Below are 72,089 nucleotides of genomic sequence, written 5' to 3' on the forward strand. Positions count from 1 at the left end.
TCACTTGTGTTTGCCTTTTCGTGAGGTTGTTCTCTCGATATTTTGCTCTCTTTTTATTATAGTGGATTGCTCATATCCGTTGTGAACGTATGTCAGTTGACCGAACCACGTTAAATGTTTGTGTCTCTTTTGGTATATTTCTCTTTTGTTGTCTGATTTATTGTCATTGAAGGTTTGCTTTACTACCTTCCGCATGACACCTGACTTTTTTCGGTCCTAACAAGTGGTATTAGCGAGGTTCAAGACAGGTTCATCTTGGCGGGTTCACTTATACTCGCAACATATTTGACGATAATCGTGATTTTTGTCTGTGAAATTTGACCGGCGTGCTACGCCTGTTGAGGCAAATTTTGTGGTGGAGATTTGGAGATAAAACCTATTGAAGGCTATGTCAAGAAGGTGGATCAAGTTTATTTTGTCAGAAAATTCAAGCCAAGAGGGAGAATTGTTAGGTGTTGTGCTGATTTTCTTACCATATTTGGTTTTCCGATATCATGAAGGAAAGGGCAACGTATTTACCCTAATTGGGTTTTTCTTTTCCTAGATGAAAAATATAAGTCATCCATATTTGGGTAGTCCCTTTTCTTGTAGGAAAAGGTTTGGAGTTCTATAAATTGAAGATCCGTCCTTCTCATTCAGTAGCATCCATAATGTAGCCATAGGGGGCTTGAGAGTCCTGTTTAGGGGGAGAACTTTACGGGACAAGTGTTAATGTGTCACTTGTGTTTGCCTCTTCGTGAGGTTGTTCTCTCGATATTTTGTACTCCCTTTTTATTATAGTGGATTACTTATCTCCGCCATGGACATAGGTCAGTTGACCGAACCACATTAAATATTTGTGTCTCTTTTGGTATATTTTTCTTTTGTTATTTGATTTATTGTCGTTAAGGGTTTGCTTTACTAGCTTCCGCATGACACCTGATTTTTTCGGTCCTAACAGAAACAACAAAGAACATTGGTAAAACATTGATCAATCCTCATTTAATTATAAGACTAAATGACACTCTACAGCTTCAGAAACCAGCTAAAAAGTAAGAATCAACGAAATATCCCTCTATCCATGAGTATCTATTCTATCTATAAATGTAGAGGATCTCTCTATAGAAATAGAATTCGTTTATGGAATGATATGACCGACTAACCATAGCCGATATCAGCTAAACTGGACTTCTGTTGGATCAAGTCTTTCGGGAAGCTTGCCAATAAAATCTCATTCACCAAAACCATATCTTATGCTCCTTTTTGCACCCCGAACTTGTTATTCCTTGATGGATGAAGAACAAATCATCATTGACTTGAAAGAATATTTCAAAAGAAGAAAAAACGTCATAAGTTGGGTGAACACTCAACATGAAAACCAGTTCAGTTAAATAACACAGCAAAGTGATTCAAACTGGTCACCAAGCAGCTGGAAGAGGTATACACAATAATGTTATATGTACAAATTCACCGAGTAGCTGGAAAGGTTTACATTTCTCTTTACACTAAAGGTTCAAATGAAACAAAAAAGAATTTTAGTACTCATATCCGATATCATTCTTTAATCTATGAAACATATCTTTTTTTAATCAAGAATCTATGAAACAATCTTCTATTTCTCTCATTTCAAATTGCCAAGAAAAGGCAAAATGGTTTTGCCTCTGAAGCTTGTTCCCTTTAGCCCTCAACCCATCCTCCGGCTTGCGATTTTTTCCATCATGGTTCTCGATAACACACCCACACCAAGGTTGTGGAGCCAGTGCATCATGAAACCATCTTAGCTCGTTGCGACTTCTATCCATCTCCTTTGGCATCCGTACAGTTGTTTATCTTGATGTCATTATATTTGAAATGCAGATGTATTCACCCTTATACCAACCACTACTACCAAAGGTATGTCGTCTTTTTATCTAGGACTAGCGAGATTGATCTTGAAGTTTCTTATAGCAGGATGAGCCTCAGTACAGTACCTTTAAAACTGCTTCTAATTCATCTAGTTGGAATCGACAGTAATCAAGGATCAGTATGCCGCGGTGGATATATACCTGGGCCCTGCACACACTGCCCGTCACACCCTGGAAATTGGTTTCGCCCGAAGCGTAGGATCAATGATCACCCATCACTTCTGTGGAACACTAGTGCCACAAAGCCTTTGGTGGTCTTAATGCCCAACGAACTCATACACATTGGCATTGACGTCAACTGAACTGCACCCAGGTGACTTCTTAACACCTAAATCTCGCATAGTTCCTCTGACCTTTGATACATCTTCCCATCTGCCAGCAGATGCATAGGTGTTTGCCAGAAGCGTATGAGTGCTAGAATCATACGACTCAATCTCCATAAGCAGTTTAGCCACACGTTCACCGACATCAATACTGCCGTAAATTCTGCAGGCACTGAGCAAAGCCCCATATATTGGAATTATAATCTCATTGTCTTTTTTTGGTATCATAGATATCATTTCTTCAGCTTCTCTTAAGAGCCCAGCACGACCAAGTAGGTCAATCAGACAACCATAATGTTCTAACTTTGGCTGAATCCCATAAATCCTACTCATTGAGTGGAAATACCTGCGGCCTTCCTCTACCAAGCCCCCATGGCTGCATGCACTCAACACTCCGATAAAAGTGATATCATCGGGGCAAAATCCAGCTTGTTCCATTTGTGAGAACAGTTCTAGTGCTTTCCTCGTGTTACCGCTCATGGCTAACGCACAAATAATTGAAGTCCATGATGCAGTATCTTTCTCTTTTAATCCATCAAATATTTCCATCGATTTTTCTATGCAACCACACTTTGCATACATCTCTATAAGGGCCGTACCAACAACTGCAGTAATGGCTATTTTGTTTTCTTTCATGTAATCACGAATCCATTCCCCTTGTTCCAAGGCTCCTATCTGAGCACAACCAGTGAGAAGGGCAACCAATGTGTATTTATCAGGTTTAATTCTTTGCATTTGCATCGAACGAAACAAATCCATTGCATCATCAACACGGTTGAATTGCACATACCCATTAATCATAGTTGTCCACAGAACTAGATCCCTTACCGGACTCCTCTCAAAAAGTTTTCTAGCTTCATCCAATTGACCGCGATTAACATACCCAGAAACCATACTAGTCCAACATATAACATTTTTCGTCGGCATATCATCAAAAATCTGCCTAGCCACCATCAAGAATCCACACTTAGAATACATGTCCACTAATGTATTCCCAATAATAACGCTAAACCCAAGCTCTTCAACAACGTATCGATGAATTTCTTTACCAAGTTCCAAGCTTTTCAACGCAGTGCAAGCTGACAAAGTACTCACAACTGTCGCTTCGTCAGGCTTAACACCACTTTCCTCCCGCATCTTCATGTAAGCCCCAACAGCATCCTGATACCTATCACATCTCACAAATCCAGCAATCAATATATTCCATGCGACCGAATCTCTGTGAGGCATTTCATCAAACACTTTGTTCAAACTCGTCACACAACCAAACAGACCATACATATCCATAACAGAATTACCAACATAGTTATCAAACCAAACACCAGATTTCAACACATACCCATGAAGCTTTTCACCTCCCTTCACCATTTTCAACTCCCCAACAGCTTTAAACACAAATGGGTACGTGAAATTATCAGGAGACAAGCCACCTATTCTCAATTCATCAAACAAGAAAAGGGGTTCTTTAAATTGGCCCTTTTTCACGTATCCTTTAATCATTACATTGTAAATGAACAATGTTCGATTCTCACAACAACTAAAGATTTTCTTGGCGTAATTAAAGTCTCCTCCTTGGAATGTATCGGTTGTAAAAGCTAAAAGCTTGTGTAAAATGCCAATGTGTTTGTGGAAATTGAGGATGATGACTTGGGCATGGATTTGTTTGAGTTTTGTAATGGATTTGCATGTCTTTAGAAGCTCAATGCATGTTTTAGGCTCAAGTGTTTCTTTTGGTGAACAATAGATGAGAGTTGAGAGGCTAGAAAGTTTATTAATGGAACAAAAAAATCAGGAAAAAGATAAATATGAAAGCTGGCTATACAAGGATGTCACATCAATTAGCCAATTCCCAACTTTATACTATATAGATATAGATTTATCTAAAAAAAGAATAATACTTTTTATAACTAAAATTAGACTCTCCCAGGCGTGTAACTAAGACGCAACAACTTTACATATTCACAAGAAGATATTGTCAAATAGTTATACTAAAAGAAAAAATAAAACAAAAATTACATAAAATCTTCTAAAGACAAATGATTATTTGATGTTTAATATATTTTTATATATATATTATATATATATATATATATATATATATATATATATATATATATATATGATCTTAAACGTGTTATAACATATATTCGGTTATGAAACATTTAAAACATGTGACCATAAATATGATATTTTTATATTTGTGTGGTTGTAAATTTTTTTCATAAGATAAAATGAGAAGTGTAAAATTAATTGTTTCCAATTATTTTTATTTGATTATTCTTCTTTTTTTAAAAAAGAATATATTTTTATATTTAGAAACAATTAATTTTACACTTCTCATTTTATCTTATGAAAAAAATTTACAACCACACAAATATAAAAATATCATATTTATGGTCACATGTTTTAAATGTTTCATAACCGAATATATGTTATAACACGTTTAAGATCATATATTAAGCATTTTATGGGGTAGAGAAAAACAAGTGTTTGTTATAAATATATTATATTATGGATGTTCATTTAGTACTCCGTTGTAAATAAGCTTCTTGAAGAAGCTTTTCCATATGGGACTCCACCGTAAATATGTTTATCTATTTAGTACTCTATTGAAAATAAGCTTCCTGAAGAAGCTTATCACTTCGGTACCCGGTTATGGATAAATATTACCCCCGGTAGAAGATTATCCATACCGGGTATAATAAGCTTATCCTTTTAGTACCCAGTTATGGATAAACATTACTCCCGGTAGAAGATTATCCATACCGGGTATAATAAGTTTATCCTTTCAGTACCCAGTTATGGATAAACATTACCTCCGGTAGAAGATTATCCATATCGGGTATAATAAGCTTATCCTTTCAGTACTCCGTTATGGATAAACATTGCTCTCAGTAGAAGATTATCCATATCTAGTATAGTAGCAGCTTACACAGCAGCTTCCTTTCTTCTATAAATAGAAGAGATTACAGTTCATTATGTACATCAGTTTTAATTCGAATAATATAACAGTTTCTCTCTATACTTGTCTTTACTTTACAGTCTTTATTTTGAGTATGAACATAAGCTACAGGATGTTCAACTTTTATAAAATAAAGACTGTAAAGTAAAGACAAGTATAGAGAGAAACTGTTATATTATTCGAATTCAAACTGATGTACATAATGAACTGAAATCTCTTCTATTTGTAGAAGAAAGGAAGCTGCTGTGTAAGCTGCTACTATACCAGATATGGATAATCTTCTACTGAGAGCAATGTTTATCCATAACGGAATACTGAAAGGATAAGCTTATTATACCCGATATGGATAATCTTCTATTAATGTTTATCCATAACTGGGTACTGAAAGGATAAGCTTATTATACCCGGTATAGATAATCTTCTACCGGGAGTAATGTTTATCCATAACTGGGTACTGAAAGGATAAACTTATTATACCCGGTATGGATAATCTTCTACCGGGAGTAATATTTATCCATAACCGGGTACCGAAGTGATAAGCTTCTTCAGGAAGCTTATTTCCAATAGAGTACTAAATAGATAAACATATTTACGGTGGAGTCCCATATGGATAAGCTTCTTCAGGAAGCTTATTTATAACGGAGTACTAAATGAACATCCATAATATAATATATTTATAACACTCCCCCTTGGATGTTCATTAAAAAATAATGTGCCTCATTAAAACCTTACTAGAAAAAACCATGTGGGAAAAATCCCATTGAAGGAAAGAGTGTAAGCACGTGATTTTTGCCGTATGAGAGAATTACTCCCAAAAAATCCAAAATAAAACAATTTTCCTTTGTGTGCAATTTTAAAATTTTTGTGGCATTTTTGATAATTATTTGTATTTCTGTCTGTGCGTGTTTATTGGTTAAATTAATAAAAAAATTACAAAAATATGTCCCATTTGCATTTAGTATTTATTTAAGTTTGTTTTACAAAATCATAAAAATAATGTACGTTGCATTTTTAGCATTTAACGTCTAAATTGTGTGATTTTTATAGTTAATTGCAATTTAAATGTGCGATAATTGTTATTTGGACAGATTTTTGAAATTATAACAGATTTTGAATCGGGGCAGTAACAGTAGTTTTAGGGGTAATACGGGAATTAACAAATTGCAGATTATTTAATTATGGTGGGGACAAGACATAATGATAAAATCAAAAAGGAAAAGGTGGGTAATAATGTCTTCTTTTCAAAAAGAGGGAACACGGGGGCCCACTTTGATTACTTTTCAAAAGAGGGAACACGGGGGGGCCACGTTGACTACTTTTACTAAAGTAAAAGTGTGGATAATAATAAAAGTTAAAGGGGAAAGAGGTAAAAGTGGGTCTTGCTTTGTATATAAGGGGGGTGAGGGGATTGAATTAGGGGAGGGGGAGAAGAATTTTTAGAAGTAGGGGAATTTTGGGAGAGATTTTGGGAGGAATTTTAAGAGATTTTAGGAGAAGAATTTTTAGAAAGAGGGTTTTTGGGAGAATTTTGGGAGAGAGGAATACATTCTGAAAATCCGAAGAGAGTGTGGTAGAGTTTAAAAAGAGAACAAAAACAAAGTGAGAAGTTTCGGGTTTAATACACGCGTGGGTTGTTGTTGTTTAGTTTGTTTACATACTTTTGGTTTTGTTCTATTGAGTTGTTCGGTTTTCTTCAAAGTTTTCTGGGCCTTGAACCTGGGTTGAATTGCTGCTGGGGTTGCTGTGTATTTACACTACTGCTGCTTCTACTGATCTTCATCTTCTTTCCTTGCTTTTCAAATACCAGGTACACAAACTGATACACTGGTTCATCTTGTAAGCCACTCGAAGCATGAATGCAAAAATGTGAAAGATTTGAAGTTGTAGTTTAATGTAGTCTTTTCTTTCTTTTACTGTCTGTATGTAGAATATTCTATGCGCTGCCCATGTAAACTCTTTAAACGACCCACTTTCCAAACTTAACTATAATAACTCGAAGTATGTAAATAAAGTAGGATCTTTTCTTCATTTATTTTAGAGAAAAACGAAAAATAAAAAATGTAGTCGTTCTAAGATTATCCTTTTTTAAAAAAAATAATGAGGCGAGCCTCGCCAAATAAAAATGCAAATTGCGGGGCCCTTAATAATTGGTCATAATAAATACTTAGAATTTGGGATGGACTGTTTAGTGAATTTCACTACCTTCCCCAAAGATAATAATGCGTTAGACTCTTTAGACGCGATTTAATTAAATTACATTCTTAAACTCGGGTGCACATTTATGTGACCCAAATCCAAATCTCAACGGAGTCGAAATGAGTCTCTAATCACGGGTACATTGATTGTGACGTGGTCCGAGATGCATGTCCATGACATTGCAAATTCCTTTTAAAAATAAGAATGAGATGAGCCTCGCCGAATAAAAATACAAAATTGCGGGGCCCTCGGTAAATATTTTCTATAAAATTGCTTAGACTTCGGGATGGACCGTTTAGCAAAATTTCACGGCCCTACCCAAAGTAAATGATACGCTAGTCGCTTTAGGCGCGCCTTTTAATAATTCATTTTTCTTAAAACTCGGGTGCACATTTATGTGACCCAAATCCAAATCTCAACAGAGTTGAAATGTGCCAATAACTACGGGTGCATTGATTGTGACATGGTTTGAAATACGTTTTCACAATGTTGCAATTCTCTGTAAAATAATAACAATAAATAAAAATAATAAAAGCGGCTAAAGGATAAAATTTGCACATAAGTCTATAATATGTATTATATCAGATAATCAAGCCGAATATAACAGTTGAGCGACCGTGCTAGAACCACGGAACTCGGGAATGCCTAACACCTTCTCCCGGTTTAACAGAATTCCTTATCCGGATTTCTGGTTCGCGGACTGTAATACAGAGTCATTCTTTTCCTCGATTCGGGATTAAAATGGTGACTTGGGACACCCTAAATCTCCCAAGTGGCGACTCTGAAATAAATAAAAAAAATCCCGTTTCGATTATCCTTTAATTGGAAAAACTCCCTCTGCGCCCCTCGCGGTGCCGGAAAAAGGATGTGTGACAGCTCTGGCGACTCTACTGGGGATATATCCAGAACCACTGGTTCAGGGTTAGAATTCGAGCTTAGATAAATTGTTATATTTGGTTTTATCTGATTTTTACATATTTGAGCCTAATGTGCTAAATGCTGCTTTTACCGCTTTGATATTATTTGAACTGTACATATAAACTGTGCCGAAACCTTTCTCTTCTTACCTCCGGGGAGAAGCTCGCTGGACGAGACTCCCTATTCTGTTAGTGTCAATGCCTGAAATAAGAAAGAGGACGGATAAGTTACGAAGCCGAATGACCTTTTGGTTCCCGGTAAGTTGCCCCTCCTCGATTCGAGTTGTCCGCTCGGGTACACAGTCTAGAACATATACCCAGGTTATAAACCTAGTATAACGAAACCTCATGCCGGATCCCTAGTAGGAACGCTTATTTGCATCGCGTTGCATTTGACTTAGGGGACTCAACACAGGGGTTGGGACCGTCTAGGACTAGTAACCTAAAATGAAAAGACCATTCCGATGCATCTTACTTGCGACTACTTGCGCATTTATTGTATTCGGACTTGTGTGTTGACTGACTTGTGAATATCAGGAATAATATTTTGAAATTAAAAAAAAAAAAATAGCGGTTAGGGAATTGATTGTTTATTTCTGAAAAACCTCAATGCCCAAATACTGTCAAACTCTGCTGAAATTTTGAGAAAATAAGAAAAAATGTCTTAATAGTTTGTTTTATTAAAAGCAAAGGAAAAATAAAAATAAAAAAAAAAGAAGAAAAAAGTCTTTGTTCTGTTTTGTTTTTCAAAAAAAAAAAAAATATATATATATATATAGTTTGCCTTGCCATGAAAATGAAAATGAAAAAGAGTTGTTTTTAAAATGGTTTTTTTTATTTGTTTGTCTATGAAAATGCCAAAAATAAAAATAAAAAGAGTCGTGCATTGAACGTGGTTTTATTATTTGTCCCAAAATATATTCAAAAGTATTTTTCTTTACTTCCAAAATATATATATATCTTTATTTGTTGCAAAGAGTATTTGTCTTGCCAAGAAAATTCAAAGTAAAATTCCAAAAAGATATGTCTTGCAAAAAATATATATATATATATATATATATATATATATATATATAGAAGCTGGCCCTTTTGTTTTGAGGTTATAAATCTTTTGACTAGAATATGTAGGTTGTTTGATTTTTGAGTTTGTTGGTCATCTTTCAACCTTTTAAAACCCAGTTTGTTTTATTATGAAAATTGATAATTCCAAAAAAAAAAATGTTTCATTGTTGTTACCTTTCATTGGTCCGAACTACGCAAGGTCTGATTCATGCGGGGTCATGATACGTAGGCAATCTCCATAAGATTCGACCACAACAAAAAAAAAGCAAAAAAAGAAAGAGAATGAAAAAGAAAAAAAAAAGAATGAAAAAGAAAAAGAAAAAAAATGAAAAAAAATGAAATGAAAAAAAGGGAAAAATGAAAAAAAAATCAAAAAAAAAAAAGAAAAGAAAAAAAAGATGTTGTTAATAATGAGGACTGACTGAGTCCATTCTAACCTGTTTGTTTTGCAAAGAAAGTTAATGTGGTTGATTTGTGGTAAGCCGGACAATGACACCCAGAATCCTTTACTTGCATCTCATGATACACACTCTGCGGGGATCGGGCCTGATAATAGAAGCACTCGAATCCTATTGGAGACTTGTTGACGGAGGTTGATGATATTAAAGCTAATAATGGTCTTGGCAGTATTGATGCGAACGCTCAATGGCTAAGATGCCAATTTTGATAAAGTGGGAGGACGCTCCGTTCCTTGGTTAGCAAGAGAGAAGCTTGTGGTGGCTTATTTTGTTGTCATTTCTGTTGTCCGGATTATTCTTAGGGTTGTAATCCGAATATTGTCTTGTGTCAAACCTTCTTATCTTTCCAGTTTGTCATATCAGTTTGTTTAAGTTTTGTTGAGGCTGTGTTAGGATTTTATTCTGGTTGTTTTGTTTGTTTTATTATTCAAACCATTTCGCCGGTAGTCTAATACAAAAGCCGGTCTTTTATTGTTTCCAGTCATCTTTTTGTTTAGTCCTTTTATCATTTTGTTCAGCGCCGATTCTCGTGACATGACATGCGCACACAGTTTGGGTCTAGTCTTTAAAGTTAATCATAAAACCCTGGAGAGATGATCAGAACATTTAAAGGAAATAAGGATGGTTTGAAATTATTTAAAGCCCGAGTCATGTGGAACTGGGGCAAGTAAAACATAAAGAAAATCGTTAAATGCAAGATTCGCCGAATTGGCATGAGGGTCGTTTATGAGAGTGAGAGTGTCGCCCCACAGTGCTTTAGAAATGACAAATGAAAAAGCAAGTGTTTAACATAATTGTCAAGTCCAGCACCATCGGAAGAGACTATAAATCTATGATCAATTGTGTTGTTTGCACTTGGCATGTTTTGAAGACTGGAATGACGAAAGCATTTTGTTCTGCTATCTAAACACTTTATCCTTCGTTACCCCCCTTTTGAGGCTTATTTATTTTCTTTCATACCCCTCGTTCGGAATCAATAGCAACGACTGGGAAATACGAGCCTCGAAGGTAAAGAAAAAAAAATCAAAAAAAAAAAACGAAAAAAAGAAGAAGAGAAAAATGATGACAAAAAATAAAACAAAAGAAAGTCAAATGAAAACAGAAGAATTGGGAACTACGTTTGACCTGATTCCTCAAAGAGGATACGTAGGCGCTTCACGGCTCGGTCATAGGGTGCATAATGGCCACAATGGTCACAGTGTGCATGGTGTAATAAAAATTAAAAAAATAAAAAATAAATAATAAATAATCCCCAAACAAAAAAAACTGGGGCAAGGGTTGCGCTTGTTGTAAACAAAATTGGTTCCGAAGGTTGTAATTTTAAACCCCAAATTTATTTTGTTTTTGAGCCTTTAATACCCTTTCTTTTAGCCTGTCCAAAAACCCACATTACGGTCCAAAGAAAGACCTTCTGACCAGTCTGCAAAAGATGTCAAGTCAGACAAATGAGAGTCTTACCGGCGAATATAACATTCTGTTCCACAGCAGAAAGAACTCTAATCTCCAGCAGGGAGAGTCATACCGACAACACTCCAAATCCCCAGCTGGAAAGTGATACAAATGAGAGAGTCTTATCGGTGAAAATCTTCACGGACACCATAAGGCGATGAAAGCTGAGAGAAAAAAACCAAAATGAGAGAGACTTGATGGTGAAAACCTTTTGGGCACTACAAGTCGAATAAGATTGAGAATCAGATGGGGAATTGCCAATTGAAGGTCTTGAAAGGCGATTGACGGCGGAGGATAGGCCACATGTGCATGTCATGACCATTAGAGTCGGTATCTGCGTTTGATAGGTTTTTATTTATAGTATCTTTTGTTAAAGAGTCATCTTTTTCCTTTGTCTTTTATTTTGTTCCCTTTTATCTTTTCCTTTCATAGAAAAATTCCCCAGTAGAGTCTGTCTGCTCAGAACAAGTGGGAAATGACTTCAAAATAGGCCATCAGCTTTCCAATTATGCAAGACGAGATCTGACTAGTACATCCAAGTGGTATAGTCAGCAAGGAACAAGCGCGAGGCCAGTGTCAAGAAAGATATCCCCAGCAAAAGGGAATTGACAAAAGGATCGACGAGTGTCAAGAGGGATATCCTTGCCGAAATTAAAGGTTATTAAACCTCAAGGCCAAGGCCCGTGGACAAATCAGGGAGAGCAATGAGCATGATTTGGGAAATTCATGCGAGACTAAAAGGTCAGGGAAATGCCAGTTTCCGAACTGTGCCACAAAAGAAGAGGGATATCCCCAGCGGAAAGGGATCATTCCCAGCAAATAATATCATCCCCAACAAGTTGTGGAACGCAGAGCAAGGAAGGAGAAAGGGAAAGTCATCCCCAGTAGGAGTATCACAACCAACCACCGTGTTTTAAACTAACAAATTTTGTTTAATTTGAAACAGGTAAAGGAAATGGCATTGATGACAGAAATGCATGCCATAAGGGAGACTGTCAAACTGGGGCAAAAAAGTTTCCTTTCATTTGGAAAATTTTCTGGAAATAAGGTACCCATTCGAAAAAGAATAAAGATAACACCAGTCTCAAGGGAAGTGGTCTTTGAACCAGTGTTGCCCCAATATAATAAGTTTCAATGGAGGAAGTTGTTCCCCAGCAGACAGAACAAAGGGATGACACTTGTGCTCAGAAAAGCAAAAGGCCAGTATCATTCCCAACAATCTTTCGAAGAGTGAAGCACTAGTTCTGAAAGAATCAGAATCCCCCAGCAGTGTTATCCTCGACAGCGTTATCCACAGCTGATAACATTTTATCCCCCAACAGGTAAGTAAACAATTTCCCAACAGTGTTATCCCTAGCAGTTTCGAGGAGTCCAACACAAGTTTGGTGAAAATCGGTATCCTCAGCGGTTCCTTTCGGGGAAAGGCAAAACGAGTCTTAAGGGAGGTAGTCTTTGATGGAAGAAGCTATGCAAAAAAAAAAAGGAAGCAGTTTGCAGATGAATGAAACATCCTACTTAAAAGGAAGTAATTTTGGAAGGAGTAAGATAACATATTTACTCAGCAGAGCTATCCTCAGCAGTGTTATCCCCAACAGATCATCGAGATGTAGAAGCATCCTCGACAGAGTTTCGAGCAACCCAGAGTGGGTAAAGAAGAAAGGGGAAAAGTCATCCCCATCAAAATAATCCCCAGCAGTTTCGAGGGAAGACAACACAGGTAAGTAATTAATTCAGGAAGAAGGAAATGGTTCACGCATAGGAGACACACTTCCTAAGTGAAGATTTCATTAATAGGAGACGCACTTCCTAGTTTGAAATCATTAAAGTTTTACCCATAGGAGATGCATTTCCTCCTAAGTTTGTTTAGTTTCTCCCATAGGAGATGCATTTCCTCCTAAGTTTACTTTTACCCATAGGAGACGCATTTCCTCCTAAGTTTAGTTTTATCCATATGAGATGCATTTCCTCCTAAGTTTGTTTTAGTTTCACCCATAGGAGATGCATTTCCTCCTAAGTTTGTTTTTTTACCCATAGGAGAGGCATTTCCTCCTAAGTTGTTGTTGAACCAATAGGAGAGGCATTTCATCCTAAGTTTAGTTTCACCCATAGGAGATGCATTTCCTCCTAAGTTTGTTTTTACCCATAGGAGAGACATTTCCTCCTAAGTTGTTGTTGAACCAATAGGAGAGGCATTTCCTCCTAAGTTTAGTTTCGCCCATAGGAGATTCATTTCCTCCTAAGTTTGTTTTTACCCATAGGAGAGGCATTTCCTCCTAAGTTGTTGTTTCACCCATAGGAGAGGCATTTCCTCCTAAGTTTGTTTTTTTTACCCATAGGAGAGGCATTTCCTCCTAAGTTTGTTTTTACCCATAGGAGAGGCATTTCCTCCTAAGTTTGTTTTTACCGATAGGAGACGCATTTCCTCCTAAGTTTGTTTTTTTAACCATAGGAGACGCATTTCCTCCTAAGTTTATTTTTTCCCATAGGAGATGCATTTCCTCCTAAAGTATATTTTTACCCATAGGAGATGCCTTTCCTCCTAAGGTTTGTTTTTACCCATAAGAGATGTATTTCCTCCTAAGTTTATTTTTACCCATAGGAGATGCATTTCCTCCTAAGTTTGTTTTACCCATAGGAGATGCATTTCCTCCTAAGTTTGTTTTTACCCATAAGAGATGCATTTCCTCCTAAAGTCTATTTTTACCCATAGGAGATGCCTTTCCTCCTAAGGTTTGTTTTTACCCATAAGAGATGTATTTCGTCCTAAGTTTATTTTTACCCATAGGAGATGCATTTCCTCCTAAGTTTGTTTTACCCATAGGAGATGCATTTCCTCCTAAGTTTGTTTTTACCCATAAGAGATGTATTTCCTCCTAAGTTTATTTTTACCCATAGGAGAGGCATTTCCTCCTAAGTTTTGTTTTTACCCATAGGAGATGCATTTCCTCTTAAGTTTGTTTTCACCCATAGGAGAGGCATTTCCTCCTAAGTTTTGTTTTTACCCATAGGAGATGCATTTCCTCCTAAGTTTGTTTTCACCCATAGGAGAGACATTTCCTCCTAAGTTTTGTTTTTACCCATAGGAGATGCATTTCCTCCTAAGTTTGTTTTCACCCATAGGAGATGCATTTCCTCCTAAGTTTAGTTTTGCCCATAGGAGATGCATTTCCTCCTAAGTTTGTTTTAGTTTCACCCATAGGAGATGCATTTCCTCCTAAGTTTGTTTTTACCCATAGGAGAGGCATTTCCTCCTAAGTTTAGTTTCACCCATAGGAGAGGCATTTCCTCCTAAGTTTAGTTTCACCCATAGGAGATGCATTTCCTCCTAAGTTTGTTTTTACCCATAGGAGAGGCATTTCCTCCTAAGTTTAGTTTCACCCATAGGAGAGGCATTTCCTCCTGAGTTTAGTTTCACCCATAGAAGTATTTCCTCCTAAGTTTACTTTTACCTCATAGGAGATGCATTTCCTCCTAAGTTTAGTCTTACCCATAGGAGAGGCATTTCCTCCTAAGTTGTTGTTTAACCAATAGGAGAGGCATTTCCTCCTAAGTTTAGTTTCACCCATAGGAGATGCATTTTCTCCTAAGTTTGTTTTTACCCATAGGAGAGACATTTCCTCCTAAGTTGATTGTTGAAATCAGGAGCCCGCCTGAAGAGAGGAAAGGCGTTTTATATTCAAAGTTGTTTTTTGAAATCAGGAGCCCACCTGAAGAGAGGAAAGGCGTTTTATTTTAAAGTTGTTTAAATCTCGCCAACCTAAAAGGAATGGCATTTTATTTTCAAGTGTTGAAATTAGGAGCCCGCCCATAGAACAGAGGCATACATTTCAGTCTTTACATTTCAAGCGTTGAAGTTGGGAGCCCGCCCATAGAACAAAGGAATACATTCAATCTTTTCATTTCAAGTGTTGAAGTTGGGAGCCCGCCCATAGAACAGAGGAATACATTCAGTCTTTTCATTTCAAGCATTGAAATTGGGAGCCCGCCCATAGAACAGAGGCATACATTCAGTCTTTTCATTTCAAGTGTTGAAGTTGGGAGCCCGCCCATAGAACAGAGGCATACATTTCAGTCTTTTCATTTTCAGTTATTGAAGTTGGGAGCCCGCCCATAGAACAGAGGCATACATTTCAGTCTTTTCATTTTCAGTTGTTGAAGTTGGGAGCCCGCCCATAGAACAGAGGCATACATTTCAGTCTTTTCATTTTCAGTTGTTGAAGTTGGGAGCCCGCCCATAGAACAGAGGCATACATTTCAGTCTTTTCATTTCAAGTGTTGAAGTTGGGAGCCCGCCCATAGAACAGAGGCATACATTTCAGTCTTTTCATTTTCAGTTGTTGAAGTTGGGAGCCCGCCCATAGAACAGAGGCATACATTTCAGTCTTTTCATTTCAAGTGTTGAAGTTGGGAGCCCGCCCATAGAACAGAGGCATACATTTCAGTCTTTTCATTTCAAGTATTGAAGTTGGGAGCCCGCCCATATAACAGAGGAATACATTCAGCATTAATTTTCAAGTATTGAAGTTGGGAGCCCGCCCATACAACAGAGGCATACATTTCAAGATCAAGTCAGAGGACAATAAAACAGAGGGTTGCAATAGGAATCCCCAGCAGGAAACAATAAAACTCCCCGGCACCGGGAAGCAGAAGGTTGCAACAAGAGGTCCCAGCACAAACTCAAGTGCATGTGTCAAAAGGTGGAAAAACATCGGAAGAAAAGCACCGTAAGAAATGCGAGCAGACAAGAAAGCAAGGCAACAAGAACCAATTGCAGTCTAGCCTAGCTTCTTGTTTTCTTTTAAGCACGGTGTAACAAGGAGATCAGTAAGCAGTGGTAATAGCATGCAACAACAGTAACATTGCAGTCTCATGGTAGTCCCAGCTACCAAAACTTCCCGAACTACATTAACCTGATTCCCCTTTAGCCAGGGATATGTAGGAAACCTTTGAAGCAAAGGTTCGGTTAAACCTTTTTCAAAAAAAAAATGCTTCACACGGAGTATTCGGATGGGCAAAAATCGCTCACTTTATCTTTGCACGAAAACCCTTCGTGTCTTCGGGCAAAGAGGGGTAGCTGTAAGCACGTGATTTTTGCCCTATGAGAGAATTACTCCCAAAAAATCCAAAATAAAATAATTTTTCTTTGTGTGCAATTTTAAAATTTTTGTGGCATTTTTGATAATTATTTGTATTTCTGTCTGTGCGTGTTTATTGGTTAAATTAATAAAAAAATTACAAAATATGTCGCATTTGCATTTAGTATTTATTTAAGTTTGTTTTACAAAATCATAAAAATAATGTACGTTGCATTTTTAGCATTTAACGTCTAAATTGTGTGATTTTTATAGTTAATTGCAATTTAAATGTGCGATAATTGTTATTTGGACAGATTTTTGAAATTATAACAGATTTTGAATCAGGGCAGTAACAGTAGTTTTAGGGGTAATACGGGAATTAACAAATTGCAGATTATTTAATTATGGTGGGGACAAGACATAATGATAAAAGCAAAAAGGAAAAGGTGGGTAATAATGTCTTCTTTTCAAAAAGAGGGAACACGGGGGCCCACTTTGACTACTTTTCAAAAGAGGGAACACGGGGGGCCACGTTGACTACTTTTACTAAAGTAAAAGTGTGGGTAATAATAAAAGTTAAAGGGGAAAGAGGTAAAAGGGGGTCTTGCTTTGTATATAAGGGGGTGAGGGGATTGAATTAGGGGAGGGGGAGAAGAATTTTTAGAAGTAGGGGAATTTTGGGAGGAATTTTAAGAGATTTTAGGAGGAGAATTTTTAGAAAGAGGGTTTTTGGGAGAATTTTGGGAGAGATGAATACATTCTGAAAATCCGAAGAGAGTGTGGTAGAGTTTAAAAAGAGAACAAAAACAAAGTGAGAAGTTTCGGGTTTAATACACGCGTGGGTTGTTGTTGTTTAGTTTGTTTACATACTTTTGGTTTTGTTCTATTGAGTTGTTCGGTTTTCTTCAAAGTTCTGGGCCTTAAACCTGGGTCGAATTGCTGCTGGGGTTGCTGGGGTTGCTGTGTATTTACACTACTGCTGCTTCTACTGATCTTCATCTTCTTTCCTTGCTTTTCAAATACCAGGTACACAAACTGATACACTGGTTCATCTTGTAAGCCACTCGAAGCATGAATGCAAAAATGTGAAAGATTTGAAGTTGTAGTTTAATGTAGTCTTTTCTTTCTTTTACTGTCTGTATGTAGAATATTCTATGCGCTGCCCATGTAAACTCTTTAAACGACCCACTTTCGAAACTTAACTATAATAACGCGAAGTATGTAAATAAAGTAGGATCTTTTCTTCATTTATTTTAGAGAAAAACGAAAAATAAAAAATGTAGTCGTTCTAAGATTATCCTTTTTTTAAAAAAATAATGAGACGAGCCTCGCCAAATAAAAATGCAAATTGCGGGGCCCTCAATAATTGGTCATAATAAATACTTAGAATTTGGGATGGACTGTTTAGTGAATTTCACTACCTTCCCCAAAGATAATAATGCGTTAGACTCTTTAGACGCGATTTAATTAAATTACATTCTTAAACTCGGGTGCACATTTATGTGACCCAAATCCAAATCTCAACGGAGTCGAAATGAGTCTCTAATCACGGGTACATTGATTGTGACGTGGTCCGAGATGCATGTCCATGACATTGCAAATTCCTTTTAAAAATAAGAATGAGATGAGCCTCGCCGAATAAAAATACAAAATTGCGGGGCCCTCGGTAAATATTTTCTATAAAATTGCTTAGACTTCGGGATGGACCGTTTAGCAAAATTTCACGGCCCTACCCAAAGTAAATGATACGCTAGTCGCTTTAGGCGCGCCTTTTAATAATTCAATTTTCTTAAAACTCGGGTGCACATTTATGTGACCCAAATCCAAATCTCAACAGAGTTGAAATGTGCCAATAACTACGGGTGCATTGATTGTGACGTGGTTTGAAATGCGTTTTCACAATGTTGCAATTCTCTGTAAAATAATAACAATAAATAAAAATAATAAAAGCGGCTAAAGGATAAAATTTGCACATAAGTCTATAATATGTATTATATCAGATAATCAAGCCGAATATAACAGTTGAGCGACCGTGCTAGAACCACGGAACTCGGGAATGCCTAACACCTTCTCCCGGGTTAACAAAATTCCTTATCCGGATTTCTAGTTCGCGTACTGTAATACAGAGTCATTTTTTTCCTCGATTCGGGATTAAAATGGTGACTTGGGACACCCTAAATCTCCCAAGTGGCGACTCTGAAATAAATAAACAAATCCCGTTTCGATTGTCCTTTAATTGGAAAAACTCCCTCTGCGCCCCTTGCGGTGCCGGAAAAAGGAGGTGTGACAAAGAGTACACATATTTAGTAAGACGCATTGCTAGGTGCCTCATTAAAAACCTTATAAGGAAAACCCCATGGGAAAAAATCTTAGTAATGGAAAAAGAGTGCATCACGTATTTTTCTCCCCCTGATGAAAACCTTGTTTCAAATATTTGAGTCTCCGCATTCCAATCTTGTATACCATCTTCTCAAAAGTTGAAGTTGGCAAAGATTTAGTGAATAAATCTACTGGATTATCACTTGAACGGATTTGTTGCACATCAATGTCACCACTTTTCTGAAGATCGTGTGTGTAGAATAATTTTGGTGAAATGTGCTTCGTTCTATCTCCTTTTATAAATCCTCCCTTCAATTGGGCTATGCATGCAACATTGTCTTCGTATAAAATTGTGGGTCTTTTCTCACATTCCAAACCACATTTTTCTCGAATAAAATGAATTATTGATCTCAACCATACACATTCCCTACTTGCTTCATGAATAGCTATTATCTCAGCGTGATTTAAAGAAGTAGCAACAATATATTGCTTTGTGGAGCGCCATGATATGATAGTACCTCCATATGTAAATACGTAGCCGGTTTGAAATCGAGCTTTATGGAGATCAGATAAATAACATGCATCTGCATAACCAACAAGGTCTGCACTATCTTTGTTAGCATAAAACAAACCCATATCAAGAGTTCCCTTTAAATATCGCAATATATGCTTAATCCCGTTCCAATGTCTCCGTGTAGGAGAAGAACTATATCTTGCTAGTAAATTAACAGAAAATGCTATGTCAGGCCTTGTAGCATTAGCAAGATACATTAGTGCACCAATTGCACTGAGATAGGGTACTTCGGGACCAAGGAGTTCCTCGTCCTCTTCTGGAGGTCGGAACAAATCCTTATTCACTTCAAGTGATCGAACAACCATTGGTGTACTCAATGGGTGCGCTTTGTCCATGTAAAAGCGTTTTAAGACCCTTTCTGTATAGGCAGATTGATGGATAAAGATCTCGTCTGCTAAATGTTCAATTTGCAGACCAAGACAAAGTTTTGTCTTTCCAAGATCTTTCATCTCAAATTCTTTCTTAAGATATTCAATTGCCTTTTGGAGCTCTTCTGGAGTTCCAACAAGATTTACGTCATCAACATAAACAACAAGTATAACAAATTCTGATGCCATTTTCTTTATAAAAATACATGGACAAATAACATCATTTATGTAACCTTCTTTCAGCAAATATCCACTAAGGCGATTATACCACATGCGCCCAGATTGCTTTAAACCATACAAAGATCTTTGTAATCTGATTGAATACATTTCCTGAGATTTTGCTTCAGGCATTTTAAATCCTTCGGGGATTTTCATATAAATTTCATTATCAAGTGAACCGTACAGATAAGCTGTAACTACATCCATTAGATGTATTTCAAGCTTTTCATGTAGTGCTAAACTGATGAGATATCGAAATGTTATGGCATCCATAACAGGTGAATATGTTTCATCAAAATCGACTCCAGGTCGTTGTGAGAATCCTTGTGCAACAAGGCGAGCTTTGTATCTTTCAACTTCATTTTTATCATTCCTTTTTCGCACAAAACCCATTTATGACCAACTGGTTTTATACCAGCAGGTGTTTGGACTACTGGTCCAAAGACCTCTCTTTTAGCAAGTGACTTCAATTCCGATTGAATTACCTCTTGCCATTTTGGCCAATCAGATCTTTGTCGACATTCTTCGACAGATCGAGGTTCAAGATCCTCACTATCTTGCATAATATTAAGTGAAACATTATATGCAAAAATATTATCCAGCACTATTTCAGATTGATTTAAATTAATCCCATCACCGATCGAACTTATTAAAAGTTCCTCATTCACATGAGCTTCGGGTTCATTGATTTCTTCAGGAATCTCAGAACTAATCAGATTTTGGGTCTCTTCAGGAGATCCCTTCATAGTATCGTTTTGATCATTTGTCGATTTTCTTTTTCGAGGATTTCGATCCTTAGAACCCAAAGGCCTACCACGCTTTAGGCGTGCTTTAGGTTCACTATCTCTCATGCTAGTAGATGGTCCTACTAGGACATCAATTCGGATAGGCACATTCTCTGCTGGGATATATGACTTAGTTATCCTTTTCAAATCAGTAAATGCGTCTGGCATTTGATTTGCTATATTCTGTAAATGGATGATCTTCTGGACCTCCTGATTACATATAGGGGTACGGGTATCAAAGTGAGATAATGATGAAATTTTTCACACAATTTCTCTTTTGATTTCCTTTTTCTCTCCCCCTAATTGTGGAAAATTTGTTTCATCAAACCGACAATCTGCAAATAGAGCAGTAAATAAATCTCCTGTCAATGGTTCGAGATAGCGAATAATAGAGGGTGATTCAAACCCAACATATATTCCTATCCTTCTTTGTGGTCCCATCTTACTACGTTATGGTGGTGCTACTGGCACATATACAACACATCCAAAAATTTGTAGATGGACAATATTTGGTTCATGACCAAAAACTAATTGTGACGGAGAATATTTATTATAATGTGTCGGTCTGAGACGGATAAGTGATGCTGCATGCAAGATAGCATGGCCCCAAGCAGTAGTGGGCAATTGTGTTTTCATAAGTAGTGGTCTTGCTATCAGTTGCAGGCGTTTAATAAATGACTCTGCAAGGCCATTTTGAGTATGAACATAAGCTACTTTTATCCCAACGGATAGACAATAATCATCAAAAGCTTGAGATGAGAATTCTCCAGCATTATCAAGGCGAATAACCTTTGTAGGATAATCTGGGAATTGTGCCCTTAATCGAATTATTTGGGCTAATAGCTTTGCAAACGCCAGGTTGCGAGATGATAGTAGGCACACATGAGACCATCTTGAAGATGCATCTATTAGGACCATACAATATCTAAACAACCCACTTGGTGGGTGAATAGATCCACATATATCCCTATGTATACGCTCTAAAAAGGCAGGGGATTCAATACCAACCTTCATTGGTGATGGTCTTGTGATCATTTTTCCTTGATAGCAAGCATCACAAGAAAATTCGTCATTTGTAAGAATCTTCAAGTTCTTTAATGGATGCCCACTCGAATTTTCAGTAATTCGTCTCATCATTATTGATCCGGGATGGCCCAAACGGCCATGCCAAAGCACAAAAGTATTCGAATCCGTAAACTTCTGGTTTACGATAGAGTGTGCTTCAATTGTACTAATTTTTGAATAGTATAAGCCAGAAGATAAAGTTGGTAACTTTTCTACAATGCATTTCTGGCCAGAAATATTCTCTGTAATACAAAGATATTCCCTGTTCATTTCATCTATTGTCTCAACATGATACCCATTTCGGCGGATATTTATAAAACTCAACAAGTTTCTTCGGGACTTGGAGGAGATTGTTCCCTTCGACAGAAATATTATGGCTCTTCCAAAGCCTTCAATCAAACTTATATTACCAGAAATTGTTGAAACATTTGCTTTTTCCTTATGCAAATAAGAAAAGTATTTCTGATCGTTGAATATGGCATGAGTTGTTCCACTATCAATAACACAAATATCTTCATGATTTGTCTTTGATCCAAACATAATTTGAGGGTTATCCATATTCTTCAAAATAAAATATATTATAGTAAACATCATTATCAAAGCATAACTTTTATTTATGTACAACAATTACATAACCATACTATCTATTACAAACAACAAAAATTAAAATATTTACATTTCTACAGATTCACTACCGATTACATGACTTGTTTCTCCTTCTGGGAGTGCAAAGTAATCAGCTACATCCACATGCATGAAGTCTAAATTATCTTCAGAAATAAAATTTGCTTCAGCATTTTTCTCTGTCTTCTTTAGGGAGGCTTGATAAAGCTCAACCAGGTGCTTTGGCGTACGACAGGTACGTGACCAGTGCCATTTTCCTCCGCATCTATAGCATGCATTTTCTGCATTTGGCGCTTGCACCGCTTCATGCTTTTGTTCCTTCCTTTTCCACTGTTGGTTGTGAGGAGGCTTCTTTGGTGCATTATTATTACCATGATTGGGGTTTCTTCCCCGACCATGGCCATGACCGCGACTGGGGCCACGACCTCTTCCACGTTTAGCTTGGTGGAAGTTCGTCTTATTCACTTCAGGGAATGGACAAGAACCAATAGGTCAGCTTTCATGGGTTTTCATTAATAGCCCATTATGTTGCTCGGCTATAAGAAGATGTGAGATAAGTTCAAAATACTTTTTAAATCCCATCTCTCGATATTGCTGCTTGTGACGACCCGACCCGTCGTCTCATGAATTAATACTCCATTTTCCCCATTTTCAGCTTCCTTATACTTCATTATCCATATCTTGTGTAATCGAGCTGATTTGAAGTGGTTTTAATAAGAAATGATACACTTAGTCTCTTTTAAGAAGCCTTAAGTTGGAAAAGTCAACCGGACGCTGACTTATGAGTTAGAGTGCTCGGAGGTGAATTCCGATGGTTCGGTTAGCTCCGGGAGATGATTTGTGATTTAGGAGCGTGATCGGAAGTGATTTTGGAGGTTCGGTGTAGAAGTTAGCCTATTTTGGCGAAGTTAGGATTTTGGCGAAATCCAGTTGGTATGTGAGATTTTGATCCGAGGGTCGGAATGGAATTCTGAGAGTTTCTGTAGCTTCGTTATGTCATTTTGGACTTGTCTGCAAAATTTGAGGTCATTCGGACTAGTTTTCATGTGTTTCGGCATCGGTTGTGAAATTTTAAAATTAAATAAGTTCTTAGGCTTGAATCCATGCATAATTGGTGATTTTGATGATATGTGATGTGATTTGAGGCCTCGACTAAGTCCGTGATGTGTTTTCAGACTTGTTGGTGCTTTTGGTTGAGGTCCCGAGGGCCTCGGGTGTGTTTCGGGTGAGTTTTAAGCGAGTACGGACACCCCGGAACTTAGAAAAATGGAGAGGGCAGCAGTGGCGGCGCGGACCGCGCTCCTTCTCGCGCTGGGCGCGCGGCCGCGCAGGGGAAGAATCTGCAGGTCACTGGTCCTACTTCGGAGGTTCATATCTTTTGATCTACAAGGAATTTTGAGGTGATTCAAAAATGAAAGTTGTAGAGTTTTGAATCTAGTTTTCAGAAACATATTATAATAGGCATTTGGATATTTGTAGAGAAAGTTACGGCCCTAAATAGTGAAGCCTGTCACTGCAGTCAAATTGCTGCGCGGTCGCGACCATTTTTGTGCGGTCAGCACTCCCTGGGCGCGGACCGCGGTCATTTTTGTGCGGTCAGCACTGTCGGAATCCGAGGGGCACTCTATAAATACGAGATTTTGGGTTTTATTTGTTATTTTGACCTATAGAACTCGGATTTTGGCGATTTTTCGAAGGTTTTTCAAGAAATTCATCGTGGTAAGTGATTCTAACTCATATTTGGTTAGAGTACATGAATATACCATTGAATTCATCATTTAATAAGTGATTTGAGATGGAATTTGGGAAGAACTAGGGCTTGAGTATTGAGATTCTAAATTGAGGATTTGAGGGGTCATTTGAACTCTGATTTTTACATTCTTGGTATGTATGAACTCGTGGAAAGATGAGGAATCTAAATATGTAAAAATTTCTAAATTTCGAGAAGTGGGCCCGGGGCTCGGATTTTGGTAATTTCAGAATTTGTGCCCGAATTTGATTGTTTTCGTTTGGGCTTTGTTCCCTTAGCATATTGTGATATATTCGCTCTATTTTTGGTTAGATACGACGCGCGTGGAGGCCGGGTTGAGGGGCAAAGGCGTCGTGGGCTAGAGATCTCACCGGTTCAAGGTGAGTAATACTTGTAAATGATATCCTGAGGGTTTGAAACCCCGGATTTGTACATCATAGTGCTATATTGAGGTGACTTGCACGCCGGATATGAGCGTGGGGTAGAGCACCGTTGGGGATTGTGACTTGGTCCGTCCCGGTTGTTGATTTTACTGCGTATTTGACTGAAATTACTTGTTATCATCATAATTTGAGTTGATTACCATGTTTGGGGCTTTGTGCCAACTTGTAGAATCCTTCGGGGATTGATATTACTGTTTTAGCATAATTTGAATATTATACGGTCTCAAACCAAGGTTTTGAATACTGTTTTGCAAACTCGGCCATATTTCTAAGTTTTGAAAACTCAAATGATATTTTAAGTGTTATTTCGGGCTGAGGACTACTGTTTTATAAATGCCCATGGGGCTCATAATGATTTTTGAACTGTGCATGGATCGGGCTGCACGCCGCAGCAGTATTTATACTAAGATGAGCATGGATTGGGCTGCGCGCCGCAGCAGTGTATATATATTGGATCGGACTGCACGCCGCAGTAACATTGCGCTTGGGCTGTAGGAGCCCCTCCGGAGTCTGTACACACCCCCAGTGAGCACCGACGACGTTAAATGGATCGGACTGCACGCCGCAGTGGGTACCAGAGTGTACCGTCATATGCATTGCATTGCATTCATACATTTGTGCACTATTTGTTGTTTATGTCATTTCTTGAGATATTTATTTGTTGTTCTGAGACTGTCTGATCACTTTTAAAGTGGATAAATTTGAGACAGTGGTAACAGTGACACTGTATAATGTATAGGGGTCAGGTAACAGTGGCTGACCAGCGGTAAGAATATTGCCTGAAGGGCGAGTTATGAGTTCAATTAGACATACTTGCTTGTGCCCGAGAGGCTGACTTTTGTGCTAACTTGCACTACCTGTCCTGCATTTACTGGCTTAAATTGTTGGAAAAATGATATTTTCGAATGTGATTTTAAACTGAGGCAGATATTTTCTAAGGAAGTTTCCCGGACCTACTGTTTTTCTCAAATGGTTGTGTTGCCCCATATTGCATGGTGGAGTGCTCTTACGGGATTTCTTGCCTTCAGTTATTATTTACTCTTATTACCACTGAGTTGGAAGTACTCACTTTACTCCCTGTACCTCGCGTGCAGTTGCAGGTATTGTTTGCCCGGTAGCGGCTTATTAGCGGATTGAAGATTTGTTATCGTAGCTGAGCCAGGTGACCGCTAGCATCCGCGACACCGGATCTTCTCCCTTATTTTATGTTGTTCATATTAATTTCAGACTTTGTTTCCCATTTCCGGACTTGTAGTTCTTTAGTGAATTCTGTAGTAGCTCATGACTAGTGACACCCTGATGTCGGGCTGTGATGGGATGGTTCCCAGTTGTTATCGTTGTTTTCCGCGCTTTTGATTATGCTAATCATGTTTTAGCTTTATAAATGTTAAATAACTGTTAAAAAGAAGCGTTTGTTTTGTTGGCTGGCATTGTCTTCACGAGATGTGCCATCACGATCGAATCCCATCTCTCGATATTGCTGCTGCAGGAGCATATTCGAGACATGAAAAGTGGTGAAAGTTTTCTCCAACATATCATGATCAATAATATTATCACCACATAATTTTAATTGGGAAATAATTCTGAACATAGCAGAATTATACTCACTTATATATTTAAAATCTTGTAGCCTTAGATGAGTCCAATCATATCGTGCCAGTGGAAGAACGACCATCTTCAGGTTGTCATATCTATCTTTCAAATTATTCCACAGTATGACTGGATCTTTAATAGTGAGATATTCCATTTTCAGGCCCTCATCAAGGTGATGGCGTAGGAATATCATTGCTTTGGCACGGTCTTGGTTTGATGCCTGATTTTTATCCTTGATGGTGTCTGCCAGACCCATCGCATCAAGATGAATTTCAGCATCAAGCACCCAAGACATGTAGCTTTTGCCCGATATATCCAGGGCTACAAATTCAAGTTTAGAAAGATTTGACATTATTTAGGAAAAGAAAGTTCTTACCTCTAATACTTTCAAAGTATTTGCTCGAGATGTCAGAGTCTCGTGCTGATAACATGTTATAAAATAAAGACTGTAAAGTAAAGACAAGTATAGAGAGAAACTGTTATATTATTCGAATTCAAACTGATGTACATAATGAACTGAAATCTCTTCTATTTATAGAAGAAAGGAAGTTGCTGTGTAAGCTGCTACAAGATATGGATAATCTTCTACTGAGAGCAATGTTTATTCATAACGGAGTACTGAAAGGATAAGCTTATTATACCCGATATGGATAATCTTCTACCGGGGGTAATGTTTATCCATAACTGGGTATTGAAAGGATAAACTTATTATACCCGGTATGGATAATCTTCTACCGGGGATAATGTTTATCCATAACTGGGTACTGAAAGGATAAGTTTATTATACCCGGTATGGATAATCTTCTACCGGAGGTAATATTTATCCATAACCGGGTACCAAAGTGATAAGCTTCTTCAGGAAGCTTATTTCCAATAGAGTACTAAATAAATAAACATATTTACGGTGGAGTCCCATATGAATAAGCTTCTTCAGGAAGCTTATTTACAACAGAGTATTAAATGAACATGCATACTATAATATATTTATAACATTCACATGTAATCCACCAATGTTAATGGACAATAAAATATCAAATCTGCTTTTAATTTTCGCATGAAGTCATATTAGATATTGAACGTGAAACGTGGGGAATAAAACACAAGCATTGCAAGCAATATTCTTACATAGTGCAGCTTGTCGGTCTGATCTCTGTAGGAGAATTTAGGAAAAATAATTCTTCTTTAGGTTCAGCATAAAGTGACAGAGAGTTTGATTAGACAGAATAAGAATAGTGCCGCCCATTCTTAACCAGTTCTTAAAGGATTCGCTCATGCCGGAGGGAGTATCTTATATAATTAAGGGTGTATATGGACCGAGTTGATTCAATTTTTATCAAAATCAAACCAAATTCACTATATAATTTGGATTAGTTCGATTTTATCGGGTTATTCAGATTTTTTGTTATTTAAATATTATTTCAATCTTACTTTGTTAATTTTTTTGCAAGTAAATATATGTTTAGTAAAAATATAAAAAATTGACAAACATATTATCATTTAATTATGGGAGAATTTTCTTAATAACACATAATAATTCTTTTTTTGTTGCCTGGCAATAATTTTTCATTGAGGTGCACGTTCAAGGTTAACCGAATTTACTAATTAAACATAAAAATCAATATGATACCTAAATAATAATAATTACTTCGCATTCGAAAAAGATATAAGAATTTAATAGATCTCAACATATGATATGAATATGGAAGAACAAAGAGCTTGACGTAACACTTGATAAGAAAGCAGTCATACAACCCACTATTTAAGGTTAATAAACATGGAGCACTTATTCTATTAAATATTATATCCCGCAAGAGAATTTCAAATATTTCTAGATATTTTTTAAAGAAAGTTCTATATAAAATCTTAAAAGTATATATAAAAATTATATATTTATATGTCGGTTTGGTTTGGGTTTTTTTACTCAATACCAAACCAAATTAAACCAAACTTAGTCAGATTTTTTAATCGATTTGGTTTGACTTTTCGGCTTGGTGCGAGGTTCGTATTCGGTTTGTACACCCCTATGTATAACTAATGCCACATTTAGATGATTGTAGTAGCCAAATTTCGCTTAGGCTACTGTATTGGTCAAAATCTGACCATCACGACCGAGCTGACCAACGTCCCGCCTAAGTGACCGGACAACGAAAGATAGTATAGCCCGCTCCATACCCCTTTCCCGACATCCGACGAGTCGGAAAGAGCGGCACCTAAAAGCACAACTAAGACACATTGGAGGCAAGAGGACGTCGGGCCAAGCAAAGGGCAAGGGTGCCACGACTATATATAGCAAGGGAAAGCTTTCAATGAAGGGGGCCCATCTCTAAAGCTAAAAAGCTCTCTCTTAATATTCTTGATAGAGAGGAATTAATCTCTAGAAAAATATGTAAAGCTGTCTCCTCATCGATTGATGGGAGACACAATAGTGAATCTCAATAAGATCATTTACATTTTCTTCATCGTACATATGATCCATACTGCTAGCTCTTTGATCTGGAATTTATTATGTCTGACTAAGATTTACCCCCTTCATCTTTGATTGATTTGTTCAAAAAGGTTTCAATATCTTTTGAGTCAAACAGCTACATCCATCATCTTTGTGCGCTAGATTCCAACCGAGCAAGTCTAATTAGCTAGCACGACATGACCCATAAATTCCAACTAAGCCAACTTGCAAACGTAGCTCGACTCGTCAATAGTAATGGCTTATGCATCATCTAGCTAGGCTAAATCAAACCCCAACAACTATGACACATCACGGCCTCAATATATTTGGTATATTAGGGGTTGTACCCTCTTCTCCAACTACTTCTGACCACTATAAAAGGGAATCAAGACCATCTTCAGCAGCATCCAACTTCTGAAAATCAAACTTTCTTCTCACTTAAAGGCTCTCAATCACCATTTTATATCTCCTTTTATACATTGTGTCTATTATTTCTTCAGTGTTCTTTATTATTGCATTCATCCTGCTACAGCTATCATCATCCACATTGATCATATAAGAAAAAGATAATCGCATAACTAATGCAGCATTTGGTTAGTTAGAGGTGTTAAATAATGGGAAAAAGTACTACTTAACCATGAACTATGTAAAATGATTAGAGACTAATTAATCTCTAATCCTAATATTCAGCACCAGGAATGCCACCGGTGCCCCTCTACTCCAAGTTGTTTGTAGATGAATCTATCACTTCAAGTTGTTTGTCGCAACAACCTATGTAATGGAGGAGAACCATAAGCAAGCAAAATCGTATAGCATTGTACTGACGAACTTTTTTGTCAAATAAAGTACTTATATCAGTAGACACTGCACATCACTTTCAGAACAAACAAAAGCTTAGAAAGAAGGAAAAGAAAAAACAAAAATAGAAATGAGTAGACTGAGAAGTTCCACCCAATGAAACGGCAAAAATGAAGCTTGGGCTGCAAATAAATAACGGTCAACAGGGACCGTGAAGCAGAAGAAAGCTACAGAGTTTATGAGGGCATTACTGCTCTGCATTATACTGATATATGCAGAGTTAAAACCAAGAACTCTAGCAGGTGGACCAACAAAATTTACCCAGAAAGGTATCTTACCATTCTGGTATCCCAGGCAAGCATAAGCAGATAGAGTCTTCTGTTATCTTAATATGTTGAGAAACTTCAGCTAACAATGCAATGGTACAAGGCCTATAGACTAATCTTGATAACTTTAATTCTAACCCAAAGTTGACCCTTGAAAAGACAACAAAGTTGCAAAAACAGACAAGATACCACAGGTTCATGCGCAAAACACACCTACCTAAATCTCCCGCTGAACACATCTACGCCCTCTTCTTATCTTGTACTGGTCCTTTGGAATTTTGCTCAAAACCTTGGAATCAAAGACAACATATATTTTCTTGATTTCCTGCACTGCTTTCTCAGCGAATGGATCCACTTTATCGTCATACCTCTGGAAAAAGGAACTGTATGAATGACTACATATGCGGCTTCACTGGGAGGAAGACCATGAAAAAGTGTATCAGTTAAGAAGATATAGCAAATACAAAAGGAACATAAAATCACAGAAAAATTGCACTGACATATGTAAAACAGTGTCAAGAAGTTGCAGCAATTGCTCACAACTGAGAAGACCCATAGATCAGCAATGACGGCGAGGAACTTCTTCAGATCTCTCCCAGATGCAATTTCACGTAACACTGTAAGAGCATGGTTAATTCAATCCGCAGAGCAGAAGGGATCTCAAGGCAGGCTTTGGCTCCTCTGGAAGGTGAACTTCTGGGATATCTGGTGGTTTCTTGTTAATACAGGTTGTTGCATTGCACAACAAGACAATGCAAGGGTGAAGATCAAAGGTGACAATTAGACCGATCAGGTGGTATCGAGCATTCAAAAGAACCAAGATGAATGTACGCCAACAGATATCTTTTTGTTCCTCAGAAAGTCCATCAGGAGATCTGCTTCCGCCAAAAAATTCGTGAACCGGCTCTCCCCTCCAAACAGCATCAAAATCTTGCTCTTGACCAGTGCTAGTGACCCCACTGCCACAGCCATAGGATCATCCTCCCTGAGCTGCGATTCAAGTACCAAACCCGAGATACAAAAGGAACCTGAAAGACTTGAAAGTAAAAACTATGAATGCATTGCCCAACAGTAAGCAGATAGATACAAGCTCACATAAGCTTACAGTATCATCAATCTCATCAAAGACTAACAAAAAAAAGAAGTGACGAAACATGAGTTAGACATTAAACTATGAAAAGTATACTACCAACATGAAAAGACTAACCCGACGAAGGCCTTCATGTTCACGTTGTCATAGATTGAACAACACTCCGCTACATGTCATCTTCCAAATCCACATGTCATGTTCTCTTGCAACCTAAATAAAAAATCCCTTGATCAGCAAAAGAATAAATTCATGGACTTGAAAAATATGAATAAACCTTATTGGTACCATAGCAAACAGGAGGTGAAAGGTCCAATTGTAGGACTCATGCTTGCAACAACTCAATGGTTGACATAAAAGAATATTGAGGAAAAGGTTTGTATGACACCTTCTCAGTCCTAGTAATATCATGGCTACTCCACCGTCAGCAAGTTACAGAGCAAATATATCATTGACAGCTGCCCTTTACGGGAACAACTTCTATCATCAGCTGACAATCCCTTGTTTGCGCCTGGCGTCAGCTCAAGAGAAGACATTGCCTCTAGGTTTTGACAATATTTCAAATTGTTGTGCATAGGATTCTACAAAGAATTCTTTTTCTGTAAATTTCTTCTTCCAAGCTTATTCATCAGAAAATAACTGAATATGCCAGCAAATGGCCTTACAATAAATTTACTGCTTAAAATTATAACCACCAATTTGATCGGCTCTTCTTCAGTCATTAATTGCCTAGCGAGATTCCTCACCAGGACGATCCCGTCATTTCATTCTTCTGAAAATCTAGTAAGAAATGAAAATTTTCCTCTTGATGAATCGCCAGTGTCCCTATATTTGGCAACATCAAACATACCATACATAAACCAACACACCTACGTCACCAGATTAGCGTCAGATGCGCAGTAGCAAGATGGATCAACAATCTTCGTATGCGCAGGATAAGACTCAACATGGTACCCTGAAAGCACTTCCAATCATCTTATAATGTGAAGCTTAAGCACAGCATGCCATTAGAACTCATCTTCGAATGTCTCAACAATTAAACTGAAAAGCACATCAAAGGAACAGTTGATCAATCTGCAAGTCGAGCATCTGTATTATCTTCCAGCAAACTCTCAAGAGCACCCTAGATTTAAAAAAAAATGATTAGACAACAACAACTACGCCTCAGTACCAAACAAGTTGGGGTCGGCTATATGAATCATCACTTCTCCATTTAAGCTCAACTCATGTCATCATCATACCAAATAAAATAAAAGAGAAAAATAAGTTATATATATATAAATGTGTGTGTGTTTGTGTATAAAACAGTATTAATAATAACAATAATAGTTGAAGATCTCTAGCAAGTCCAAAACCTATTCCCAACTAGTAGATATCACCTATATGGATCTTTTACTTCCATTGTATCCTATTTAGCTAGTCTGATTAACAATATCTAATCAGACATGCAGCAAAAATGAAGTTAGTAAGACCTTCCTCAACTTGTAAATGAGCAGGTAAGATCAACATATGCAGAACAAACTCATGCATTTGCTTTAGTGAATCACATTGCTGTACAACTGATCTCCACATAATTTATCTTTTGTGGAAGGAGAAGACTTCAAGAGATGATGCCCTTTGTCACTTCTGGCAACTGAAGAAGAATAATTAACTTTAAGTTGCCACAAGCAGCTCGTAGGCAACGATGTTGAACCTAATAAGGCAAATAAAAATAATATGGACTCGTAACCTCATTGATTGAGATAGTCTATAAGCATATTTGGTCAACAAAACCCCTTACTAATTCTAGAACTGGACCTAATATAGAAATCTTTTGTCTGCCAATGTCTTAAGTCAACCGTCAAATAAAGATATTTTCAGAGATTTATCTTATCTATAGAGTTTATTGCAGCTTCACAAATGAAAAGCTCCATTTATGCCAACTCCATTGATATTCACTAAGTATCGTTATCTGGACCAACCTTATCAAGCGGTTATTACAGCCATTTGGATCCGTAGTAATAACACCCATGAACTTGCAAAGATGATCAGATTCCAACATTACAACTCTTTTTTGATCCTTTAATCCACTACTCAGAGCATTCTATATCAAAAACTATCCACCTTAACAATATTCTAAAGCACAACTGCAAAACAAGCATAGGTTATGCAAAAGAAAGTAACCGGGCACCTAATTTAAATGTGCTTCAGTCAAATTGATAGCTTGAAAGAAGTTGTAATCTTGGATTGGATCCTTTCTTTGCTATTACGGACTCCTTCTTTGCTACCAAAATGGTAATTGGATTTTCTTGACTGATCTGTCTTAATAAAGCAACATATATACGTTTCACTAACTGAATTTCCCAGTTTTGACAATTTGTACAGTAATGTAAAAGCCATCATTCAAAAGAAAAAACTAAACAAAGAACTAAAGAAAAATTCATTACCTCAAATCTCAAAGGCCAAGCTGGTCGCTGATAAACTACAGTATCCTGTCCACAAAGGTCATCAATACAGAGGTACATAGTGGATGAACCAAAATACCTTTTTATTCTTGTAGCCCATACATCCACTCTTCTATTGGTTCAAGGTTAGGCTTATAACCAACATCCTTCATATTGATGGTTAAATGACCCAACATATCATATATCATGTCGCTCTGAGGATGCTTCCTATCTCTAGACACAAAACAGCTTGGATACCCAGAAGTACCAATCCAACTACATCCGACCTCCTTTGACAATCCCATTTTGCGCATTCCTCTTCTTACGTTATCAACAGACTGCCAGTTTCCTTCCTCTGCATATATATTTGAAAGCAGAACATGATAACCGGATATTCTGTCACTCCCCTCTAATTCAATCAGCTTACTGGAAACAATTTTCCCCAATTCAAAATTTCTATGGACTCTGCAGGCAGCAAGGAGTGATCCCCATATTCCCAAGACATTACCCTCTTCGCCCAACTGTTTAGCAAAATTATGAGCTTCATCCAACCGTCCAACTCTTCCTAACATGTCAACCACACAAGCATAGTGCTCTGCTGAGGGCTGAATCCCGTATTCTTCGTCCATCAGCTCAAATATTTGAAGACCTTCATCAACCAATCCAGTGTAGCTGCAAGCAGACAAGATTGCTACAAAGGTAACAGCATCTGGTTTTAAACCATTCTCCCGCAAAGAGTAGAACAGCGCAAGAGCTTTTTTACCCATCCCATGCTGGCCATATCCCAAAATCATATTTGTGTATGTCACAGAGTTTTTCTCAGGGGATTTTAGAAAAATGCTTTCAGCGTAATGAATGCTGCCAGATTTTGAATACATGTCTACCAAAGCCGAGACAACATAAACATTGTTCTCAAACAAATTGCGAATTGCAAAACAATGTAGCTGCTTGCCTATTGCTATACTTCCTGACTGACTGCATGCTGGGAGAAGTGATGCTAAGGTAACAGCATTCGGTTTCACATTCTGCTCCAGCATCTCCTTGAAGTCAACAAAGGATTGTTCAATTAATCCATTTTGAGTGTTTCCAGCAATCATAGCATTCCATGTGGCCTGATCTTTATCATTTGTGCAGTTTGACTGAAATATTGCTTGTGCTTCTCTAATCATGCTAGATTTGGCATACATGTCTATCAGGTAACTCTCCATCCCTTCAAATTGAATATTGTGCCTCAGAAGATAAGCATGGGTCTGTTTACCGATTTTCCTGTCCCTGAGATTTGATGCCGCAGAAAGCAGAATAGTAATTGTTATAGCATCGATTACAACCCCCAGCTTTTGCATCTCATGTACTAGCATCAAAGCCTCATCATCAAGTCCATTTTGTACCAAAGCAGACACCATGGTGTTCCACGACACTATATCTCTTTCCTCCATTCCACTAAAAACTTTAAAGGAATCACCAACACGGTTACACCTAGAATATGTGGCAACCATAGCATTTAGCAAAATAACCTGTGAATCCATGCTTTTCTTTATCAGACATGCATGTAGCTGTTGAGCAAACTCCAAATGCTGCAACTGTGAAGTTGCCGTAAGAGCGGATACAAATGTCACATCATCAATAGGAACACCGTCCTCTGCTTCTACAGCTCCAAGAAAGAGATCAAGTGCTTTAAAAGGAAAATTGTTCTGAATGTACCCACTAATCATAGAGTTCCAAATCTCTGTATTTCTTTCACAACTATTCTCAAATATTCTGCTCGCCAAATCAATGCAACCAAGATCAGCATACATAACAATCGCAGCACTAACAACAAACAAGTCATTTACATATTCATTACCCAATTTCACAAGCGAACCATAAAGAACATCAGCGACTCTAACATCCCCTATTTCAGAGACAGCAGGAAAGATATTAACAAAACTCACAACAGTCGGCTTAATGCCTATTCTCATCATCATGAAAAAACACCTAACTGCTTCCGAAAACCTCTTCCTTTTAACATACCACGAAAATATGGTATTCCAAGCAACAACATTTCTTTTACGCATAGTTCTAAACACTCTTTCAACTAAATCACAACGAGAACCATTTTCGAATTCGAGACAAGTGGAGTACATATTCAACAAAGAATTACACACAATCCTACTAGGGTGAATACCCGAGCGAAGAATGTGGCAGTGCACGGCTTTACCTACAAGAATCCGTTTCGTCTCAGCGCAAGCTTTGAGAACAGAAGAATAAGTATACTGATCACATGTCGATGAACCCACATGTTTCAATCGGGAATAGATTGAAATGGCTTCATGGGACAAGTTGTTACAGATAAAACCAATGATAATTGTGTTCCACAGGACAGTACTCGGTTGAGGAATTGTGTCGAACAGTTGGCGTGCGAGATGGGGTAGGCCTTGTCTGCACAGTTCGCCTAAACGGTAACGAATTGTTCTGGGTTTGGACTCGTTTTTTACAGTGCATTGTTGTTCGTCGGTGAGAGTGTTGCTGTGGAGTAGAGAAGAGAAATTTGGGTGATGGGTCAAGGTTAAAGAAGCTGGAGATTGGGAGAAAGTTGAGGAAGAGAAAGGAAGAGGAAGAGGAAGAGCTGAGGAGGACATTGTCAAACGCATTCGGACCTCAAAACTAACAAAAGTCGCAAGCTCAGGAGCTCTTCGAGGATAAACTGGTAGTTATAATTTCAACTGCTACTTATCTTTATGTGAAATATCAAACCGCACCTACATTTTTTCTTTTTTTTTTGGGTGAAAAAGATAGTTATATATATTATAGCTGACCTCGTAGAAGAGAGCCATTTACAAGATGCATCAAAGACATCATATTTACATTAATAGTAGTTGGTACTAAGGTCCCTGTATAGGAACCAATACTAGAAACTAAACTAGAACCAGGGCATACATTACTATAGTTACCTAGTACAGTACTAGTAGAAGAGTTAATATTACACAAAACTGACTGACGTTGAATTATCCTTCGTCTAAGTATCCCTGCTTGATCTTGTTCATGTAAAGTTGAAGCAAAAGGTGGTGGACTTTCAAAAACGAGACAGATCTCCTTTGCATGTAGAGCTCCATAGTTGGCCAAACAGTCTGCCACACTATTTTGCTCCCTGTAGATATTGTGGAGAGGGGGGCTATCCAGCTGTAGGAGTAATAACCTGCAATCATTAGGGATATTAGTGTATTGTATTGTAGTGCTAGTAAACATACCTAGTAAGGCTTGTGCATCTGTCTCAATGACGAGTGGTGTGAGTTTCTTTTGCACAATAATTTTCAAGCCCATGAGCAAAGCAAGAAGTTCTGTCTGGATAGGTGTCCCATGTATTGCTTTCCCTGCAAATCCTACGATCCAATCTCCTAGGTGATTATGGAAAATACCACCAATACCATAGGTATTCTGTTGGAATGAGCAAGAACCATCAATGTTAAGCTTGTAAAAGGATTTGTTTGGGGGGTGCCATTTGATATAAAGAGGTATTAGAGTGTGAGTTTTTGATGTTGGGTTTGTGAGGTAATAAAAATCCGCAGCATTTTTTTTAGAATAATAGCTGTATTTAAAAGAGTTTTCTTATGATCTAATGTATTTTTATTACGAATAAGCCAAAGCTCCCATAAAGCAAAAGGTATAATGGTGGTGTTGGGGAGTGTATGATGTTTGTATGTTGATTGCTGATGTATAAAATGATGTAACCAAGTTATAGTAGCATTGTGAAATAGAAGCGAGTTTGCATTAATGGTTGAGCTCTTAAGCTTAGCCCACAGTTGTACAACAACAGGGCATTCTAGGAAGAGATGCTGTAATGTTTCAGGAGCCATATGGCACTGTGAACAAATGGAGGAATTAAGAATACCTAGTCGTGTGAGATATGCATTTGTTGGAAGGCGATCATGACAAAGTAACCATAAAAAGAAAGAAATTTTTGGAGGAATATGCACGTGCCAGATCCATTTAAAATCATAAGTAGGATTAGTAGTTGTAGGAGTTTTATTATTGATGATAGCATTATACATTGATTTGACTGAAAATATGCCATTATGTGTGAGAGCCCAAAATATTTGATCACAGGCTATAGAGGCAAAGGGCATATAAATATCAGTGGTGACATTTTGTAAGTGAGGAGGTAAACAAATAGGTAACATATTGAAATGCCATTCATGATTGTAATAGTAATGTGATACTGTTTTGGTATCCTCATATTGTGGAAGGGGTTCATATATGCAATTACGAATTAAAGTATTCTGACTATTCCAAGGATCATTTCAGAATTTGACATGATGTCCCGAGGTTAGGTTCCATTTATATCCTAAACCACAGTATGACCAGCCTTGTAGAATATTACGCCAAGTCATTGAAACTTTTTTTTAATGGAATGGGAAGGTCTTATGTAGTTATGCAGTAAAACCTGTGCCCATAGTTGATTAGGGTTCTGAAATAGCCGTCAAGCAAGGCTTGCATGTAAAGCCTGATTTTTGATAGAGAGTTCTGTATGCCTAGTCCTCCTTGAGCTAGAGGTTGTGTAATGGTAGCCCACTTTATTAAATGGAGTTTTTTCTTTTGTGGAGTTGTTCCCCAAAGGAAATTACGTTGATAACGGTTGAGATAAGAAATTATGTACGAATGAATTTTAATGTATTACATAAGATGATTAGGAAGATGGTTTAAAGTGGAACGAATTAGAGTAGTCCTGTCTGCTTTTGATAAGAAACTGGTTTTCCGTCCTGCTAATTTATTCTTAAAATTATCAAGAAGAAATTGATAATCTTGCTTAGTAGGCTTCTTAGTAAAAATGGGAAAGCCTAAGTATTTTCCAAAGCTTTTCCCTTCATTCATCTTGAAAAGTTGTAGAACAATATCTCTTATATTAGGAGAACAATTATTGGAGAAGAAAATTTAGATTTTTCAAAATTTATAGTTTGTCCTAAGTGGTATGTAAAGTGAGCAATAGTATTAACAATGGATTGACATGACTTATCAGTTATTTTAGAAGTGAAAATAATATCATCGACAAAGAATAAATGAGATAACTGAGGCCCCTTATTCCCCATTGAGATTGGAATGCAATTATGATAATCCACTGATGCATTTATTTTTCTTGAAAGCATTTCCAAGCATAGAATAAATAAGTAAGGTGATAAAGGAACTCCTTATCGGATATCTCTCGTTTGTGTGAAGTATTCAGTAGGGTTACCATTTAGTAAAATAGAGTTTGTACTAGTTGTTATACAAGACATAATGAGTTGGATAAAAGAGGGTGGGAAATTAAGGGTGAGTAAGGTATTATAAATAAACGACCACTCTAATTTATCAAAAGCTTTTTCCAGGTCCAGTTTCAAGAGCATGTTTAGATTATTACCCTTCTTCTTTTTAAAATTGGTAATCAATTCTTGTACAATGATAGCATTATCAGCTGCTCTTTTATTTTTCTGGAAACTAGATTGAGTTGGATGAATAATATTCTCCAAAATAAGTTTTAGTTTGTTTACAATAATCTTTGTAATAATTTTATAGATCGTATTACAAAGGCTAATAGGCCGGAAATGTGATATTATAGATGTTGTTTTATGCTTAGGTATTAGACAAATGAAGGTTGTGTTGATAGCAGGATCAATCTTGTATTCGTAAAAAACTTTGTGACAAAAGTATTTAACAGAGTTACCAATTATGTGCCAATATTTTTGATAAAATAGTGGATGAAGTCCATCTGATCCTGGTGCTTTTAGAGGTTTAAAGAACTTAATAGCATTGATAATTTCACAGTCTTGCAAAGGATTAGTTAAAGCTGCTTGATTAGTGATTGTTAAAATATTGCAAGGTTGTAAATGATTACTAGTGGTAAAACTAATTTGTTGTGTAGTAAAAAGATGTTGATAATAATAAGTAATATGATCCCTAATATAATAAGGATTTGTAATCCAATTTCCCCCTTGGTCTTGAAGGGCAGTAATACGATTATGTCTTTTACGATTTAAAGTACTAAGGTGAAAAAACTTTGTATTTGCGTCTCCATCATTTAACCAATCAATACGTGATTTTAATTTCCAAAAATCCTCCTCAAGTCTAAGGATTTTATTAAATTCCATATTTAAAGTATATTCCAGATTATGAAGAAAAATACTAGTTGGGTAATGTATAGAGGATTGAATACCGTTCAAACAAGCCATTAAATTCTTTTTACGGTGACATAAATTACCAAAAGCAGATTTATTCCACTCTTGTACTGTAGTAGTAAAATTATTAATGGCAGGTAGCAAATATACATTTTCAAGCCATGCTTGTTGAACTACAGTTGTAAATGTAGGGTGTGTAGTTCAAATAGTTTCAAACCTAAAGTTTTTTTTACGAGGTAAAAGACAGTGTTGAAGTTCTAATTTTATAGGACAATGGTCTGAATGTGTGCGAGGAAGATGTGTAGCCAGTGCATCAGGGTATTGTTTAAGCCAATCATAATTAGCCGTAATACGATCAATACGTTCAAGTATATTATAACTATTATGCCTACCATTTGTCCAGGTATAACGACTGCCTTTGTATCCTAAATCCATTAATCGTGAATAATTTAGATAGTCTAATAGTTTGTTAGCTCTAGAATTATTAATAGATAAACCACCAAATTTATCATTTGCATGCAATATCTCATTAAAATCACCACCTAGTAACCAAAGACCCTTATAATGATCATATACATGCATTATATTTTGCCATAACGATTGTCTAGTTGCTAAGTCAATACTAGCATATATGGCAGTAAACAAAAAAGTAAATGGAAAGGGAAACACCTGAATATGACAATGGATTATTGAGAGGTAATGGCCACTTGTTCCACATGAATCACATCTGAAAGCCATAAAAGAGCAATTCCTCCTGACAGTCCAATGGCAGCAACTTCAATTAAGCCATTACAATTAAAATCCTCCTTAACCATTTGATGGCTTTGGCAGTGAGTTTCCAACAAAACAACCAATAAGGGTCTATTGTAATCTAGTAAGGAACAGAAATTTCTTCTAAAACCATCTGACTGAGCACCCCGACAATTCCAAATAATAAAATTCATATAGCTAAGGGTGTCAGGTTCTGGACTGGTCCTATGATTCCTGTGGCTGCTTGACTGCCCCGGGCGAATTAGAAACGTGAGAAGTAGAAGCATGGCATACTTCCTCACGTCTGGATTTGTAGTTGGCCTTAGTCTGAATGATGCTTTGAGTAGATTCGGAGGGCACCTTATGTATATCTTTCTTTCGTACTCCTCCTTTTGGACAAAGACCCTGATTCCGTCGAGACATGAGTGAATTGGTCGTGTTTCTCTGTTGTAAATGATTTCTGCTTCTAGTTCTACCTAAAAGTTGATGTCTTGTTCTATTGGATTGGGAACATGGGGTGGTGAGTTCGTTGGTGATGGAGTTGGAGTTGGAGGAGTTAGTGGTTCCAGTGGAATATTTGTTGGTGGAGTCGTGAAGGGTTGGATCCATGGTGTGGCAGGAGTGGGTGGTGGATAAAATGGCATGTGGAGAAGATGTGGGTGGAGGTGCAAGGGATCCCAATATGGTGTTGGTAGAGGAATTGGTTGATAAGGAGCAAGCTATGATGCTTGCATCATGGACCAATGGTATCTCGCATAAATCTCCGTTCCTAACTACATGCCTTTCGCTAAGATCTGTGCTAGGTCCCTTGGATGGTTTATTAGAATTGTCCCCTCTTGGTGATTCACCTCCATTGTGAAGGTTAAGGCATGATTCTGTAAGCCTTTCGCTAGCCACGAAGTGAGTTCTGTTGGTGCATGTGGGGTTTGTGCTGTGTAAATGATAGTGTTGGGTTTCATTTTCAGTTGTGGTGGAGGGTGGGAGAATGGAGTGAGTAAAGGGTTGTGGCGGAGACGATGAGGTATTTGTCTGGGTGTATTTTGTGGTCTGCGAAGGTAAGTTAGATTTGGTGAAAACATTTTCTGTATTGATGGATTGAGATGGTGGTGTAATTGTAGTATTGGAATTAGTGGTATGAAGAAGGCCCGGATTTGAGTGAACTATAGATTGAGTTGATTGTATGGTAGTTTTGGGCAATTTGAATGACTGATTTGTTGGTTGTGTGTTGAAGTGGTTTGAAGGGGTTGAGAGCTCATCATACCCTAGTTGCATGGAAGGTATAGGGTTAGTCATTGGTATTGGTAAACCGGCGGTGGAGTGATTAGGTAGAGAATGTATTAGGTTTTCTTGGGGTGAGGAGTAATGAGTGTTTGGACCAAGGAATGTGGTTTGCATGTGGTAGAGCCTATCGTGTCTATTTGCATGGCTTGGCATTGGCTCTTTTTGTGATTGGACCGACTGGAAAGCCACTTGATTGGAGATTAAGGGAGGGAGTAGATTATTATTAGTTATTGCATTACTTTGATTGGACTGATCCAAATCCCTGTGTATTAGTATAGCAAATTTATTATTCGTTAGTATAAGGGTTATAGGTGGTTGAGAAGTATTAGGAGGATTAAGTATATGATTAGTACTATTAAGAGACAATTTTATAAATGGGAGATTATTAGGGGTAGTAGAGACATACTTACCTGAAGCATTTGTAGGAGTAGCATTCAACTGTGTTACTGCTTGCATTTGATTTACCTTGGGAGGATTAGTTGGTATGGAGCTTTTCCGTTTGGGAAATTGTACTGTCTTCCATTCCTCAGTGGGCTTAACATAATTAGGTGATAAACTAGGGGTGGGATTGGTTGAAGAATTAATATTTTGATCTTGTATATAGGTACAAACCCTTTGATTATGTCCCGTCCGACCACACTTAGTACATAGTAAGTTTAGGCCTTCGTAAAGGATATTTGCTTATGAGTTCCAAGGTAAATATGTGTACGTAAAGGTTGGTCTACCGGTATTTCAACACATAACCTGTCATATCTTCCTCGAGTTGTGGAGGAAGTACATGTATCAACTGTTAACAATTTTCTAATTTTGTTACCTACTTTCTGAAGAATTTGAAAATCATAAAATTCCGTAGGTAATTCAGGTAATCGCAACCATATATCAGAGTAATTGATTTTTGTTTCAGAGGCCATAAATTTAGGTTCCCATTGACGAACCAATAGAAAGTGATTTAAAATGAACCAAGGTCCATCATGTAGCGCATGATTTTTATTTTCTTCTTTTTGGAATTTAAAAAGAAAAAAATCCGATCCTAAATCAATTAGAGGTAGATTTTCAGTAGGTTGCCATAATGTATAGATTTTTTGCCGAAGTATTTGATGTGCTACCTTTCGACCATATACCTTTACAATTACTGCATGTTGCCATGGTTGATATATCTTATTTTTCTCCTCAAGAGAAATAGGAATGAAATTTGATGGATCAGCTGGGGCATCCACTTCATCATTTAGCACCAAGCCAAATTTTGATAATTCATGTGATGCAGTTGGTGCAGTAGTATCATTTAAAGAGATTAGGGTATTGAGATAAGATTTTTTAGTAGGAAAGGTAGTATTTTCTGGAGGCTCTATGGAATCAATCATCATAGTAGTGTCCAAAGTGGTAGGAGTAGTGATAGGGGATGGTAAAGACATTGATGGAGGTGGAAGACACGAGATATCCGGTGGCTTTTGGAGGGATGAAGGAAGGCGGTGGGGAGTTTGTAGTAGAGAGCATAATTATCTGTTTTCATTCGAGTGTAGTTAACCGCACCTACATTTTACTACAGTAGTTTGTAAATTCATATTTTGTTGGACTAAAAATTATTAAAACAAGTTATTCGTTTAATGTTTTCTTCGGGGAAAGGATTTGGTTAAAGAAGTTCTTTGAAACACATTTTTAGCTACAAATTCTTTGTTCATAAAATTCTTCAAGAAAAAATAATTGCTCTTGTAGCTCAGTTGGTTAGAGCATATTTGATTAAAGAAGTTCTTTGAAACACATTTTTAGCTACAAATTCTTTATTCATAAAATGCTTCAAGAAACAATAATTGCTTTTGTAGCTTAGTTGGTTAGAGCACCTATTTAGTAAGTGGGAGGTTTTGAGTTCGACTCTCAACAAGAGCATTAATACATTGCTTTTTCCTTCTTCTTGTGAATATTCATAATTTTTTTAAAAGTTTCTTGAATATTCTTAATAAAAAAATAGTTCTGTTAAATCTAAAACGTGGTGTATATTCTTAAGCTTCATGTGACGATGATTTTTTTTATTTTATTTTTGTCTTGTTGGACACTTTCAAAGAAAAAAAAATCTAAAGGTGATTGCATTTTTATCAATTTTTATTTTACTCTGTATATTACCAATATTGATAATCTTATTCCACATACTAATTAGAACAAAATAATGCATAACTTATACCAAAAAATAGAAAAAAGCATTCAAAGAATGTATATGAATATACGGAGTTTAATTCGATAGTTATACCTCTTATTTTACCAATCAAACGAGCTCTCAAAGTATTTCCGTAAAACTTTACATGATTTGCACAATTGCGAGTTACGTTAGATGTTCTTCTGAAAGATATCCATTTAATTTTTTTCCCAATTAATAAAACTTTAGCAGTTGTAGATTTCCGCCAGAAAGATTCTTTTTGTTTCTCCTTCTTCTCCTCCTTTCTCCTTCTTCTCCATTTCCTTCGTCTCCGTCTTCATCCTTATTCTTCTTTCAATAAATTATAAGTAGACGACTAAAAAAAATTATAAGATATTTATTGTAGGAAATTAAAGACGCATTATTTATTTGTGGTTGAAATTATGTGGTTAATACTCCCTTGAGCTTATATTGTCTATTCTTAATGATTTGCACAATTGCGAGTTACGTTAGATGTTCTTCTGAAAGATATCCATTTAATTTTTTTCCCAATTAATAAAACTTTAGCAGTTGTAGAGTTCCGCCAGAAAGTTTCTTTTTGTTTCTCCTTCTTCTCCTCCTTTCTCTTTCTTCTCCATTTCCTTCGTCTCCGTCTTCATCCTTATTCTTCTTTCAATAAATTATAAGTAGACGACTAAAAAAAAATTATAAGATATTTATTGTAGGAAATTAAAGACGCATTATTTATTTGTGGTTGAAATTATGTGGTTAATACTCCCTTGAGCTTATATTGTCTATTCTTAATGATTTGAATGGTTAGTTGGAGAAATTAAAGAACAACATTATTGAATTTTATTGAGCTTGGATTTTTTTTTTTTAAAGAAACAAAGTGAGTCTATTGGTTTTTAAAGGTCTAAATTGAATCTAACCATTAAAATGATTGGATTTAGTATTAAAAATTAATTTCGACCAATTTTGAAGCAAAAATATTTTGGTATTATTTTAACACAACAAGTTATGGCACCGCATAAGATTGTGTGGCTAATTCTGACAATTTTCAGGATTTGTGATTAAAATTTTGACGATCCATCGATATTTGATCATAAATCCTAGTGATCCATCATAATTTATTGCAAGAAAGAGAGAAAGAATAATGAAAAGGGATAAGTAGATAGGAGAAACTGAGGGGCGAAAAGATGTACGAGAAAGAGAAGAAGGAGAGGAATCATAAAATAATTGGCCTTGTTACTATTAATCTGAAAAAGTAAATTATTTATTAGAATTTTGACGTACATTAATTGGTTATAGCGTGAGAAAATGTGATGTAGCTCAAGTGATAGATTAAATAAAAGATAGTACAATTAATATTTAATTGCGTATGGATAAGTAAAGCACAACTTTTGATATGTGATGGTAAGGCATTCTCTATAAATAGATGTCAATCCTCTTTCCCTAGCTATGAGAAAATCCTAACGTATTCTGCTCTTGAATACATGGTATATCTGCTGACATCTCATCAATGGATTTCTCTGGATTGTGAGGGCATGATAGCTAACACATCGTAAAAGTTAGTCTCAGGTTTAACCATTATTTGTTGTCGCTGCTGAAACAATAAAGTTGAACAGTATGTGTATCTAGCCCTAACTCAAGATTATCCTTCTATAAATGTATTGTTGTGTCTTAATCTCTATTGTGGTATTACATAAATAATTTTACAGTTGGTATAAGAGTCATTCTCTATTCGGCAAATTGATTCAATATCGAGACTTGCTATACATAACTGTATTGGGATTGGTTATTCCTTGCTAATATATTTCTTTTATATAGAATTTTAGACCAGTTATGTATAGGATTCGTTCCTCATACATGTATCTAATTTTAACACAATTGACTTATAGTACAATAAAGAGTCTATACAACTCATCTATTGTTTAAATTATGCGACTGGTTCAAACAAAAAAAAAGGAAGAAGAGGTGTCGCTGAAATTTTTATGGCAGCAGTAGAACGATGAAATATTAAAGGGAAAAGGGGCTAATTTACCCTTTAATTTTGGTATATTGTTCACATCTATCCTCCATTATATTATTGGGTAAAATTTAGCCTTACCATTAGTCAATCTTTTTAAAAGTAGCCTCCACCTAATAGAAAGCCACCAGATTAAAAAAATTTACCCGTTTTTAAAAAAAAACTCATTGACCCATAACCCGTTAAACCCATCATATAAAAATAAGGGACCAGATTTTTTAGACGTCTTAATATATTTTATTTATTTAGAGAGTGACTAAGAATGATGGTGGTAGTAAGATTAGTAAGAGCTTTTTTTTTTTTTAGTTCGTAGTTGTTTATGGTAGCATTAAGATGTCAAATTATCACTTTTGGTTGTGTTTTTTGTGGTTATAATATGTCATCTCTTTATCTAATGTAATGCACACTTGGCCGTTGGTTTGTCTGTTGGTAACAACTGATAATGTAATTTAACAACTTGTGTTGGTTAATACATGAAGTTAGTGTACTTATGTTGTTAAGTTACTTTTCAACTTGTTGGTGTACTTTCTTTCATTACTAATGAATTTCTTAGACTGTACCTTGATATTAAATTGAATCTTCTCTAATTATTTTTTAATATTTATTCATTATAAGTTCAGTTATTACTAAGAGCTATGAGTATCTCATCCTATAGCTTGGAATCTAATTTTGGTTCTTAAGGTATGATTTGGCGAGAATTACTCGTTGCCCAAGTGATTAAAGTAGAATAAGAAAATCATGATGTGCGAATACTCATGTGATAACTCGAAAAGTCATCTTATATTTTAGAACTCAACTCTGTGCTTTTGAGCCTTAAAAATCTCATTTTACCCTCCTCGATTTGCATGGGCAGTTCGGTCGTGCGTCCGGAAAGCTTTTATGTTAAAAGTTGATGAAAATAATAAATTTTGCCTAAAAACTTCATTTGAGTTGACTTCGGTCAATATTTTTGGTAAACGGATACAAATTCATGTTTTAATTGTCCCGGTAGGTCCGTATCGTAATTTGAGACTTGGGCGTATGCCCGGAATCGAAATCGGAAGTCCCTAGCCCGAGATATCGGACTTTATCGAAATTTGAAAGTTAGAGAATTAATGAAATGGAGATGTTTGACCAAGGTTTGACTTTTTAGATATCGGATCCGTATTTTAGTTTCGGAACCCGATATAGGTCTAATAGCCTATTTATGACTTGTCTGTGAAATTTGGTGAGAAACGAAGTTGGTTTTACGTGATTCGGACGTCCGATTGAGAAATTAAAAGTTTCAAAGTTTTCTTGAAAATTTCATTTGATTTGATGCTAAATTAGTAGTTCTAGGTGTTATTTTGGCGATTTGATCGCCCGAGCAAGTTTGTATGATGTTTTTAGACTTGTGTGCACTTTTGGTTTAGAGCCCCGAGGCTCGAGTGAGTTTCGGATAGGCTACAACGTGAAATTGGAATTAGGCATTGCTGGTATCTATAATTTCTTGGAATTGGCCTCTGGTCTCGCATTTGTGAGGTCAGAGTTCGTAATTGCGATCATGACAGTTTCGCATTTGCGAGCTACTCATCGCAAATGGGAAGAGTAGTTGGTCCACTGTAAGTTCGCATTTGCGAGTTTACCTTCGCATTTGCGAAGGGAGTTTGGGAAGGGCAGTGATCGCGAATGCGATCATTGAGTCACATTTGCGGAGATTCAAGGCCGCATTTGCGAACTTATCTTTTCATTTATGAAGGCAACAAAAGTGTGAAGGGCTTCGCATTTGCGACCTTCACATTTGCGAAGCTCAGACCGCAAATGCGACATCTGCAGCTGTGTAAAAGTGACTTAGACGGGATTTTTCTCCCATTCTTCAAATTTTCAAAATCTAAAACACAAGAAGCGATTTTCCATAGAACTTTTCTTCCCCAAATCATAGGTAAGTGATTCTAAACTAGTTTCTTTCAATCTTTCACTTTATTTTACAAGATTTCAACCTAGAATCTAAGGGTTTCATGGTGGAATTGGGGATTTTTGGGTAGAAACTAGGGATTTCGAAAATTGAGGATTTAGACCTCAAATTGAGGTTGGGTTCCAAAACCAATTATATATCCAGGCTCGGGGGTGAATGGGTAATCGTATTTTGGTCCGAATTTCGGGTTTGGACCAAACGGGCCTAGTTGTTGACCTTTTTTATAAAATGACCTAAATTGAATTCTTTGCAATCGTGGGTAGTTCCTAAGGCTTAATTTGAATCGTTTGGTTGGTAATTTGCTAGATTCTATTGTTCCGGGGGCTTGTTTGAAGGAAAAAGCTGTGGTTAAGCTTTGAGTTTGACCGTTGGAGCGAGGTAAGTGTCATGGTTAACTTTGACTTGAGAGATTTGGTCTTATTTGCCTATTTGCTATGTGTTTGAAAGTTGAGTACAATTTATAGGTGAGGTGATAAGTACCTATGCGTTGTTGTCAAGTCATAGCATGAGAGTGAGTCTTATTCATGAACTTGCAGCTTTCCACGATCATATTACCCATGCTTAGACTAGTTTATCGTTATGTTGAACGTTCTTATCATATTTACGGATTTTGGTATTGATTTGAGTATTGATTCAAAGTTGAGGTTGGTATTGTGGAACCAATTATTGAAGTAAGACTTGTTCTTGATATTTCTATCTCCCTATTGTTATTGTTCATTGTTTTGGCAAGGGAGAGTATTAATGTACGAAGTGTGATGCCGTGCCATATTTTATGAGTGTTAATGCACGAAGGGTGTTGCCGTGCCATATTGTGAGTGTTAATGCACGAAGGGTGATGCCGCGCCATGTTATGAGAGAGTTAATGCACGAAGGATGATGCCATGCCGTTCCTATTTGATTTGTATGGTGAGGTTGAGAGTAAAAGCACGAAGGGTGATGCCATGTACTTTCTTTTGCTGTCGTTACTTGTCCTTATCCGTTCTAATTATATCGGTTGATCAAAGTTCTAGATTCTGCTGTAATCCTTTATCTTGTGATCCCCTCAGCATGTCCCCTTCCCAATATTACTTGTCTTGTTTCTTTAATCGTTGTTATCGTCATATATATTGTTATATTGTAAGTGTCTTATCTTAGCCTCGTCACTAATTCACCGATGTTAGGCTCGGCACTTACCAGTATATGAGGTCGGTTGTACTGATACTACACTGCACACTGTGTAGATTTTGGTGTTGGTCCCAGTTGATTGAGAGACATAGCAGCTCGGAACAGACCACCGGAGATTCAAGGTAGATTTGTCGGCGTTCATAGACCCTGAAGTCCCCGTTTATCTCTTCTATTTTATTGTTTCTATCGTTAAAACAGTTATATTTCTTTCAGACTTGTACTTGTAGCAGATCTTAGAATGTTCGTGAATTGTGAATCCAGATCCAGGTAGTAGTACATATGTTGAGGTTGTTATAAATTTTCGCATTTACTTTAACTCGCTATGATTTATTTGCAGTTAATTACTGAAACATATAATAATTGATTTAATGATTCTCTAACGTTTGCTTGCCTAGTAAGTGAAATGTTAGGCGCCATCACGGTCCTGATGGTGGGAATTTCGGATCGTGACAACTCATTAATAAAGGTTCGTTGTTGGAGGAAGAAATACCTTAATAGATGTCTTAACACTTCAGAGCTATCAACTTAATAAGATGCTATAAACAATTAGTCCATGGTGTAAATAAAATTATGGTGAATACTCGGTACAGTTCGACACGGTAGAAAAAACAAAGAGAGAAGTCTTTAAACAAAATCAAAAAGGTTAAATATAATAAACATATAATAAGGATATTAAAAGAGCTAGCACTCAATATAGGAATGAATATATGGCTTTCGGTTATTTTTATATCTTTCACTTTTGGAGTTCAACAAGTGACTACGAAGGAGATGACTAATTTATTAGGAAGAAGTGCACTAAATAAAAGGGGCTTAACGTGTTATGGGTTAATGGATTTTTTTTAAAGGGTCATTTTTTTCTTAATCTGGTGGCTTTCTGTTAGGTGGAGGGTATTTTTAAAATATTGGTTAACAGTAAGAGTAGATGTGGTCCAATAGTATAATGGAAGGTTAATATGAATAACATTCCAAAGTAAATGGGCATATTTGGCCATTTTCCCAATCTTAAAACTAGGAAGGGTTTGATGCTCGTTGACGGCGACATCATCCATGAGAGGATTTCGTTGAAACACCGTCTAACTAAGTGTTGTAGAGATGAACTTGTACAAGTACTAGGCCTGCAAAACTATATATTCATTCTTTTCATTAGGGGCGGACATAGTTTGGGCAAATCCAAAATCCAAATCTAAATCTAATTTTTTTTTTGAATTTTTGGATTATGAATTGAATTTCGAATTTAATTCTTAAATATTTTGGATTTCAGATTGGATGTTGGATTTGGTACTGCAAATTTTTGGATATCCGAAAATTCAACTTTTTTATACTTTCTATTTAATTCATTATCTATATACAAATAATAATAAGTTCAATATCCTAACCATTAGAAATTATCTCATATATTTAATATTAATTACTAAGATACCGTGTAAATACTTTCTATCTGGACATAGTTTTAATATTATTAATTGTTACTGGCCCTTAGTAATGTCTCTGTGATATTTTTTTGATGATGATTTCATTACTTGAATACTCTATTTGAATGATTGAGGTGAGAATGAGAAACTTTTTAGGAAATTTAACATGAATACTTTATTTGGATGTTCATTTGTAGGTTGGCATTGGGTGTACGTTGATGCAGGACGGTAGGGTGATTGCTTATGCGTCACGCCAGTTGAAGCCCCGTGAGAAAAGCTATCCAGCGCATGATTTGGAGTTAGCATCTATTGTGCACGCGCTCAAGGCTTAAAGGCATTATCTTTGTGGCATATCATCTAAGGTGTATATGAATGATCAGAGTTTCCACTATATGTTTTTTAAGATTAAATTTGAGGTAGCGGAGATAGTTGGAGCTATTGAATGATTATGATATCACCATTCTTTATCATCCGGGGAAGGCTAATATGGTAGCAAACGCCTTGAGCAGAAAGACGGAGATTATGGGGAGTTTAGCACTCATTCCAGCTGGGGAGAGGACTTTATCTATGGATATTCTGGAATTGGCCAACAAGTTAGTGAGGTTAGATATTTCGGAGCCAAGTAGTCCTTACTCGTGTTGTTTCACAGTTATTATTATATGAGAATATTAAGACTTGCTAGTATGACAATCTCCATTTGCTTGTCCTAAAGAACACGGTGCAGCACGATGGTGCTAAGGAGGTGACTTTTGGTGATGATGGTGTATTGAGGCTTTAGGGTTAGATTTGTATTCCTAATGTGGATGATTTAAGGGAATTGATTCTTGATGAGGCTCATAGCTTGCGGTATTCTATTCATCCAGGTGCAACAAAGATGTATCATGATTTGAAACAATATTACTGGTGGAGAAGGATGAAGAATGATATTGTTGGATATGTTGCTCGGATTTTGAATTATCAGTAGGTCAAGTATGAGCATCAGAGACCGGGTGGTTTGCTTCAGAGATTAGAGATACCAGAGAGGAAGTGGGAGTTTATCACTATGGACTTTGTGGTAGGGTTGCCACATACCTTGAGAAAATTTAATGTTGTTTGGGTCATTGTGGACAGACAGACCAAGTCTGTACATTTTAGTCCAATCGTGACGTCCTACACATTAGATCAGTTGGCTAAGATCTATATCAGGGAGGTTGTCCGCTTGTATGGTGTGCAATGTTTATCATCTCAGATCGTGGCACCCATTTTACATTGCATTTTTTGAGAGCCGTGCTGTGTAGGTTGGGCACGCAAGTGGAGTTGAGTATAGCATTTTACCTGTAGACGGATGGACAGTCTGAGCAGACTACTCATATTTTGGAGGATATATTGAGAGCTTGCATTATTGATTTTAATGGCTAGTGGAATCAGTTTCCATCGCTAGTAGAGTTTTCATAAAACAACAACTACCAGTCGAGTATCCAGATGGATCCATATGAGGCCCTATATAGGAGGCGATGTTGTTATCCAGTTGGTTGGTTTGAGCCTGGGAGGCTAGGTTGTTGGGCACCGATTTGGTTCGTAATGCTTTGGCGAAGTTGGAATTGATTCAGGTGCGGCTTCATATAGCGTAGTCCAGGAAAAAGAGTTATGCTGATAAGAAGATTCGCAACGAGGCTTTCATGGAGGATGAGAAGGTTCTCCTTAGTGTTTCGCTTATGAATGGCGTGATGATGTTTGTGAGGAAAGACAAGTTTAGTCCTCAATATATCATTCCATTTGAGGTGTTAGAGAGGGTTGGTGAGGTGGATTATAGACTTGCTTTGCCACCCAACTTATCTAGAGCTCATCCGGTATTTCATGTCTCCATGCTTCAAAAGTATTACTAGGATCAGTCACATGTGTTACATTTCAGTTCGGTGCTACTGGATGAGAATTTGGCTTATTAAAAAAGCCGGTGGCCATTTTGGATAGGCAGGTTCGGAAGTTGAGGTCGAAGAATATTGCATCAGTGAAGGTTCACTGAAAAGGTCGACCAGTTAAGGAGGTGACTTAGGAGATCGAGAATGATATACGGAGCACTTTTGGCACCCCATGTATGATTCTAAACCCGTTCGAGGACAAATATTTATTTAAGAGGGGGAGAATGTACCGACCGAACAGGTCGTTTTACGTATTTGAGCCATGTTTCCCTATTTTATGCTTCTTGTATATGTTTATGTTGTTTCGTAACTTGCAGGGATGGTTGGCTACGAGAAGGTTTGAGAGTGATTTGAGACACTTTGTCTCATTTTGGAAGCTTAAGTTGTAAGAGTTGATCAAGTTTTGAATTTTGTGTAAACGACCTTGAATTTGTGATTTGAGTGTTCTAGTAGGTTCATATGGTGATTTTGGACATGGGCGTATGTTTGGATTTGGAGGTTCCTAGGATGTTTTGGTGCTATTTGCCGAAAGTTGGCTATTTGGTGGTTTGAAAAATTGGTTGACTTTGATGATATTGAATTCGGATTTTAGTTCCGAAAAATGGAATAAGTTTGTTTTGTCATTTAGGACTTCAATGTAAAGTTTGAATGTAATTTTTATTGGTTAGGCTTGAATCGAACGCTTAGTTCGAAGTTTGGAAGTCAATGAACTTAAGAGAAGCTTAACATATGTTTTGGCTGCCGATTCTTGATTTTGATGCTAGTCATGGTGTTTTGAGCATTTGGACAAGTTCGGGTAAGATTTGGAACTTGTTGGTGTGGTTGAATAGGGTCTCAGGAAGCTCGAGTGTGTTTTTGAGTCATTTCCTCTTGGTTTTGATTGCTTGTTTTTCTGATGAGTAAAGATGCTTCGAGATCGTGGAGCTTCTCTCGCGATCATAGAGAAGAGGAAGTTGGCAAGAGATTTTCCTCTTTACGATCGCGTGGAAGGTATTGTGTTCGATGGAGATAGTGAGCTAAAGCATCACGCTCGCGAAGGAGGGATGTCAGAAGAAAGGAATACCTCTGCATTCACCGAGCTAGGCTCGTGTTCGCCTAAGATTAGCAGATTAGAGATCATGTTCGCGGAGGAGGTCTTCGTGATGCGAAGAGCTGAAGTTGGGCAGTCATTTTGGCCCTCATGATCGCAAAGTGGGCCTCGGGATCGCGATGGGTATAATTGGGCAATGTATTAAATAATATAATTTCAAATACTTCTCATTCAATTATAATTTGAATCCTAGACTTCGAAAGGTGGAGATTTTGGAGAGCTAATTCACTACTACATTCGAGGTAAGAAATTTTCACTTGGATTTGAATTATATATTAACTTCATATGGATTCTATCCCTAAAATATAAATTTTTAAAGGAAAATTTTGGGGTTTTTTTCCTACAACTTAGAGGATGTATTTTGAGGATTGAAGGTCAATTTGGACTCGATTTTGGAATCTAATCACATATTTTGACTCGTGGGGTTATGAGTAGTCGATATCTACCCTTTAAATCAGGTTTTGACCGTGTGGTCCTAGGTTAACTTTTGGGAATTTATATAAAGATCAAATCTTTATTGTTTGGGCTTGTTTCTTATGGCTTTATTTGGTGTTATTGAGTTATTTCTTACTAGATTTGGGTCAATTAGATTTGAATTTCGACGGTTAGGCAATTTTTGCTTGATTTGAGATTTTCGGGTGGAGGTAAGTATCTTGTCTATCCTTGTAAGAGGAAATTCTACTCATAGAGGTATAATTTCCACTTGATTCGTGATTTAGGAGCCACATATATGCGAGGTGACGAGCGTATATGCGTAGCTAGGTTTGACCATATCTGGTATTGTTGGTCTGAGTTATGATTATATTGAATTATGTGAAGTTATTATTCATGTTCAAATTGATTCTATGACTACGTGATTATTTATATTCATAATTTAGAAGCTTACCGGGGCAATGACTTGTTAATTTGACATGAGGGTTGATTTTCTATGTCAAACTTTATTTTAAATTCAAAATCATATATTTACCTTATTTGCTCCATGTTTTGATGGCTTCTACAGCCTAATTAATTCATAGCAATAATGTGATTAATCTAGAACATATTAAATAGCTTATTGAGTCATTGTGATAAATTGGGTACATCATTTGTGGTAGCCATCATTCCATTTGAGCTTTTATCCACATTCTTATTATCATGTTTTGTTCCTTTCTATTATATTATTTCCTTCACATATGCATGAGTGAAAAAGTGATTACTGAGAAAAGTTGAGAATATTGGCAGTATGGGCATTTGAGCGGATATTGGTACTAATTATCGGATTGATGATGTTAAGATTTACATCGGATTGCACGCCGCAACGATTGTGTTATGATTATTAAATATCAAATAATCCCCGCTTGGATTATGGATCCGTCCTTCTGGAGTTAGGTGATTACCCATTCCATCTTAGGCCCTATGAGCGTAGGCATCCAAGTTCTTTTGGTGCTTGTTTGACACGTAGGTTGTGTCAGGAACTTGAATTTGTGCTGTCATGTGTACTTGTTTAGACTCATGGTATTAATTGATGAAGGTATTGTTGACTGATATCATATTTTATTCAAGGATTAAGATGCTGATATTTTATTTGATTCCAATTATTTGAAAAATATATCTAAATTTCGTATGAGTTGAATTTTGTGCTTTTGTACTTGTTGATGATATTATGTTTAGTTTCATGCTGGATTTTCTCTCACCTGCTTATTTGACTACTAGTGAGTACTGGAGTTAACGTCTCGCCACTACTTTTTCGAGGCTAGACTTGGTACTTACTGTGTACCCTAATTTGTACTCATACTATATATTTTGTGTAAGGCTAGTGTGAGTGGTATTCATCTGGGACAGCAGGTGGATTGTGACGACCCGGCCGGTATTCTTAAGAATTAACTCCCTGATCCCCTATTAACTGCTGTCCCCAAGTTTATTTCTGCTAATGTAATTTGCCGGGATGTTCGGTTTTGAATTTCGGGGAGTTTTGGGACACTTAGTCCCTAAATGAGAGTTTAAGTGTTGGAAATTTAACCGTAGTCGGAACAGTGTGAAGACGATCTTGGAATGGAAATCTGATGGTTTCGTTAGCTCCGTTGGGTGATTTTGTGGTTAAGAGCGTGTTCAGATTGTGTTTTGGAGGTCCGTAGCTAATTTAGGCTTGAAACGCCGAAGGTTGAATTTTTAAAGTTTTCGGTTCGATAGCGAGATTTTGATCCGAGGATCAGAATGGAATTCCGAGAGTTGCAGTAGTTCCGCTGTGTTATTTAGGATGTGTGTACAAAATTTCAGGTCATTCAAACGTTTTTGGTTGGGGTTTTGATCGAAAGCGGAATTCGGAAGATTTTAGAAACTTAGGCTTGAATCCGATGTGTTTTGGTCGTTTTGATGTTGTTTGAAGTGTTTTGAAGATTTGTACAAGTTTGAATAAGGTTTTAGGATATGTTGATGCCTTTGGTTGAGGTCTTGGGGGTCTCGGGATGAATTCGGATGGTTAACGGAGGAAATTTTGGAGTTGAAGTTGTGCAGTAGCTGGTCTTCTGGTATTTTCGCATCTGCGGTTTGGGAACCGCATGTATTCAATAAGTATCAAGACTAACCTCGGTGAAGTAGTGAGGAGATTTAAGTCATATGATACTCACAAATTAGAGAATCTGTATAATACATTCAATAACTTGCAACAAGAATATAACAAGATGCAATTTCATCAATTATCAAATCAGAATCTATCAACTCATCATAGATAACCAATCTTGGCCGTTACGTCAACAACAAATAAAAGGAGCATAGAGTAACATGTTAGAATTCAACACAAAGCATATGAAATACATAATAAGGCATAAAGGATTCACTCGCATAGTTAAAGCTTCTACCTTCATGCTCCACAACTCACCATCATCGGATTATATATCAGAATCACACACTATCAGTCAATTTACTTGTCACGATCCAAAATCCAACTAGTCGTGATGGCACCTAGCCCAACCAGCTAGGTAAGCCAATTAACAACTATCCAATTTAATGAGATTTATTGAGATAAATAAATGATATAATATCTGGAACTTATACATTTTTCAAGGACTGGTAGTACAAATCATGAGCGTCTAAGATTTAGAATTTACAAAGTTGGCATTAAATAAAGTACATCATCTATTTGAAATATATATGAACAGATTTAAAATTCTAGAGCTACCAAGATCAAGAGGCAGCTATAATCAGAATGCAGGTACATCTTCACATCCAGCTCCCGTCGTACCTAGCAACATCAGCATCCAATATCTACAAGCAAGGTGCAGAAGTGTAGTATGAGTACAACCGACCCCATGTACTCAATAAGTAACAAATCTAATCTTATGTTGAAAGTAGTGACGAATTGGAACAAAGGTCGGAGTCCAACACCAATAGCTAATAACAGTAGTACTCAAATATAAGATGCTCAACTCATTCACAATTCCGGCAAATAGGCATGCTTTTCAAGTATATCAGTAAAAACCCAATTCCTTTACCGAAATTACCAAAATATGAGTAGGTTTGTAAAACTGTAATTTTTCCCAGAACTTTTCAGCAACATATAAGATTTTTCATTATTAAATGGCATGAGGAAAATACATCTATACGCCTACATGTCAATGTATGCATGCTAACTGTAATACCATGCAGTGATAAAACCATATGCATACTCTCGGTGCTCAATGCACTTAGCCCTCCCAATCACTCAATCCCCACAGTCACTCAGTCCTCACAGTCACTCAATCCTCCCAATCACTCAGCACTCACACTCAGTAGATACCTTTGCTCATTGGGGGTGTGTACAAACTCCAGAGGGGCTTATTCAATCCAAATGCTATAATAAGCCAATCATGGTAAATCAATAACATCTGCTGCAGTGTGCAGCCCGCTCCCATCATAAATCAATATCCTCACAATTAGGCCCTCGGGCCTAGCCTAGTGATCAATCTCTCTAGTCTCTCGGGCTCACAATGTTATGAAATCAGCCCAACAATAATAATGTGATGTATCAATAAATGGTAACAGAGACTGAGATATGATATGCATATGAATACGTATGACTGAGAATGTAATTGCAATGTAAGCAGATAACTCAACAACATAAATGACCTCAGTGAGTCTCAACAGAATAAGCATGTAGCCTAGACATGGTTTCTAACATGGATCACAACTTAATAGCTCTAGTACGTAGAGATTTCCTGGTTACATATAAGATCAGGTAACTACACAGTACCATAGAAATAACAGAGTCAAAATTCACACGGTGCATGTCCACACACCCATCACCTAACATGTGCGTCACCTTAACACCAAATATATAATACGTAATTCGGGGTTTTATACCCTCAACACCAAGTTTAGAAGTGTTACTTACCTCGAAAAGCCAAATCTAATACCGAGTAAACTAAACGATGCTCCAAAATTCCATCCCACGCATACCGAGCTCCGAACGGCTTGAAACTAGCCAAAAGCAACTCAAATACATCAAATGATGCCAAAGGGAACAAACCTAATCAATAAAGGTCGAATCTTTAATCAAACGCCCAAAATTAATCAAAAAGTCAAACCCAGACCCGCGCCTCAGAACCTGAAGAAGCTTATAAAATATGATGACCCAATCAATTACGAGTCTAGCCATACAAGTTTAAATCAAATCCGACTCCAAATCGATATTCAAAACTCAAAAATTTGCTCTATGAAACATTAGTCAAAAAACCCCAAATTTTCTCTTTGAAATCATCAACCAAATACTAAAAACGAGGATAGATTCATGAAATATAATAAAAACTGAGTAGAAAACACTTACCTCAATCTATATGGTGAAAATCGCTTCAAAACTTGCCTCATTCCGAGCTCCATAGCTCTAATTATGCAAAAATGGTAGAAACCCCCGAAATAGAATACTTTATAATACTGTTCCAGCAATACCCCTCACGAACGTGGTAGAAGCCTCGCGTTTGCGAAGCACAAACTCATATTGCCACACTTTACACCACGCGTTTATGGCAAAACCCTCATGAAGGTGATGAAGCACACCGCTAGACCTCCGCAATCGCGCACAAACCATCACGAATGCGATGAAGAACCCATCAAGACTAACCAACCCCGCTCAACACTACGCGAATGCATAGCATGGAAACAAACGCGAAGACTAAAAACTTCAACCCAATGTGAACGCGATCTCAGAAGTGCGAACGCGAAGAACAAACAACTCCACTGACCAAAAATACCCATCGCAATCGCATTCCTTCTCTCGCGATCACGAAGCACAGCTGAAACAAAAGAAAACCAGCAATCTCATGCAGCTCTAAAATGGTCCGAAGTCAATCCAAAACAAACCCGAGCCCCCTCGGGACCCCGTTCGAACATGCCAACAAGTCCCATAATGTAATACGGACCTACGCAAGGCCTCAAATCACACATAACAACATTGAAACAACGAATCACACCTCATATCAAACTTAACAAACTTTAAACATTCAACTTCCAAAACTCGCGCTGAATCATATCAAAGCAACCCAGAATGAACCCAAATTTTGCACACTAGTCCCAAATAACATAACAAAGCTATTCCAATTACCAAAAACTGAATCTGATATTCGTGAAGTCAACTTCTAGTCAAACTTACATGTGACAACACGACCGCATCTGCGGTTTCGGCCCTTCCAAACCAAAATTCACACCTGCGCTTCCTTGGCTGCTTATGCAGTCCCTCATCCGCAGGTGTAAAAACATCAGCACACAGGTTCTTCATCAAGTTCCACTAGGCTCAAAATGATCTGCAACATATCCGGGGCCCCGTCCAATTATACCTATCAATCCCAAAACATAACGCGGACCTGCTCGTGGCCTCAAACCACATCAAACAACATTAAAACTACAAATCACACCTCAAATCGAACTTAATAAACTTATGAACTTTTATGTTAATAATTTGATAAAATATGAAATTATGCCTTAAAAATCTATTTGAGTTGACTTCGGTCAACATTTTGAGCCAACAGACCCGGATCCGTATTTTGGCAGTCCCAGTGGGTCTGTATCGTAATTTGGGACTTGGAAGTATGCCCATAATCGAATTCGGAGGTCCCTAGCTCGAGTTATCGCTTTTCTCAAAATTTGAAGTTTAAAGGTTTAAAGAGTTTAAAGATTTGATCAATGTTTGACTTTGTTGATAACCGGTCCGTATTTTGGTTTCGAAACTCGATATAGGTCCATTACTATATCTATGACTTGTCTGCCAAATTTGGTAAGAAACGGAGTTGGTTTGACGTGATTCAGACATCTAATTATTAAAATAGAAATTCTAAAGTTTCATTAAAAATTCCATTTGATTTGATGTTCGATTCGTCGTTCTAGGTGTTATTTTGGCGATTTGATCACACGATCAAGTTAGTATGATATTTTTGGACTTGTGTGCATATTTGGTTTTGAGCCTTGAGGGTTGGTGTGAGTTTCGAATAGGCTACGGAATGAATTTGGACTTAGAAAAATAGCAGGTGCTCTACTGTTTCTGGTGCAAGCCTCAGACCTTGCAATTACGAAGTCTGGCTTCGCATTTGCGATATGGTAGGCTTCCTATTAGGTTCGAATTTGCGAGCTATTTCCTCGCAATTGCAAAGAATATCTAGGCACCAATAATTGCGAACAAGTTCTCGCAATTGTGAAATGGGGCTGGGGAGCAGTGTTCGCATTTGCGATCAAAATGATCGCAATTGCGAGGTGTTCAAGTTCACAATTCCGAATAAACCTTTGCAATGGAGATGACAAAAGAAATGTGAGACTTTCACAATTGCGAAGGATTTCTCGTATTTGCGGGGTTCGCAATTGCGAACCCTAGGTTGCAATTGCGACATCTGCGCCTGAACTTAAGATGGGAAAATCGGGATTTTAGTTCATTCTCTCAAATTTTTAAACCTAGAAACCTTAGAAGTGAGTTTTCCAAGAGATCTTCTTCCCCAATTCATTGGTAAGTAATTCTAACTTATTTTCTTCCAATTACCCATGGCATTTCATAAGATTTCAACCTAAAATCTAGAATTTTCATGGTAGAAATTGGGGGTTCGGGTAGAATTAGGGATATTTGTAAAAGTGGAATTTAAACCTCAAATTGAGGCCGGATAACGAAACAAATTACATAACCGGGGTCGGGGGTGAATGGGTAATCGGATATTGTTTCGAATTTGGGTTTGGACCAAGCGGGCCCGGGAGTTGACTTTTGTTGGCTTTTTCAATAATGACCTAAATTGAACCTTTTGTAGTGGGTAGTTCCAAGGCTTATTTTGAATCATTTGGTTGATAATTTTCTAGATTTGGTTAGTTCGGAGGTTTGTTCAAAAGGAAAAGCCGTGGTTGAGCTTTGAGTTGATTTTTAGAGTGTGGTAAGTGTCGTGGTTAACCTTGACTTAAGGGATTAGGACTTGTTTGCCTATTTGCTACAAATTTAAGAGTTGGGTACAAGGTATATGTGAGGTGACGAGTACTTATGTGTTGTTTTTAGGTTAAAGCATGTGGGTGAGACTTGTTACTTGTAATTTACTTCCTTCTTTGATCATGATATCCATGTTTAGACTAGTTTATTACTAAATTGATAATTCTTTATGCGTTTATGAGTTATTTGTGATAATTGAGTATTGTTTCTAAAGTTGAGGTTAGTATTGTGAAACCATTGTTGATGCTTGTTCTTGATTATTCTATATCCCTATTGTTATATGTTCATTGTTACATGGTAAGGGAGAATGTTAAAGCACGAAGGGTGATGCCGTACCGAGTGTTGTTGCAATTATTGATTAATACATAATAAGAAAGAGAGTTAAAGCACGAAAGGTGATGCCGTGATGTATCTATTGTTTCATGATGAAATTGTGAGTAAAAGTACGAAGGGTGATGCCGTGCCATTATTACTGTTTCATGGTGAGCCTGAGAATAAAAGCATGAAGGGTGATGCCATGCAGTTTTATTCATTATGTTTATCCATTTTATTGGTTGAAGTTTTATTGACTGTTTCTTGTTATCATTCCCTGTTTTAGTTACCGTATCTTGTATCCCTTTCGTATGTCCCCTCCCAATAGTACATGTTAAATCTTTATTTGTTGTTATGTTGTACGTATATATTTGTTTGTACAGGTTTAATTACGTGGGTGCCTTGTCATAGCCTCATCACTACCTCATCGAGGTTAGGCTCGATAGTTACGGAGTACATTGGGTTGGTTGTATTCATACTACACTCTGTACTTTTTGTGCAGATTTTGGTACTGGTCCCAGCTGTACGCGAGGTGCATCAGCTCGGATTAGCATTTTCGAGGTAGATCTACTGGCGTCCACAAACCTTGAAGTCCCCTTCCTCATTCCCTATTTACTGTTCCTTTCATTTGAGATAGTTGTACTTATTTAAAACCCTGTTTGTAGAAACTCTAGAAGCTCGTGTACTTGTGACTCCAGATTCGGGTCGTACTAGATATTGGATTATTATGCTATTTCGTATTTTATTTTGGACTTCATTTCTGTTTAATTAGTTAAATTGTTCGAAGTGGTTAAAGTTGGTGAAGAATTACTCTAACATTAGCTTGCCTAACAAGTGAAATGTTAGGCGCCATCACGATCACAAACTTGGATCATCACACGACTTTCTGAGAGTTCACTCATGGGAATACCAAGTTCTTTCACAGTGCGAATTGGCAAAATGTTCACTGAGGATCCCCCATCAACTAAAATTTGATTTATTCTTTCATCTCACATATAGCCAACCAGGTATAATGGGCGATTGTGAAGAGCGTCACCTAGTAGAAGATCGTCGTTTGTGAACGTAACCTTTTCCTCACATGCATTAGCTTCTTGATGAATAGACTCGATGTGCTTTTCTGAAGATGGTGCTAATGGTAGGCCGTCACTCTTTTCTTCCCTTTTGTCAGCATGGCAACAAGGGGCATCAATGCCCTCATGGGAAATCTTTGTGCGGAACCAACTTGGTAAGAATTTCTCCAAGGTCACTAGATGCCGCGACCTTTGAGGATGGTGCACCTCCATTTTTGCTTTCTTCAAATACTTAATTGGATTCCATCTCCTTGGTATTTTTACCATCATTTTGCTTGTTGGTTGTTCTATTGATTCTTTTCTTGGGCTCCTTTTGTGGTGCCTACGACGAGTCACCAATGTCCAACCTTCATTATCATCAGGTTGATTGACTTTAGCTTTGTCACTCTCCAGTAATTCTTCATCTTTAATTTCTTTAAAACCACATAATTCATCCGGACTGAATGATCCAAAGGTGATAGAGACTTGGTTTGCGTTTGCTTTCTCATCTTCAAGCACGATCTTCTTTTCGCGAGCCAAGTCCATGACTTTGTCCTTGAAGACAAAGCACTTCTCTAGAGGGTGGCATACAAGTTAGTGATATTTGCAGTAATTTGGGTCATTTGTTTTCCCAGCTTCATTTGGTAGCTTCATCTCCGGAAGCTCCATAAGATTTAACTCGAGGAGTTCTTCAAAAATGGTTGGCACATCAGAATCCAGAAATGGGTACTCCTTTTCTTGCATTTCTTTTAGAGTCAACTTTCCACTTGGATTATTTTGAAAAGAGGTGGATTTCATACTCTGCTTCTTGCTCACCTTCGTCGTGAACTTCACAGGTGACATGTTGACATTCATAGCTTCTTTGCTTTCAAACTTGGGTATGAACTTGCCCCACTTCCTGACTTCTTGCTTGTCATTCCCTTTGCGAGGATCATAAATGGGCAGCCTTTCATTTCCAGCGGAGGCCATGCTCAATTCCATGTCATGGACACGAGTTGCATGTTCTTCAAATGTGCCAGGCTTGATAACTTGCAAGATGTAGCCCAATCCCCAATGTATGCCTTGGATGAACATCTCTATGCCTGAAGCTTCACTAAGCCTATCTTTGTAGTTGAGGCTTGCATTTCTCCAATGATTGATAAAGTCGATAACTAGTTCCCCTTTTCATTGACGAGTATTTGTAAGTCTATCATACTCACAGTACGTCTCGTACTATAAAAACGATTGAGGAACTTTTGCTCTAGTTGATCCCAGCTATCGATAGATCCAGCCTCGAGGTATGTGTACCAGTCAAAAGCGTTTCCTTTTAGTGAGAGGACAAACTGCTTGATGAGGTAATCTCCATAAGTCCCAAAATTGTTGCACGTCTCCAAGAAGTGTGCCGCATATTGCTTTGGGTTACCTTTACCATCAAACTATTGAAACTTTGGAGGTTGATAGCCAGCAGGCATCTTCAACATATCGACCCTTGTAGTGTACGGCTTTGCATATGTAAGGGAAGATTTGGCAGCAACTTTATATTTGTTCTTAATGCTTCATTCAATGAAATCCTTCAGTTGATCGATTCGAATCACCCCTTCAGATGAGACAGGGATAGCCTTAGTGGATGCTACTTGTCTTGGGGGAGGGTCACTCTCTAGAACTTCTGGGAGCTTTCCGGGTGCATGGGTTGATTCTTCTTCCATCAAGATTCCCACCATGTCTGTCAGCTTGTCAATTCTAGCCTCTTGATTTTTCATGCATTTGGTCAAGCCAGCGATTGCTTTCGTCAAGTTTGCCAACTGCTCCTCCATAGATAAAGTGTTTGTCACCATGGCTTACATGATTGTTGTGGACGATGGAGAGTAACATGGATTTTCACATAGATTGATCCTTTATTGGCTCACGCTATATGGTGTAAGTGGGGAGGATCCATCACTTAAAGCATCATCATCTTCCTTCACACTAGTGCTTGGATCCATAGAGGTCAAGTAGAGCAAGAGTTTTCTTGATCTTTTTAGCAACATCGTGTCCTCCTTCAGGTGCGTTTGTGGAAGATATTGCAACAATCGTTGTATTTTATTTCGAATATTTGAGCGTTACAATCTCCGTAAATCCTCTGATTCTTCTTTTTAATAGTAAATAAATTCAAGGGCCTTTGAGTTTGAACTTAAATCTATGTTTGTTGCCACGAACGATGATCTTGTTCTTGAACTTGAGCTTGATTGCTCGAACTTGACCTTGATTTCTTCTTCGTTCTTGAGCTTGAATTTGATTGCTTGAAGCTTGAAACTTGTAGAGAAATTTGCGGTGTTTGATCCACGAGCTCTCTCTTGCTTCTTGTTATAACTTCTGATGTCTTTTCTGAGTTATGAAGACCTATTTATAGTTGTGGAAGGGAGGAGTCATGATAATAACAAACTCTTTCCGACCAATCAAATTGAAGTGTGACATGGTCGCATTTGATTGGCCAGAACATGTCACTTCTACATGTGGCGCGGTTTCATTGGCCCTTTAATTTCACTTGGTATGCCTTGTCATTTTGACATGTGTCACGATCCTATTGGCTCTTCTGTTTGACTTGACACGCCACATCATTTAACACGTGGCGCCAAACTGGGCTTCTAGGAAGATTACATCTTGGGCTTAGTGAAGTGGGCTCATCACTTGTAGCCCAATTAAATGGGCTATCCCAATAGATTAAGACTTATTTATTTAGCCCATATATATTGGACTTATATAATTAATTCAATTATGTTAGTCCAATAAATTTTTTTGGACTAAAATATCTTGAATTTAAAATATAATCCAAATTATTTAATGGATTTAGATCCAATAACTTTTGTATGCCTACAGATAGCATCTGGTCTGGCTAGGAGTGCATAGAAATGGGCCTGACCACCACTTGATTGACCTCCCCCTCTAGGGGGACCCCTAGCTGACTGACCTCCACCCGAGCTGTCTGAGGGGGTAAGGAAGTAACTGGTGCTGAAGTCGAAGGTTGACTCTTCTACTGGGATGAACCCCCCGTAAGGCGGGGACAAAACCTTATTATATGGCCCAAATCTCCACACTAGAAGCAACCTTTCCCGGCAAATGGCTGTGGGGACTGAAGGGAGCCCCGAGCACCAGAATAACCACTAGAAGGACCAGGCGCAGATGAACCCTAGACTGATGGTGCATGAGTCGAACTCTGAGCTGAAAGGGCACTGAGAGATGAGTGGCCCTGATGTGAGCTATGAGAACCATGGCCCTATGATCCACCACGGTGACCCGAACGAACTGGCTGAGCATGTCTGAATGGACGGCCTCTGCCGTGCTGAAACTGACCTCTAGAGGAAACACCACCAAAACTACCAGATCTCCGAGGCCTCTTGGCCTCCCTCTCGACTCGCTCCTAGCAGCGAACTGACTCAATCTCTCTAGCAATGTCAACCACCTCCTCAAAAGAAGCGCCAAATACCCTCTCCCTAGTCAGAAAAATCCATAGCTGATAAGTGAGGCCATCGACAAACCTCCTGATCCTCTCCCTATTCATGGGAACTAGTCAAGTAGCATGACAAGCCAACTCGGAGAACCTCATCTCATACTGTATCACCGTCATGTCCTCCTGACGCAACTGCTTGAATTGCCTGTGTAGCTCCTCCCTATGGGAATGCGATACATACTTCTCCAGGAAGAGAATGGAGAACTGATGCCAGGTAATGGGCACTACACCAACAGACCTACGCCTCTCATAAGCCTCCCACCAAGTGAAGACAGCTTCAGAAAACTGAAAAGTAGTAAATGAGACCCCACTAGTCTCCAGAATACCTATTATCTGCAGCATCCTATGACATTTGTCCAAGAAACCCTGGGCATCCTCGCCCTCTACACTACTGAAAGTCGGAGGCTGAAGTCTACCAAACCTCTCCAATCGACGCTGCTCATCATCAGGCATAACTGGTACCATAAAATCCTGAGCAAGGGCAACAGGCTGGGCTGATGGTGCCTACGGTGTCTGCAGTCCCGGAACAACCTGCTCGAGTGTACGGGCGGCAGGAGTCTGAGTGCCTCCCCCGGCCTGAGAAGTAGCTGTTGTAGTAGAAATGGCGACCACCTGAGCAAGGCTAGTGCACACGGCCAAGATCTGAGCCAAGGTCTCCTGAAGACCCGGAATAACAATAGGCACAGTCGGTGCCTGAGCTGGTCCTGTTGGAGCATCCGCAACTAGGACCTGATCATGAATTGGGGCGGCTGGTGGATCTGCAGGTGCTGCCCTAGCTGTTGTACGGGCTACACCCCTGCCCCTACTACGACCTTGATCGCGTCCCCGGCCTCTAGTGGCCTCAACTGGTGGTACTGGTGGTCGTCTGCCCTGACCGATATCATGTGTCCTCACCATCTGTGAAAGAATAGAACAATAGAAGTTTAGTTACCAGAGTCAACAGATTCGCATGACAGGAATTCAAGAATGTGAAGTTTTTCCTAAAGGTTCTGCAGCCTCCCAAGGATAAGTACAGACATCTCCGTACCGATCTGTGAGACTCTGCTAAACCTGCTCATGACTCGTGAGACCTATGTAACCTAGGCTCTGATACCAATTTGTCACGATCCCAAACTGACACGGTCATGATGGCACCTATCGTGAAACTAGGTTAGCCGACACATTCCTAAATTTAATCCACATTTTATTTAAAACATAAGAAAAACCATTGTTCAATTGAAATCCGATAAAAGATATAGAGTTAAAATCAACAAAGCGGAAAAAGTACAAGCCCAACCTCGAGTGTCACTAAGTCATGAGCCATGCTACAATAGTTCCGAAACAAGACAAGACCAAATAGTCTTAAAATGGAAACATTGTACTAATAGGAAGATAGAGAAGGAGAAAAGCGGAACTGCGATCGCCAGGCAGCTACCTCGCTATCTCCGTGAAGTCCGCAACCGGAATAGTCAACAGCCGTTACCGTGCCCTGAGATACCTGAATCTGCACACAAGGTGCAGGGGGGAATGTGAATACACCAACTCAGTAAGTAACAAGTCCAAACTATGGACTGACAGGTAATGATTAACCAAACCTCAACAAATAATACAATTAAACTGTACAAAAAAGTAGGCATGCTTGCAGTTCAAGTATAAAACTCAATAGTAAATAAATACAATTTGAATAGTACGGAGTATGAAGCTCAGTAAATCTCTATGTATCAATGCCCAGAAATCATGAAAAATGTACCATGTACCTCCACTCTCAAGTGCTCAACCACTCGGTACTGCATATGGCTATCCTGCCTAGGGAAGATTTATCTCGGAATATATACACATCACTGACCACAGTTATCCAGTACCGAGGAAGGCCATTCTATCCTTATGGAGAAGATCCATCATAAGGTATAATTACTTCGGACAAGATCCATGTCTAGGGAAGATCCATCCCTCAACAACATCAACAACGCTCACTAGAGGGGTAAAGATTCCGGAAGGGCTCCTTTCAGCCCAAGCTCTATCACAAGCCAACGAAGGCATAATCAATAATCTGTTGCGGCATGTAACCCGATCCCATACTTTCACCCATAATGAGGCTATCGGCCTCACTCAGTCATAACTCTCCAGTCTCACACATAGAGGCTCACAATACCAAGAAACTTGCCTGAACAACGATATGATGTATCAAATAACAATAACTGAGACTGAGACATGATATAATGTGCAAGGACAAGACTGAGTACAGAATATCAATGAAGCTAACAATATGACAGCAAGAAATGACCTATCGGGTCTCAACAGTTATCGGCGTGAAGCCTTAACATGATAACTACCATGATTTATAGCTTATTAACTTAATCACATAATCATTACATAGGTATCAGCAAGAACGAGTCACTAAGCGGTGCCATGGAATGACCCAGGCCGCAATTCTCACGGTGCACGCCCACATGCCCGTCACTTGACATTTGCGTCACCTCAATATTAATCATAGAACACATAGTTCAGGGTTTCGAACCCTCAAAACCAAGTTTGGAAGCGTTATACTTACCTCAACCAAGCCAAAATTCTAACCCGCGATGCCCTTTCCTCTCGATCCGGCCTCCAAATGCTCCGAATCTAATTAAAATCAGTATATTCTCATCAATATATGCTAAAGGAATGAAACCCACACAAATATTATCAAATTAGACCCAAAATTCCGAATTTGCTCAAACCCAGCCCCTGGGCCCACATCTTGGAATCCAACAAAAGTCGCGAAATTAGAAACTCCTTTCACTCCCGAGTCCATACATACCAAAACCATAAAAATCAGACCTCAAATGGTCCCTCAAATCCCCAATTTAAACTCTCTAATTTCAAGCCCTAATCTCCCAACTTTCTTCCCTAATTTTCACTAATATCATGATTAAACAATGACCAAAAATGGTCATAAACATAAGATACAAGGTTCAAGTAGCTTACCCAACTGATAACCCTTGATCCCTCTTGAGAAATAACTGCCCAATCTCAACACCCGTTTCAAAAATGGAGAAATTAAGAAAAAATTGTGAAAACGACCTTTTTATACCTTCTGCCCAGTGTTCTCCGCATTTGCGGTCTCAAAATCGTTTATGCGATGTCGTACGAAAAACCATCGCAGGTGCGGTTTTCACTTAACCCAAGAAATCCTACTTCTGTGGTCAGCTTCTCGCTCCTACGGTTTCGCAGGTGCGGTCCTTGTGCGCACCTGCGATTTTCTTCAGCTCCTTAACTCTCAGCATATGCGGTCCAATCTCGCTTCTGCGAGGCTCGCACCTGCGATCCCCAATCCTTAGGTGCGGAAATGACAGAAGCAGTCGTGAACACCTAATTTTTTACCACGCCCAAATTCTATACTGTTTTAGTATAAATATTTCTTTTAGGTCTAATCTTAATATTTTAAACATTTATCTTACTCTTAGTAAATAAAAAGATAATATATATGTATATACAAAAATACTCACACTCTTAGAGTATAAGTCTTATTTCTTTTTCTTTTTTTAAAAGAAAAGAAATTTCATAAATATATATACATGTACATATACACACTTATGGTAATTTAGTTAGTATAATTTAACTATAGTGTAAATATTTAGTTTTCTATATATATGATATTTACGTCTCAAAGTAGTTGGCTAATATTTTTAGCTATGTAATTTATTCACTTTTCTTTATTTCAACAAATATATATATAGTGTAAATATGTAAATATATATGTATTTTTTTAGTGTCATTAAATTATATGTAAATATTTCACCTTCTTAGAAAATGATTAATTAAAAAAGAGAAAAAAAAAAGAATAAACAAACAAAACCTCCCAATTTCCCACTCCCCCATTTCACTCACGATCATACACACACACACAATATATTGCACACACACACGATCTTGCACACACACGCGCGACATTATACACACACATCTCTATATATAATGAAGAGATCTTTCTATTTAAAAGTGGGGGGGGGCTGAGAGCTAACACACAAAAAAGAGTAGCCGCAATTTCCTTCCTTTCTCATTAACTCCTCATCTTCTTCACCCCTAAACTATCATGAGAACCAGCCAAAATTTCAGCCATTAAACACATCTTTAAACCCACCAAAACTCCATTGAAATCACCTTAAGACAGTCCATGTTTTTACGTAAAACATCCATATTTTTTGAGTTGAAGTTCCGTCGCTCGAAGCCGTCGCCGTCCAAAGTTTTCTGCTCGTTGATCCTCATCTTTGTTGGACGGTTTATTGAGGTTCATGTTTTAACTTTGTATTTGGTTTATATATTATTTCCGTTGTTCTTTTTGTGTTGCAAATGAAAATGAAGCTTTGTTTCTGAGTTTGCATGTATGATAACTTTACTATCTTTCATGGTTGCTAAGCAGGGACAAATGTACTATTATATGTATAATATAGATCGAAAGGAAAGTGAATAGTTTCCATATAAAATACTATATGAGGTGTTGTAGTAAAGTATAGCGGTGAAGTCAAATTTTAAATGATCCTAATGAGAAAGAGAGTAAAATGAAAAGGAAGTCGAGTGAAAAGGACTAAAAAGCAAGACCACAAAATTGTGGCATCATTAATAACATATTCTCCTATAATTCACTTTATTTTTCTTTCATATTTTGTGTCATTTTTACCTAATTAGGAAATGATAGAATGTAAATCAAACAAGGCTAATAGGATAGTATGAAGCGTGGACAATTTTACTAGTTTATGTTGGTGAAGATTTAGAATAAGTTGGCTCATTTAATTTTCATTGATTAATACTCGAATACTCTTGAATACGTTAGAATGCTTTAAGCATGTTCCTAATTGAATTTAAAATGCTTTAAGTGCACCCTTAAGTAATCAATCTATCGCGATTATGTATACGTTTGTGTGATATAATTATGAATTCCAAAAAATGAAAACCATAGAATGTTTTAGGCGTGTTCTAATCTCTTATCGTGATTGTGTACACGTTCACGTGACATAATTATGATTCCCAAAATAAATCAGAGTACGCGTTCGCACGACTTTGGCCCAAAGCAATCTCCATAATAATAAAGTGTTATTAATTGTGTACATGTACGCATGACATGATTCCTAACATACCAAACAAAACGAATACACGTACGCGTGATTCGTTTCAAGATAATTCTTTAATTACAAATAATCAAGCAACTAAATGCGGTTTAAGGCAAAAGTGCATAATCTTCTCTGGAACATAAAATATCCAGAATTAGTTAAGCCAGGTATAATTAGTTAAGTGACCGTGCTAGAACCATAGAAATCGGGAGTGCCTCACACCTTCTCCCGGGTTAACAAAATTCCTTACCTGGTATTCTATGTTTCGCAGGCTTAATCAGAGTCAATTTCCTTGAATTGAGATTTTTAATAAATGGTGACTTGGGACACCGTAAATACTGATTCCAAGTGGCGACTCTTTAAATTAAAATAAATTAATCCCTTTTCAAATAATGCCACTTGAATTGGAAAACTCTTTTCTTTCCTTTTCTTTGGGAAAAAGGAGGTGTGACAGCTCTGACGACTCTACTGGGGAGGATAACCCAGAACTTCTGTTCAGGGTTTAGAATTCGAGCTTGTAATGTGATCTATACTTGGCTTTATTAATTTGTTGTTATTACTGTATTTTTGGGCCTAATGTGCTAATTGCTGCTTATTTGCCGCTTTGATATTATTTGAATTGTATTAAACTGTCTTCTTATACCTCTCTTCCGAGTCTTCTGAATTTATGGTGCACGCGTATGAGTGACCCACTTTTCTGTTAGAAGTCATACCAATTAGAACGAGGCTAGGTCAAGTAACTAGGTCGGATAGACTTTCGTGCTCCCGGTACGTTGCCCTCACCTCGGCTCGAGCTGTCCACTTGGATAAGCCAGGTCTAAAACACTCCCCCTAGGATTTAAATCTAGAATAACATAGACTCATGCCGGATCCCTAGTAGAAACGTTTGTTTGTATCATGTGCATTCGACTTGGGGACTCAACACAGGGGTTGAGTCCGTCTAGGACAGGTGTATCTGAGAATCACAAGACCATTCTGATGCATCTTATGTGTTACTTGTGCATTATGTTTGATTCGGCTTGTGCATGTTGACCGATTTTTAAAAATATATATAAAATAAAAATAAAAATTTTAAAATTGAGGGAAAACTAGAAGGGAGAAAATAGGAGATAAAATTACCCTGTTTTTAAAAAAATCTCGAGATTTACCCCAAAAAGATTATTACAAAATAAGCCTGAATTTTTCAAAAAGTGTCATCCTATTCTTGGAACATACGAACTACGCGGGTCTAATTCTCACCGGATGTGAGATATGCAAGCAACCTTCATCGTGTTCGGCCCCCCACTTTTTAAAAGTCCAAAAATATTTTCTTTTAAATTATTCTCAAAATCCAAAACTATTTTCGTTCTGCTTCAAGAGTTTTTCTTTCGAAAATTCTCAAAAACAAAAATCAAAATCCAAAAAATATTTTCTTTATTCTTTAGAAGTCTTTCATTAGAAAATACCAACAACAAAAAAAAGAGTTAGTTTATTTACTTTATTCTTGAACTACGTAATGGTCTGATTCATATGGTGTCATGATACGTAGGCAATCCCCATCGGATGCGATCATAGCCATAATTAATCAGAAAAAAATTTGAGAGAAAATAAAAAAAAAAAAAAGAGGAAAGAAAAAAGATCGTTAAATTCAAGAGGAAATAAACCAATAAGCCGGGATGAAACATGAAGCTTTCCAAGCTCATTTTAGAAATGAAAATGGCATTAGGTACATGACATACAATGTGTGATTAATATTTGTAAAATGCCTAACTCCAACATGTTTGGTGTTTGTCATATTAAAAGATAAATTTAAACAAAGATGGTTGGTTTGTGGTTTTAACTAGCGACTCACCATTACAA

The 72,089-nt window shown here is 37.5% G+C and overlaps 2 protein-coding genes and 1 non-coding gene across 13 annotated transcripts; 1 reads left to right on the forward strand and 2 right to left on the reverse strand.

The window, feature by feature from the left end:
* Window positions 1-1,409: 1,409 nt before the first annotated feature.
* Window positions 1,410-3,981, reverse strand: LOC107780277 (pentatricopeptide repeat-containing protein At1g31430-like). Its single transcript, XM_016600810.2, has one exon. The coding sequence runs from the start codon at window positions 3,704-3,706 to the stop codon at window positions 2,141-2,143; it is 1,566 nt and encodes a 521-aa protein (XP_016456296.2). The 5' UTR covers window positions 3,707-3,981; the 3' UTR covers window positions 1,410-2,140.
* Window positions 3,982-28,950: 24,969 nt separating this feature from the next.
* On the reverse strand, window positions 28,951-36,093 carry LOC107813223 (pentatricopeptide repeat-containing protein At3g22150, chloroplastic-like). 11 transcript variants are annotated; one of them, XM_075232915.1, is made up of 7 exons: window positions 33,149-36,093; window positions 31,592-31,763; window positions 31,388-31,502; window positions 31,111-31,303; window positions 30,843-30,935; window positions 30,136-30,663; window positions 29,473-30,047 (listed from the first exon to the last, which is right to left on the reverse strand). In XM_075232915.1, the coding sequence occupies exon 1, from the start codon at window positions 35,773-35,775 to the stop codon at window positions 33,250-33,252; it is 2,526 nt and encodes an 841-aa protein (XP_075089016.1). In that variant the 5' UTR covers window positions 35,776-36,093; the 3' UTR covers window positions 29,473-30,047; window positions 30,136-30,663; window positions 30,843-30,935; window positions 31,111-31,303; window positions 31,388-31,502; window positions 31,592-31,763; window positions 33,149-33,249. The 11 variants fall into 11 exon arrangements, with proteins under 11 accessions (XP_016493950.2, XP_075089016.1, XP_075089015.1 ...); XM_075232914.1 differs by having other exon boundaries at window positions 31,592-31,845; window positions 33,149-36,091; XM_075232913.1 differs by having other exon boundaries at window positions 31,011-31,303; window positions 31,592-31,845; window positions 33,149-36,091.
* A 7,018-nt stretch (window positions 36,094-43,111) lies between these two features.
* Window positions 43,112-43,185, forward strand: TRNAT-AGU (transfer RNA threonine (anticodon AGU)). The gene has a single exon. It is a non-coding gene; the product is annotated as a tRNA-Thr (tRNA).
* The last annotated feature ends 28,904 nt before the right edge of the window (window positions 43,186-72,089 follow it).

This window comes from Nicotiana tabacum, chromosome 16 (assembly GCF_000715075.1).
Source record: "Nicotiana tabacum cultivar K326 chromosome 16, ASM71507v2, whole genome shotgun sequence".
Taxonomy (NCBI): domain Eukaryota; kingdom Viridiplantae; phylum Streptophyta; class Magnoliopsida; order Solanales; family Solanaceae; genus Nicotiana; species Nicotiana tabacum.

Coding starts and splice junctions, on each gene's coding strand:
- LOC107780277 (XM_016600810.2), bottom strand. CDS start 3,706: ATGATTAAAGGATACGTGAAAAAGGGCCAATTTAAAGAACCCCTTTTC.
- LOC107813223 (XM_016638464.2), bottom strand. CDS start 35,775: ATGCGTTTGACAATGTCCTCCTCAGCTCTTCCTCTTCCTCTTCCTTTC.